The sequence below is a fragment of the Solanum lycopersicum genome, chromosome 8, assembly GCF_036512215.1.
Source record: "Solanum lycopersicum chromosome 8, SLM_r2.1".
Classification (NCBI taxonomy): Eukaryota; Viridiplantae; Streptophyta; class Magnoliopsida; order Solanales; family Solanaceae; genus Solanum; species Solanum lycopersicum.
Window position 1 is genome coordinate 40,391,872 of NC_090807.1, and position 72,089 is coordinate 40,463,960.

The 72,089-nt window shown below is 32.2% G+C and overlaps 2 protein-coding genes and 1 long non-coding RNA gene across 3 annotated transcripts; 2 read left to right on the forward strand and 1 right to left on the reverse strand.

The window, feature by feature from the left end:
* Positions 1 to 21,068: 21,068 nt before the first annotated feature.
* Positions 21,069 to 30,543, forward strand: LOC101265261 (uncharacterized). The gene is made up of 8 exons (XM_004244848.5): positions 21,069 to 21,330; positions 23,037 to 23,121; positions 23,204 to 23,272; positions 24,330 to 24,442; positions 28,853 to 28,964; positions 29,039 to 29,182; positions 29,773 to 29,947; positions 30,135 to 30,543. The coding sequence occupies exons 1-8, from the start codon at positions 21,279 to 21,281 to the stop codon at positions 30,258 to 30,260; spliced, it is 876 nt and encodes a 291-aa protein (XP_004244896.1). The 5' UTR covers positions 21,069 to 21,278; the 3' UTR covers positions 30,261 to 30,543.
* Positions 30,544 to 36,222: 5,679 nt separating this feature from the next.
* Positions 36,223 to 38,329, forward strand: LOC101265847 (uncharacterized). Its single transcript, XR_182998.5, has 3 exons — positions 36,223 to 36,452; positions 37,518 to 37,818; positions 38,091 to 38,329. It is a non-coding gene; the product is annotated as an uncharacterized lncRNA (long non-coding RNA).
* A 1,518-nt stretch (positions 38,330 to 39,847) lies between these two features.
* On the reverse strand, positions 39,848 to 42,715 carry LOC101264140 (B3 domain-containing protein Os01g0905400). Its single transcript, XM_004244844.5, has 8 exons — positions 42,448 to 42,715; positions 41,950 to 42,337; positions 41,711 to 41,848; positions 41,497 to 41,643; positions 41,152 to 41,400; positions 40,662 to 41,042; positions 40,412 to 40,548; positions 39,848 to 40,280 (listed from the first exon to the last, which is right to left on the reverse strand). Exons 1-8 carry the CDS (start codon positions 42,496 to 42,498, stop codon positions 40,017 to 40,019), a joined length of 1,755 nt encoding a protein of 584 aa, XP_004244892.1. The 5' UTR covers positions 42,499 to 42,715; the 3' UTR covers positions 39,848 to 40,016.
* Between the last annotated feature and the right edge of the window lie 29,374 nt (positions 42,716 to 72,089).

Consider the following 72,089-nt stretch of genomic DNA (forward strand, 5'->3'; position numbering starts at 1 on the left):
ACGATCGTCGTCAATAAAAATACCTATTGAAGAGTCAAGGTCGAATCTCACATGAAATGATATATCGTAGAGAATTTAGTTAAGAAGTTTGGATAGTAAAATCATCTATTCGTAATAGTAATAATAAGTGGGTGGATGATTCGACCAATTTAACAAAAGGATTTGATTATCAATGGTCACAATTAAACTAAAATTACAAAAAATCAAGAAAGAACAAGTAATATAGAAGTGGGGGGATTGGAAATCAACGTCACATAAAGGTAATTGTGTTTCTATAAAATGATGAACATTAATGAATAAACTAGGTCATCTTCAATGACGCTAATGTTCTTTCGATCTCATAGCATCCTTTCATAGAATCTCCTTTCGGTCTCATCTATATTTCAGTGTAAACATCCAAATACCTTGCTTTATTCTCTCTTTCAATGCAGAAATATGGCAGATGGATTCGACCATAACCTTTTTTTCAAGAAATTTAAAGACATCTAACCTAAATTTCTAGTATCATACTAATTACCTAGTCCAATAAACTTCTTTCAAGTGTCAGCCAAAAGATCGAAATAGGAATTAAGTTTGAATCTTAACCCATAAGTTAACTCCATGCTAATTGACCCAAATTCATGAATGAATAGCAGCAAAAAATAGCATAACACAATACCCACTATATTAAATCAACACTCAACCCCATAATTCTACCCCTATATCTTGGAGTTCTAGCCACCCACCACAAAAAGTAAAGAAATTATACCTTATATGAAAGCAGCCACGTGTAATATGAAACTAAGTAATTACAAGAAAACCCTCTTTGAATTCAACTTCAATTTGTCAATTTCAAGAGCAAAGTTGAAAACCCCCCAAAAGTAGAAAGTGTTCTTCACAAAGTGAAATGTTTCTCTATAGAATATTCACAAATTCCGTCATTGTTTTCAACTCTCAATGTAAAAATTTATTTTTTGCTTTCTTAACTCACTATTTTTCTCTCTTCTTTGGGCTATTTATAGCTTCCGAAAATGTTGCCTAAAACTCAACACACTACCCTTTTGATAATGTTAGTCGGGCTTCCTAATTATGCTTCATCTCTTCTTGTCTTGCTTTAGGCTTCAAATGTTTGACATCAATCGGCGAGCTCGTCTGAGTTTGCCTTTCAGATTCGGGGTATCACCAAGTATCACCTTAGTTTGACTTTCAAGCCCTCAATTTTTCTCCTTGCATTTCCACTTTCGGCAATGGTCAACGAGGTCGTTTATCTCATTCACCAAATTAACTTTTCTTTTAGAATTCGATGACTTGTCTCGATCAACACAAGTGTTGTTCACTACCCCTTTGGGCGAGGTCGTGCTCACTTGGAGATCCACTTGTCTTGTTTGGTGATCATTAACGTATAGTTTGCAATTTTCTTACATTTTTGTCCATTTAAACATTCATCCTTGCCTTGTGCATTAGCCTTAATTGCTGAAATTATCAAAATATAATAAGAATATGACATAATTAGGCATTGAGGACACTAATTATTGAGATAAATAGGCTTCAAATGGATGAAAATCTACCAATCACCACACAAATCCAAAGAAATGATGATAACTCAAACTAGAACTTGTAGGAATCAGAAGTGTAGTATGAGTACAAAAAATGGTACTTTGTAGGCATCGACTGACTAAGCTCAAACATAACACAAGCATAAACAACAAGTAACAATAAAAAAATTTCACAAATAACTAAATAAGGGTTGCTAAAGTAAACATACAAAATAGAATAGAGACAAGGTACAAGAGGTAAAAAACTGAGTCAAGAATGTACTTGGACTACAAGCCAAAACCCTACTCGTAAGCAACTAAGAAACAAAGTTAACTACTAAGGGCCACAACCACAATTCTAAAGTCAATCCTATCAACTAAAGAAGAAAGAAATAAAAGAGAACATAATATAGTCTAACAATAACCTAACCATAAAGCTCGGAAGGTACAAAAATAAACATAACCCAAAAAAACCCATAAGTCGATGGTACAATTAACAAATAAGCATATTAGTAATAAGAAATGCATATGAGTGTAGATAATGCAATATGAACATCAAAGAGGTACCATGAAACTCGAGCTCCCAACTAAGTAGCCTTGACCACAGTAAACTCTCACCCAACTAGCAAGAGTGACATATCATTCTGGGCTTCCCAACTATACAGTCCACTCTCAGCTCAACTAGTAAGAATGACTCATGTCGTGTCAACTCCGAAGAGGATATGAATATATCAAGGCCACCTATTTAGACAGTCCACTCCTTAAAAAATAAGCCACCGAGCTAGTAAGAATGACTTGGGGCGTTCTCAAAGTAGCTATTATCAAGCAAGAAAGTGTGTCGAAGCGCCATCTAGTCAAGTAAAAACTAAACGAATCCTAAATGCTCTAAGATCTCAAATATAAAAGGAGCACCCCAATGCCTCATAAACTTAAACACTAGTAAATAAAGTCATTCAGGTAGTACGACTCACATTAAAACTACTTTAGGATAAAAGTCGAGTAAAATAGTGTTTCATTATAAATTATAAATATTCCAATGAACTAGGGTCATACCACGGAATGTGTGAGAATGAACAAAAATTGCAATTCATGCCATCAACAATATCCAAACAAGACATTCAAATCAAATAACCATGTAACCAACCAAAACACGCTACTAAAGGAAATATTACTATATGGAGTCCAATTATTCCTTGCATATGACCTCGAGCCAAACAATATAACCAAGCTCAGGTAACAGTACCATAAGTTTTCCGCTAAACAAAAAGCGAAAGGACCATAGAAAAGGTCTCAAAAAAATAAAAAGGAGAACCAACTTTGTCATGACCCAAGGGTACCCCCTAGACGTTATAACACACACAGAACCCCGAAAGGCACCATGTAAGTCACTTAGCATACCATAAAATAAAGCATTAGAACAATAAGAGTAAAAATGCATTTAAGTCCAAAAATCTTTATAAAGGAAAGTCGAAGTCTAGACGTGTCTCAATCAGCCATCTATTAAAATTTTGGATTCAAATATTCTCACAGCCCAAGCAATATAATCCAAATCACAAGAATGAAACTAAGAAATGAAGATATCTATCATCGAACCATAAAGACTCACCAACAAGCAAGGAAAAATGATCAATTCCAAAGTCTAGCCACAATGGGGACCATCTCTAGAATCGGACACTACACTTGGGAAAATTCTAGGAAACTATGGGTTAGTACAAAAATGAACTAAGTATGATAGTCATGCAAAAAATCCTTGGAAACATGCATGCAATTTACTAAGTTAAATTATCATTTTGAAGATAGTGGGAAAACATAAGTCATAAGAACCTAATCATAACCTCCCTTAAATTCCTTATTAAATAAAAGAACCTAATCATAACCTCCCTTAAAGTTCACTTGTACAATTCATAAGTAGGTTCATAGACCTACCAACACTAAGTAATTCTTCAAGAAATGATTATTAGAGTTCACATTCTTATCTTAGTTCATTTCTTAGATTTCGGGAGACATTGACATAACCAACATAGACCATGTGAGCTATATGAAATCCGGTATTGTACCCGCACACCGAAAAAAGGGGTACTACTATCCAATGTAGCACCTACTTACATAATAACTATCTAAGTGGATCCACTAAGCTAAGACCTACGAGGGCACGTAGTTATGGAACAAAGAGGTTGCTACTAAAAACCCTAACTTGATAGACGTGGAGGTTTTCATCTCATGAGACAACATCTATGTTGGGAACCCAGACTTGCTAACGTGAGGGTTCTCTTGTGGGAAGCCAGACTTTCTAGACATGAGGCCCCCACTCGCATTTTTCATTTTCACTCGGTGCTAACCTCAAACTCAATTTTTAAACATCTTTAAGACTTTATTTAACATTATTTCATAAAATAGGCTTTAGGGACTAAATTCCCTCGTATATCATATAGCTCAAAGGTTGATAAGATGAGAATGATCTTTCATCATAGAATCTACATTATGTGAGAATGTCCTTTCACATAATCATACCATATTCATAATATTGTCTAGTTTAGAGTACAATTGAGGAAACCTTTCAAGAGACTCACATTCACTAGATTATCATAAACCTTATTCATTCATACATTCATATGTGTTTTTGTACATATGTGAGAAAGCCTTTCACATAAACACCTTTATGAAACACATGTTCATAGATTGTTAATTATATACTTTTAATGCATAAGAATATGTAAAGGTGCATATGAGAACCATCATTTCAGTTGACACCATAAGCATGATCATACTTATGGTTATGCATGGGTGTGTGAACATATTGGTCCTCATAATGACACAATAGAAACAACATTGTTTTTAAGGGAACTTCTATTAAAGTAATCTTAATACATTTACAATATCCCTAAGTCATGAAAAATTCACATATAAAGTCTTTAGGGATTCTAGACCATACACCTTCATCATATGAGACATAAAAAACATTCATCATTTCAATAGGTACTCCTAACATGTATAAGACCACATACTCATATAGGGGTCGTATTGGTAGGGGTAATTCCACAATATACTTAACATAATCAATCATGTAGACCACACCTTATCCCTAACATGATCATTCACATTCTACTCCTCATCATCGACACACTTTAAACATCATGTTAGCATTGACGATTTCATACATAACCTTCATGGAACAACTTCATAAACATATGAAACATAATGACAAATCACTTTACATATATTGACTTAAGACCATGATCACAACATGTATATATAGACAAGAAGTAAACACCGCCACCATAAGTAGACCAAACCATACAACATCAATTCTAATATTATAGACAAGAAGTTAGGTCAACTTACCAATCCTCCAAGCCATGATCAACACAAATTAATTCTCAAAAATTCATAATCAATAGCTAAAGATAAAATTGCATTCAACAATACACCTAAATATAATCTTAATTCAATTAACATCCAATCAAGATAACAAAATCCACTTTATATGCTAAATTCAAAGTTTAGGGAGATCATGGGTTCTTCAAGAAATTTCATTGAAAATCACCTTTAAAACCTTTATTAGATATTAATTCATCTTTAAAATGTCTTAATAGGACAATGAACCCATGCTTATATTGGAAATTGGGAAATTTGATCATTGAAACTCTTTGGAAACTCTTTGATAGAACCCCTTGAATGAAAGGTTATTCATGAATCAAGAGTTACCATACCTTACTGATTTAAGACCATGAAAATTGAAGAAGAAATCAGTGGAAAACCTATCTCCTAGCTTGAGCTTGAGCTTGTCCTCCAATGGAGTTCTACAGAGAATCTATTTGGGAGGGAAGGGTTTAATTTTAAAGAATAACTTCTAATTCTAGGTTTAGAAGTTTTAACCCACTTAAAATACCCCAAAATAGGTAGAATAAATTTTTATAATAAATCCCCAAAGTACCTAAAACACCCCTACACTAGTTGGATCTTCAAAATAAAATCCAACTCAACTTGCATTACGAAATCATCGTGGCAGAACCACTCCGTGACGCAGAGGCAATCCCACAAATTTCTAGAAATTAAAATTTGAGGCAGAATGTTCCTGGACCAGGTCCGCTACACGGACCAACTTTTTGGTCCTTGGTGGAGCATGTCCGCGACGCGAACTAGGTCCCTCTAGGTTCTCTCCCAAGGTTCTGGATCCTCCTTAAGGACCCTTGTGTTGGTCCTTGGGGATTCGTATCCACATGTTTTGATCTTAAAAATGATTTTTAAGACACTATGGTCACCTTCACTAATTTTAGACTCCAAACAACACATAAAAACAGGAGCAACGTACTAGAACACCCTATCACATAAAAGGTTAGTTTTCAAACATCTTGGTCGTCCCTTGATTTTTCACCTTCAAACTCTTTACAACTGACTTCAAAAGCTATTTTTTATTGTTTTATAAAGTTATTAACTCATAAAACTCATGTGAGGATCTAGTTCATCCTATTTCATTTAAAAGGTCGTAACATTAACAAACCTCTCATAGTAAGTGAACAAATCCAAAAAGCTTTTAATATTGGAAGGAGTTAGAGGTGTAGGCCAACTCTAGGCCGCATCTTTCCTCTTTGGATATACCTACTACTGTTAAATTGTTTAGCATGTACCATGAGCCTTGAGATATCCATGTCATTATGGATCATTGCAATACGACATTCTTCTTCAACCAAGTCGTACACACCTGTCAAATTTCTACCCATTTCATCCCTCAAATCCGCCAAAATAGATGGAGCATACTTGGACAGTTATGTGAAATTAAAGTCATACTCCTTAACACTCATGTTAACTTACCTAAGGTTAATGAATTTTTCTACCTTAGGTTCCCCCAACTCTCAGGGAAAGAATCTATCGAGTCAGTCGATTTAAACACTTCCCACTCTCTGGGACCTGCTCCTACTGTCTTATATCTCCTCCATCGAATATACCAAACTTGAGCCACATCTTTCATTTGCCTGGAGGCTAACTCTACCTTCTCTTGGGGAGACACTTCCATGATGTCAAGCATTATATAAACCTTATCGATAAACCTTTGTGGATTAACTTTCACTTTAGAGCCATGAAGCATACATATTCACATTATGATTGATCGGAACTACCACATCCCAATTGTCTTGAGCCTCCAAATTTTGGGCTAACATTTGAAAATCCAACCTAACCTTCTCATTTGACATAGCCGAAAGATCAATCAGAGCTTGGGAAGGAACTTATTAATTCACATTCACTTCTTCCATCCTTCTAACTTTGGCCCTTTGTGTATTCATATCCTAAAGACGCAGGAGATGGTTTAGTAGAAGATCGTTATAGATTTAAATTGTAAGGAACGACTTAGGAGTAATGAAAGAAGTGTATTTACCTAATCATCTTATAGTCTCCCATTCATAAATTTGGTGCTTTTTACATGTATGAACAAGACTCCAGTAAATGTGGCTTATGAGACATCATCCTAGAATCGTTTTAAGAATTATGCTCTGGTACATGGTTTGTCATGAGCCAAGGGTACCTCCTAGACACAACAAGATACATAAAACCCCAAAAGGCACCATGTAAGCCACTTAGCATATCATAACATAAAGTATCATAACAATAAGAGTAAAACACATTTAAGTCAAAAGATCTTTATAAAGAAAAGCGAAAGTCTAGACTTGTCTCAATTAGTCATTTATAACAATTTTGGATTCAAATAGGGTCACAACCCAAACAACATAATTTGAAAAGTCAATTACAAGAATGAAACTACTAAATGAATATATTTGTCCTCGAACCATGAAGACTCACCAACAAGCAAGGAGAAATGATCAATTCCAAACTCTAGCCACAATGAGGACCACCTTGACAACCGGACCCTTCGCTTGGGGAAACTGTAGGAAAATATGGGTTAGTACAAAAGTGCACTAAATATGATAACCATTCACAAATCCTTGAAAACATTTTAAAAGGAAAATTTTAGTTGAATCAATGCAATTCACTAAGTTAAAGCATCATTTTGAAGATAGTGGAAAAGCATAAGTCATAAGCATAGTCAACTCATAGATCATCATATCATAAAAGAACATGTCATAGATACCCTTAAGTCATACTTATGCAATGCATGTGTAAGATCCAATAATATCACCCATACTAATTAAAGCTCTTTAAGTAGCCATAGTTCATATTTCATATTTTTGATCATATTATTGTGCTAGTGAGAAATAAGACTTAACCGACATAGAACATGAGATATAAGATGGAATCCAATGTCTATCCCACATAGAAAAAGTGGTTGTTCTACTTGCCTAAGGTAAAATCATACTCTTAGCTTAAGTGGACCAGCTATCTAAAGACCTATGTGGGCACATAGTTATGGGATAAGGAGATTGCTTCTAGAAATATGGACTCAACTATGCTAGATGATTTCCATCTAACAAGATACATATGGAATCCTGACTCAACTAAGGAAGAAGGAACCCATTTGGAATGCATGACTTGACTAGTGTAAAAGTTTCTATCTCATATTCATAAACACTCGGTGCTAAGCATTAATTCCCATATATTTCATATTTAAGTCTTGACATAAGTTCATATTCATAGAGAATGTCTTGACACTCAATTCAACATAATTCATATTATAGTTCATAGATTCAATAGGTGAGAATGACATTTCAACCGTAGAATCATCATATTGTGAGAACACCTCTCACATCATACCATATTCATACATAAATGTGTTCATGAGGATAATCATCTAACAACACAACAACTATATCATAACCATATCCACTTTACTCTCAAAATGTTCTAAAAACATATACATAAATCTCATAATCATGTATAACCATCATAGTTTTCCCTTCAAGGACCATAGATCACATTCAATTAACACATCTTGAATTACTACATTAGACATGGATAATAATATGATTCAATTAACTCAACTACTATAAGTATAATCTTATAATATTTTTTGATAATGAGCAAACCCACATCACAAGATCATAATTGAGAAATATGGGGGTTTCATCGGTTCTTGGGGAATCTCAACATAAAAAAATCATAAATTATCAACTAAATCATAATATGTACTACATCAAACATTCGAATTATTTTTGAAGGGAACGCATGACTAAGAAACAAACCATGTCTTTAGGGGAAATTTCTACCTTTTGAAATTGAGTTAGAGGGACTCCGATGATAAAAACTATCCATTGATGAAGGACTACCATACCATATCTATAAATCTTCAAAGAAATTGAGTAGAAACAGTTGATCGTTTAAACCTTAACTTCAACTTTCTTCTTTCTTTAAGCTTAAGAGAAAGAAGTTTCGGAGATGAGATAAACTATTGGGAAATATTTGGATGTTGTGAGAATATGACTTATTTTAGGTAAATTTATATTACAAACGACTTACTAAGTGACCCTAAAATTACTTTAAACGACTTCACTTTCATAGGACTTAAAATGGAATTATCCAAATATCCCTCACTTAAAATGAGCTGTCACGGGTCACAAGGGGATCCACAAGCCATGGTCATGACCACGAGTTGTGGTCCCTTACATGGTCTTGAGGCAGTGTCTTGGTAACACACTCCCTTACCTCACACGCCCAAGGCATCTTCACGAGGGGCTCCACAAATTGTGGTCAAGGCCAGGAGTCGTGGTCTCTCTCGTGGACCTTGAGGTAGTTGCTAAGCAGCATTTCTTCAACTTTCTCACGCCCCTAATTCCCTTCCACGAGGTTTCCCATGAGGTATCATCTTTCATGAGCCGTGAAGTGGCTCCTGAAAAAGAGCACTCTTTGCTATCTTTAGGGAAGGCTACCGTATAGCCCTCCACGGGTGACCACCACATGTCATAAAAGATTGTGTGGAGGTGGGGCAGTGCCCTGGTAAGTCTTGGGCAGCCTTGGACCTTGCCCAATTGCCATTGGCCTTAAGTCACCTCTATGAATCTAACCCTCATATATTTAACTCTAAGTTTTAGCGTACTAATTTTTAGAGTGTTACAAACTCAAGGGACGACACCCTACCCAATTATACCGCCTCATTCCCCGATTGAGCATAGTTAGGACAAATCGACAACTACAACGAGCCACCAAGGTCACAAGCAACAACTCAAGGAGTACAACCTAGTACAAGCTTTACATGGATAAAATCCAAACTATGAAGACAGTAGAACATAGTCTAAAGCACTTAAGGTCAATCCTTGTCTAAGGCTATAAAACAATAATCTTAGAACAGTAACCAAAAAAATCTACACCATAATTATGGCTACCAACCTAAACTAACGTTCCCAACACCCACACTAAGCCTAAGGCTCTTACAGAATATAGAAAAGATATAATAACAAGAACAAGTCTAGACACCCAACAAATACCATCCAAAATTGCATGAAATCTATACTAGGTATCACCTAAGTTGCTCAATCAAGAAAGTAGATTGAAGCCTACCTCAACATCAATAAAAAGTGCTCCAAATCCACTACACATGACTTATTCGCCCGTGGGATGCCTTCAAAAACCGCTGCACTATCATGGAATTTTTTATATTAAAATCGCAACAATTGGAAACAAACTAAAATTTGCGACGAAACGGGAATGTGCGGCCCGTATTGGGACTCTTGAAACTGACTCTGTGAAAATGTCTTAGTCGACTAACCAAGCTTGTATCCCATAATAGAACCCAATTATGTGTCTGAATCAACCTAAACACAACAAATACCCCATTAAAGAGATGAGACAGTCCGCATAATCAATTTTCTTACCTCAAATTCAGAGAATTTAATAATTTCCTTTTATAGACTCATGAAGCCATGGAGATTCTGGAAGCCTAAGACTTTGAATTACCTCAAACGCAGCTCCCACACTCAAGTTATCGCAATTTGAAGATTGGTAATTGGGTTGATTCGCATCACTATTATTAATTTCAAGGGCAAATAACTTGAACATCGTGAATGCATCCAGGTGGGCCTCAAGGCTTCACGAATGAATTGACATCCTGCAAATACGCTTGACTGCCAAGGCATCAAACTGCAACTCTAAGATTATCGAATGTAGGGTTCGGGCAACAACCGTTGGTGAACGCAGCCCTAGGCGTGCAAACAGAAAAGGCCACATGGCTACACTAGCAACACCCACATCAGCTTATACGCTTAGACCCTAAATTGTCTGATAGGGTGCCCGAGATTCATTCAGAACCCCATGCATACAAATGAAATATGGTACCCTAACAAATTCGACATTCTAGACTCAACAGAACCATCTACACTTTCATATGAGGTTATCTCGGTAAAATTCGGGTCCCATCCCAAGTCCCATTTTAAGTTAGAAACCATAAGAAGGCTCAAAATAAGACTAGAAGCTACGAAACAACATGAAAGGTCGATACAAACAAAACTCGACAATCTGGATATAATTGCGGTAGAAAAATTCTCATCTAAGCATGTTTAACAAAAATATTGACCAAAGTCAAACCTTGTCTTAAGTTTCCAAGTTAAAATGTCTAACGACACAAACTTACCTAAAGTATTGTGCCTTGAACCAACCATGAGCCCTTTGAGAGTTGATAAAACCGTCAGAATTACATTCTAAATTCATCTTAAAATTTTGACTGAGGTAAACTCCTCATGTCTCAAAGGTTCCAAAACACGAAAACTTGCACAAAAACCAAATACATGACCTAACGATCAAACTTCCAATCCCAACAACTTAAGAATGACTCAGGATCGCTACAGAAAATCTTTAAACACTGAAAAAATTGGAAAACTAAGAAAATCACTAGGAGGCTCATTAAAAAAAGGATGTTAATTCTAAATCTAGAGTTGGGTCTAATAATAAGGTTGAGCAATTAGTTTTTGTTGATTTTGGAAATTCAGAAAGGATGGAGGTCATAGTAAAGAAGGTTGAAGGATCCAATGGCTTAGATGGAGCAGAAATATAGTATGTGTAATCTCTAACACCAATTCTTAGACCATCTCTTCTATCCTTGAAGTTCTTGTAACAGAATGTTGATGATGGTAAGTTTTTTAAAATTTTCAACTATGCTTAAGCAACTTTCAGTAATATTTGATTTGATGAGGCCTTAGAGCTGATTATATATTATGTAAAGTTCATGAAAGACTTGGTTACAAAAAAGAAGATAGTCGAATTTGACATAGCTTATGATCTACATCATTTTAGTGCTAAGGTCATTAGCTTAGGAGAACAAAGATTCGTTCACCTTAACTATTATTTATACTATTGGTGAATTTAATATTGCCAATGTGTTATGTGATTTTGGGCCCAACATCAACCTTATGTCACCAGTCATTTATAAATATTTAGGCTTGAAAGCCCCCAAACCAAGTACGATGCATCTTATTGATGACTAATCCCAAACCATGTACTATGCATATTGTTGATGACTAATCCCAAACCAAGTACTATGCATATTATTGAGGATTAATCTATAAGAGAAAAGTAGGTATTTTGTGTGACGTGCTGATAAGAATTGAAAGTTTCATCTTTCCAGTAAACTTTGTTAATTTAGATTGCGATGTGGACTTCAAAGTTCTCATATATTTTTTTTAAAAAAATGGACCCAAGCAAAGGGCTTGAAGATATGGAAAGTGGTGAACTCAAACTTTGACTGAACAATGAGGAGGTGAAATTCAATTTGTATCCAATATGAATCAACCATAATATTGTAGTGTTGTTTCTGTGATTGATGTAGCTAAAGTAAAAAACTGTTGAATTCAATCATAAGTCAAGATCAAACTCAAAAGAACTGTAATTTAAATACAAGTTTAGGATAAAGACCACAAGATTCGAGATCAAGCTCAAACTCTTAAATTATATATCTGAAAAGAAGAATTAGAGGTATCAAAAAAATTGTAAGACTTTATCATATATGTAATAAAATAGAGTTGATTATTAATGTTCTAACACCCCTGATTAAAAAAAGATAATAACAAACTTTGTAAAAACCTACACTTGCCACCGACGGAGGTCACCCACGGCCCGTGGGTGTGGTCCGTAGATTAGCAACCCAGGTTCCCAAATAAGACATGACCCACGATGGGACCTATAGACCATATGTGGAACCACAGTCCGTGGATCGGGACCCTTAACACCAATTCTCTTAAGCTAAACAACACCCAGCCAGGACAGACCATCAGTTAGCCCACGATTCGTCGGTCAGGGGTCGTCGATGGCTTCATCAACTTTTAAGTTAGGGTTGTTTTGATCTTTTTCTCATATGAGTTAAACACCTAAACTACGTCATTTTGGTTAGTTTTAACCAATTATTCTAGTCAGATTTCGCCCAAATTGATTCATTTACCAAAAAATCATCAATCTTAGATCAAAAAAAGAGAAAGAGTCGACAAAACCCTTCCAAGAATGCAATATGTTTTCTTCGGTTCTAGTCCCAAAATTAAAGGAATTCTCTCTAGATTTCGTCAATAGTTATGTGAGATTTTACTAGTGGGTTCCTTTCATCCACTAGGTCCCTAGAATTCAGTCCAATTCTTGATACTCTATATTTTGTTTAGACATAGGGTTTCTAAAACCTTGGATAATTATTCTGATTTAGATGTTGTAGTATTCGTAATTGAATTATCATGTTTTATTGGAAAGTTTGCCTAATCCTTGCATGAACTTAGAATCCTAGTTGTGTAGATTTTCTTAGTTCATGAATTACGCTTGCTAGGTCAGTAACATGCCAGTTTTCGAATGTTACATTATTAGTTCCTAAATGTTGCATTCTCAGATTTACATGTCAGAACATTGAGCTATCCAATATTTCAGATATGTTGTGTCATACACATTTCCAATTGGGAGTAGGCTTAGAACCAAAATGTGCAAGGGTTCAGCGTACCCTCATAGTCCCAGAACTATGTGTCTTCGTAGGTCAATAAATCCCCTTTATGGGAATAAGATTTAGTAAACACGTCAGTCATGATTTTATACCCCTAACATGGTATATTGGGTCCTTTCGATGGGATGTATACATCACGGTTATCTCACGTAGTTTTATGTTTGTTAATAATAGCTCCCATAGTCAGATCTAGGGCGTTTGACTAGGTTTTCAGTTATGCTTCAGTGTTTTATCTTAACATACTATGTTAATAATCAATAATTGGTCAATGCATTCTATTTAGTTCAGTATATTTCAGTATTATTTCGTTCATATTATGTCATTGCTCAATATATGTTTTGTTCAGCTTATATGTTTATTCAACTATTATCCACATTTTGCATGCTCATTACATTTCAAGCACTGACGCATAATCTGCTCTACATACTTTCATGATGTAGGTTCAAGAACTCAGCTTTCAGATCACACTTAGATCAACTTATCAGTTCGTATTCAACAACTTCAGTGGTGAGTCCTCATTTTCCTTGGACAACAACATTCTTCTATTTTAGTCTTTTATTTTAGTAATTCAGTTTTTGCTAGAGTTATCTAGGGCCATGTCTCAAAAACTTTAGTCAGTCAAGGCTTTTCAAGGCATAGTATTAGATTCAACTTTAACTTTGAGTGAATGTTCGGTATCTCTAAACTCTTAGTAAGGGTTAAATTCATTCAGATCGATTTTGAGTACTCCCCATGTTTAGTTATCTATTGATTTAGTTTTCATATAGTACTTGTTTTATTTAGTGATTTTTATAGTATGCTTATGACATGTCAGACACAGGGTTAACTTGGGGTCACTCATGATCCTAGGTCTCGTGTTATGTTAAGGGGGCAGCATCGGGATGTGAACATATATTTTCCCATGTTGTTTATTATTACTTCAATCTAAATTTTACTGTTAACAAATAACTAAGAGCGTATGATCATATTTCATGTAAAATTTGAAAAAAATTGTTTTTCTGTAGTGTTTGACCATTAAAATAAAAGGAGTTGTTATGACTTTCTACAAGTAGCCTAGGGGTTGTGATGTAGCTAATTAGAGTTATGAGAGTATAGTAATTAGTAGGTATTAGTAATGAGAGAATCTATATATTATTTTATGTAAATACTAATTATGGGGGGATTAATCATTCAGATATTATTTATATATGTATTAATTATTGCATCTTTTATCAGGTATAAAATGTGTACATAGATTATGTCATAACTTAAACATATACTTGTTATTTAGATATTTAAATTGCAAATCAAACAGTGTATTAATTTTATGCATGAATAATTTACCTCTTAATTAACTACCAAACATGGTAAGAGTTCTTATACAAGATTTTATATGTATATCATTCACCCTCCAAACCAGTCACCAGATCATATATATATGTGTGTGTGTGTGTGTGTGCGCGCGCGCGCGCGTGCATATATATGTGTGTGTGTGTGTGTGCGCGTGCGCGCATATATACACACACACACACACACACACACACACACATATATATATATATATAAAATAGAACCCTTGATGTGTGAAGTGAACCATGAAAAGAAACAAGAATTAATAAACTTTTGACATAGGTTCAACGATATGTCGGATGACCTATAAAGGAATATGACTTGACTGAAGCCTTTTTAAATTTCGAAGACATAGGTAATTACACAATAAATTAATTTCTCATATTCAATATGAAGTATGGACAGATTCTCAAGTTTAGTACAAGTTGTAAATACTTTCCTTGAAGTAATAGATGTGTTTCTCGACACTGCAATTAAAATAAAAGTGTAGTTTCAAATTGAAATTCATCACTATGGTATGCTGACTTTTAAAAAACACCCAAACAAATTGAATAGTTTTGTGTAATATCTTTTCTTTCAAGTATATATAATAAGTTGAATTGTTGTCTAATATGATACATTCTCCCTTTAATTTTTCATTTTAATAATTACTTGAAATACATTTGAATGGTGAACTTTAAAATGAGACATGTAAAGCAAAAGGTAGGGCTAAACTTTCTACACGTTAGAATTAGAATATTTGTTCACTTTTTTCATCCTTTTAAAATTGATTTATCCCTTCACCATCAATTATTTATTTATTAATATTTGTATCTCTTGTTGATGTTCATTCGATTTTCCTAAAAATATAAATAATAACACTTTGTAGAAGCAAAAAGTAAATTATAACACCAAATTAAAGATGATTGATTGAAGGATAAATGATAAGATGTTATAATTATCATCTTTTTTACATTATTAATGTTTGTTACTACGTAATCTTGTATGTAACATAATATAATATTTTAGTTTTAATAACGAATAATTTTAAAGTATTATTTTATAAATTTTGTGATATTAAATTTCCGTGGCACGGTTGATTTACTAGTTTTTTTTTACTAGTTAGAGATTAAAAATGTGGGCATTGAATTAAGGTGTCAAAATAAAGGGGTGGTGACATAAGTCTTAATTATTAAGTGTAGGTCACAATTATTTGATTAATAATTAAGGATTATGGAGTTATCCTCAAGTTTATAACTTGACAGTTTGGTCCATTGAATTAAATGAGGGGTAAAAAGGGTAAATGACTAATCCAAATTTAACCAATTTCGGTGGGAACCGAAACTGGGGAGAAGCCACCAGCGAGCTGTACCAAAAGGGGAAATAAAATATCCCCCCCCCCTCTGCCTCTCGTTGTATTCCTCCTCCTCTTCTTCTTCTTACTTGCTTGCTTGCCTTTCTTTCCTTTCTCTTTATCTTCTTCTTCTTTTCGTACATTGTTGGTGTTGGCTGCTAGTCCTTGAGCTTTCTTCTTATTGAATCAGATTTAACCAATTTAATCAGTAGACCATATTTTGTTTTGTATCAATTGGAATTACTTCATAAGAGATTGAGGTCACTCACCATTGTTTTTATAAGTAAAATTAATAATTATTTGAAATCATTGATCATCATTTACGTATCTGCATATTTTTCAATAATTTGCATTCGCCTTTCCAACAAATTACTATATGTTGCAACAATTGACTATTTAAAAAAATTCTAGTCATATGTAGCAACATTAAGGTTATTTCAATAACAATAGAATAGACATATGTTGCAACATATAACTTACACAATCTACAAACATATAACTTGGATATGTAGCAACATATGACTTACATGCCACAACTGACATGATAGTTATATAACACCCTTGTAAATCATTATTTCAAGTGTTATAATATATTGTTATTGCTTAATTATGATTTAATGTATTAAAATTTACTCCAATTTTACATTTTTCAATTGATAAATCGTTTAATTTATCGATTAAGTCATCCTTGAAGTGACACATGTGGCAACATATGCACATCTGTTAAAAAAATTGCACCGGACATGTCATATGTGGCCACTATGCACATTATAAAATGATCATTTGGGGTTAATTAAATTAAATTGTCACTCAATTCAACATGTAACACTACGTCATACATGTCTAAGCACAAAATTATGGTCTAATATAATAACCTTCATCAATTTTACTTAATTTTATAAAAACTATCATACCACTAGTTCCTCATACATTGACCAAGTAACTCCATATGATCGTTATATAACACCCTTGTAAATCATTGTTCCAAGTGTTATAACATATTTTTATTGCATAATTATGGTCCAAAGTACTAAAATTTTGTCCAATTTAACATTTTTCCATTCCTAAATTGCTCAATTTATCGATTAAGCCATCGGAATTGACATATATGGCAACATATGCACGTTCTGTTAGAAAAATTGCAATAGAAATGTCATATGTGACAACATATGTGTATCATAAAATGGTCTTTGGGGGCTTAAATCAATTAAATTGTCACCTAATTCAACATGTAACACTAATATAGTCCTGCAACATGTCTAAGTACAGAATTATAGTCTAATACAAAACCTTTATCAATTCTATCAATTATTTTTTACAAAGACTATCATATCACTAGTTCATCATACATTGACCAAGTAACTCCATATGATAGTTATATAACACCCTTGTAAATCATTGTTCCAAGTGTTATAACATATTTTTATTGCATAATTATGATCCTAAGTACTAAAATTTGGTCCAATTTAATATTTTTACATTCCTAAATTGCTTAATTTATCAATTAAGCCATCAGAAATGACATATGTGGCAACATATGCACATGCTCTTGGAAAAATTGCATCAGATATGTCATATTCGACAATATATGTGTATCATAAAATGGTCTTTGGGGGCTAAATCAATTAAATTGTCACCTAATTCAACATGTAACACTAATATATAGTCCCGCAACACGTCTAAGTACATAATTATAGTCTAATACAAAAACCTTCATCATTTCTATCAATTATTTTTTACAAAGACTATCATATCACTAGTTCATCATACAATGACCAAGTAACTCCATATGATAGTTATATAACACCCTTGTAAATCGTTGTTTCAAGTGTTATAACACATTTTTATTACTTAATTATGGTCCAAAGTACTAAAATTTAACATTTTTTCATTCCTAAATCGTTCAATTTATCGATTAGCTCATTTTTGAAGTGACGTATGTGGTAACATATGCACGTTCTGTTGGAAAAATTACAACAGACATGTCGTATGTGAAACATCTGTATATCATAAAATGGTGTTTTGGGGGTTAGTTAAATTAAATTGTCACCTAATTCAACATGTAACACTAATATATAGTCATACAACATGTCTAAGTATAAAAATATGGTCTAACACAACAACTTTCATAAATTTTATCAGTTAATTTTGCAAAGACTATCATACCACTAGTTCATCATACAATAACCAAGTAACTCCACATGATAGTTATATAACACCTTAGTAAGTCGTTGTTCCAAGTGTTATAAATTTTTTTTATTGTTTAATTATGGTCCAAAGTACTAAAATTTCGTCCAATTTGACATTTTTTCATTCCTAAATTGCTCAATTTATCGATTAAGCCATCATTGAAGTGACATATGTGGCAACATATGCACATTCTGTTGGAAAAATTGCAACATATATGTCATATGCGACAACATATGTATATCCTAAAATGTGTCTTTTGAGGTTAATTCAATTAAATTGTCACTTAATTCAATATGTAACACTAATATATATTGCTACAATATGTCTAAGTACAAAATTATGGTCTTAAACAACAGCCTTCATCAATTCTATCAATTATTTTTTACAAAAACTAACATACTGACCAAGTAACTCTATATGATAGTTATATAACACCCTTTTAAATTGTTGTTTCAAGTGTTATAGCATATTGCTTAATCATGGTTTAATGTATTAAAATTTAGTTCAATTTGAAATTTTTTCATTCCTAAACCGCTCAATTTATCGATTAACCCATCCTTAAAGCGTCATCTGTGGCAACATATGCACGTTCAGTTGGAAAAATTGCAACACACATGTCATATGTGGCAATATATATCTTTTCTGTTGGGGCGCATGCAGATAATTCTATCTTGGCTTTTTAGTGTAGAGGTTATATATATTGCCACAACGACCACATTTTTTTCCATCATAATTGACATTTATTCAAGCTAAATAATAATAATAATAATAATAATAATAATAATTAGTAATAATATTACTAGCAAAACTGAACAAATTGGTGACAATATAATGTTGTCACATATCTCCTTTCTGTGACATATGTTACCACATATCTTCTTTTTGCGACATATGTTGCCATATATATCATTTCTGTTGTGGCACATGCAGATGATAATGTGATATTATTTATAACAAAGGTTATATATGTTGCCTCAAATACCACATTTCTTTCCTCCCATCATAATTGAAATTTGTCCAACAAAATAAAAATAGTAATAATAATCATTAATATTAATATTATCAGCAAAAATGAACACTTCACAAATTTTTTATTGCAATTTATCAACAAAAATGTATTTCTCAATAGTATACATAACCATCAATCTAATCAATGATAGTACCACAACATTTTCATCAAACTTTACTTTTTTAGGTCTAGGTTTCTGTGAGTCTTCACTGTTACAAATATAGCCACTCTGAACCTTTAAAATCTCATAATTCCGTAGGAGTGAAACATATCTCATGTGAAGGGTTTCAGAACTAATTCCATAAGATCATACTTGTAGTCTATCACTCAAAAACTCAACGTATGCAGCAACTAAAAGTCTACAATCTCAGCATGGTATATCATCAATTACAAAATTTATTAACTTTCTTCTCTTTCTCTTTTTCTTTTGCTTTCTTTTTCACTTTCTCCTTCTCCTCCTCCTCTTTCTCCTCCTTTGCCTTCTCTTACTCCTCCTTCTCCATCTGCTTGCCTTTTGGATTTAAGTGTGATATTGAAGCAGTAGTCATTGATTTTTTCTTTCATTAATTATAGATAATGATCGGAAAATAATTTTTTTTCAACCTCCTACACTTCAATAGTTGTGAGATTTTCTTGGTTGTATGGACATCAATATTATAAGTCATTTTCTTAAAAATATTAGTGAATTTTTTAATACGACTAATAAAATAATCATGTTGCTTTTCACATTCTTCCCATAGATAAAAAGAGCATTTAATGTTAGAAGATGAAGCAACACCAGTAAAAGATTGAGTTATTGTCATGAATGAAACTTCTTGTATCATTTCATATACAAGGTAAATAAAAGAAGATTGAGAGTTTACATTCATTATAAAATAATAATAACATTATGTTTCCATGGATAGTCTATTGCCACAAATTAACATTATGTTGCCACAGATGTATCTACTGTTGAAACAAATGAATTTTATGTTGCCACATATAATACTTGTGTTACCATACATGAATCTTATGTTTCCACAATGGTAACTAGTGTTGTAACAAATGAATTTTTTGTTGCCACAAATTATCATTTTGTTGCCCTAACACATAGGTGAGATGTTCCAACGTATGACAACTCTATTGGAATATGCACTAGCATATCACTAAAATGTGACAATATACGATACATCTTTCAACAAAATGAAATATATGTTGAACAACTGAAAAAGACTATTTTTCTAAAATCATTCAACAAAATTGCTACCAAAAAAGAACAACAAAAGCTATAAAAAATGACTTTTCACTGAATGTTAACAATACATATACAATTTTCAAAATTAGGATTTTTTGGGGTTGGTTGATTTTCTTTCAAAAACATTAAATAATAGGTACGATTACACCATTATTCAATTTTTACATCTACAGAATGATTTATTTGAGAAAAAAAATTAATATTGTTGGAAAACTGTAAAATCGTTCAAAAAAAATAATAACTTACCCATTTTAAGTCGAACATAATTTCAGTTCAGAAAGAGGAGAGAGTCACGATCAAAGATGAGAAAAATAATAAAGATAGTCGGAGAGAAAGATAATGGAGATAGTCGAAAAAGAAGATAATGGAGATAATCATATTTCTAAGGAAGAAGAAGAACAAAACAGAGAACGTTAGGAGGAGAAAAAAATAATTTTTTTATTTTTTAAAATGATTTGTATTGAATTATAAAAATATCTTTTTTGTATTTTATAAAAAATTAAAATTTTTAAAAATATTAATTTAATCTCAAATTTACTTAATTACAATTTAAAGAAGATTTGACCATGTCTTGGTCTTGTGACCAAAAATCTCTAAAAAATAATAATAATAATAATAATAAAAATGAGAGCATCTTTTTATTGCTCCTATTTTTCAATTTTTTCGTGTCGTCCAAAGTTGAATCAATAATCATCGGAAACTGCAAAAAAAAAAAAACACTTTTTCCATCTCCGCTATTGTTTGTGCTTCTACAACAGCTCTGAGATTTCCCAATTATTAGGGCTTTTTTGCTTTGTTGTTTTTCATTTAGTTCAAAAATGGAGAAAATCAGGAAAGCATCTCATGCTGGTTCTTGGTACACTGATAATCGTGAGTTCCGTCAGTCGATTTCTCTTCCGAATTTCACTTTTATTTTCAGTATATAGCTGTGATATTTGATTTAACAGATAATCCTTGAGTATCTTCCTGTAAGCTGATATATAGCAAAAATTGCCACTTTTTTTTACAATAAGGTTGTTACTTTGATTATTACCGTCTTTAAGTGGCTCAAAAGTAGTGGAATTGGAGGTTTTGCTTGTTTGAATCGAGGCTGGTTTCATAGATTATGAATTTATAGTTTCTTCGGAGTTGCAAAGGTTGGATTGAGTCGAGTGAGGGTACACTAATAACAAAGTTAATTCTTCAAATTAGATTGTGCATTAGTGAAGAATCATTGATTGTCCTTGAAATTATGGTGCAGTGAAGCAAAATTTGGAGGATGAATACAATCAACAATGAGCTTTATTATGTATTGCTATTGTGGACTTGTTCTATCGAGCTTTATTATGTATATTCAGTGTTGTTATATCAATCAATCATCCGTACTGCATCCAAAATTAGTTGGATGTAGCTATATAAATCTATCCATTTTTCTATATTCACATGTTTTGTTTCCAACAAAGAGAGTGTTTAATATCGTTAGGCTATTTTCATGGTGGCAATTAACCTACCGCAACCAGCATCAGGAATTGGGATTGGCTATTGTTAATGTGGTTATGCTTGAAAAAGTTGTTGTAAGCTACATTACGGGGTTACATATTGTAGTTAGTAGCAATGTGACACATAGCAATTTACGTCCACAAAAAGACTGGCATTTCTAATTTAGTCATGCTAGGAAAAATTAGATTCTCTCTATCCAAAATTAGTTGTAATGTCTTGCTTTTCGAGTGACAATTTGACCAATCTTCGAAGCTAAATTGGATTAGACCTAATTTAAGATTTAATCAAATTTTAGATATTCAAAAACTACATGAAATGACTGTTACCTTTGTAAAAAAAATATTCTTGAAATGTGCCAACTTTTCTTATACAAAATTATCAAAATATGGTAAAAAAATACTAAGTAACCAGTTTCACAAAAATGTATGAGACGGAGGGAGTATAAGCTAAAGATAAGATTTTGGAGATTCCCAGTTAACAGAAGTGGTCCCTTAATATATTTCTCTACATCTTTTTTCCATCTAGCATAGGGTCCTTTAGCCAAAGGTCTCTTTTCTCAATATTGTTATCATGGGTTTTCTTTTTCTTTGCATTATTATTATTATTATTGAACTGGGTGGAGCATCTGGGGTTTGAAATTGTCCAAATAGTATGGTGCACAAATCATTTCTTTGTCCAGTCCTCGTCATATGTTCATTCCTATCATTACTTCAAATCAAACAATGGGTTGAAAAATACTCCCTGCGTTCAATCTTCTATGACATTTTTTAGATTTTAGGATGTTACAAGATGCTTCACCCCATTGGCTTAATGATATTATTTCATCAGTTTCAAGTATTCAGTTAACTAAATCAAATATGAAATTTACGTTGACGTTTTCCATCAGGCTAAATTTTCAATGTTTACTTCAAATTTTTTAACCACCACTACTAATTTAACACACAAGTCAAGTAAATCTCAAGCTCCATGATGAATGGTACAACATTAACTAAAATGGATATGAAGGGATTGGTATAAAAGCCAAATAGTGATGCTCTAGGAAAGCTACAAATGCCCATTCTTATAATATGTTAATGCTTAACTACTTTCCTTGCCAGCCCTAGAACTAGAAGAACAGCTTGATGGCTGGCTGAGAGCTGCTGGCTTAGTCAAGTCTTCTGATGTACGAGGTGTAATTGCACCGTAAGTTATAGCCATTTGCTGCCAGTATATTTGTTGATCGTATGCATCATGTGGTTCTAACTGGTTATGTTAAACTAAGTAGTCATGCAGGCTATTCATATTCTGGTCGTGCAGCAGCTTATGCATTTGGGAACATAGACCCGACCAATATGTGAGTTTTATTTAAAATGTGCTCTTTCAATTCTGATTTTCGAATGTGTAACCCCACAGGCAGTCTTACAAGTTACAAAGTTCTTTTTAGGAAGTGGGATAGTATTTGTCACAAGCCAAAAAGTTTTATGAAGTGAAAATTTATATTAGACAGGCATCAAGAAGCTGCAAAATTATAATAAGAGGTGTGTTAGCTCTAATACATCACAAACTAGGCTGAGATCAGGGAGCTAACTAAATCAAAAAGTTGTTCATTGCTGTTTACATGAGTCAAGTTGTTCCAACTAAACAAGTTAAATAAGCATCGAGCTTCAGAGATGGAATTGAGATTCCATCAAAGCATCTGTGGTTCTATTTTGTTCGAGAACACCAAAGATTACAAGCAGGAATCATAATGGAGAAGAATTCAAGAGAAATTTCTTAGAAGTGAAAACATACAAGTGGAAATTACTTGCTACAACTGTTCTCAATTGACCAACCAAGGTTGATTTGAGTGGAGAATAAAGAGAAGAAACTTTGAATGTGCTAGTGTTAGAATATGTGAAACATACAAGGATACATCAAGTTCAAAATATTCTAGAACAGTATTTCCCCTCTCTAAATTGACATTGGACTTTTGAGTTTTGAGTGTAAATTAAAGCTTTGAGTGACTGTCTTACAGGATTTTTGATACTTTCAAAGGAAAAGACTTTCAGCTTGTGTCTCTTCTTGAATTTTTGAAATATTATTTGCATTTGAATGTTTGATAGAGTTGTTGTTCTTTTTTCACTTCAGAAAATTGTCTTAGTAGGTTCTTTAAAAGCAGAATTTGCAACAATCGGGATTGCGGTGGGGGTATACTTGTTTGACTTTTTCATGGGAGAAAGTTTGCTACCATAAGAAAGAGCTCACTCATATTGGTGGCAAATTTACAAAAAGTAGTTGGTCGTTTTTTTTGGTGAGGATTAAACTAAGAAGTCTGTCAAAGAAAATTGGATCTAGGAAGTACTGGATAACCTCTACATGTGATATAGTATTTTGAGCTCTGTACCTTAGTAGTTTGTACTCTTGTTTTGCAGTTCTCGGATATTTCTACTCGGTCCATCTCACCACTATTATACTCCAAAATGTGCACTTTCAAGAGCCACAGTTTACAAGACTCCTATAGGAGATTTACCCATTGATGAAGAAGGTATTACGGACTTCTTCTATGCATCTTCATCGAATTTATAAAAAGTTCAGATAGCTGCTATTTGTATAATCCAGGAAAGAATTCTGCAGAAAAGATTTGAAATGGAGGAAATGGAAGTCTTAGTTTGAGTACTCTCTTTCATTATATTGCTTGACTCGACTTGCAAGGGCTTACCCCTCACATGCTAGTTGACAGATTACAATTTACCCTTTTGCTTTCTTTTTCCAACTTTATCGCATGTTTGTCAAACCAGTAGTTATTATTTGTCTTTCAATTGTTGTGTTACCAGTTTTTTTGGGAAGCGAGAAGCGGAATAAAAAATATTAAATAACTGAATAAAGGTAATATATTCTTAGATTAAAAAGTAAATGGATAGTCAATAATCTTCACAAGTCATAATATATAAAACAAAAATATAATTAAATCACAAGAGGATCAAACCCCTATTCTTCGACAAGATCCTCAAACTCTTCAAATGCCATCAACAAGGGTTCTACTTGGTCATCATCTTCTTCATCATTGGAGGGCTCATCAACAAGGTTTCTACTTGAACTTGAACCTCTAGCTCCTCTTTCCTTGCCCCTTAAAGTACTCTCCCTAAAACCATAAATATTCTCCTCAACACCACTTGCCATAGCAACATCATCATAAGTGAGGCTTTCTCCTTCGTACACTTCATCATCTTCATGATTTTGGGGTGCTCTAGTTAACCATTCATTTGCCTCGTCAACAGTGTTGTGAATGGCGAGCGCCTCATCGCCTTTGGCGAGAGGCGAGGCGAGCCGAGGCCTCCTCGCCATTCCCCACTGAGGCGAGGCGGTATGCAAAAGGCGGCCCATGGCGACCTATTGGCGCCAGAAAAGGCGGCGCCTTTTTTATTTTATTTTTTAAATATTTGACTTAAAAATATTAGTCAAAATTAGGGATTTTTTTAGTATTTTCAAAATCTGTTGCTGTGCGCTCTTCTCCCCGACTCTCTTCCCCTCGCGATCTCTTCTCCTGGTCTCCATCATCTTCGAGTTGCTGCTGCTGAAGACCTGAGGTATACCGGTTTTTTTCTGTTCTTCGTCTTCAATTTGCGTTTCAGACTTTCAGTTCTGTTTTCTTCAAGTTTTGTTCACTACTCTTTTTATCCTCTATTTTCTTCACTCTCTGTTTTGTCCCAGATTACTGTAAAATGCCTTCTGTTTTCACTGTGCTGTGAGTCTGTGACTGCTGTCCGATTATTTTTTTGAAAAAAAATTAATTCTTTCTATAGTAATTATTATAGTATATGTAATATATGTAATTGTTATTGAAATTTTGAATATTATATGTGATTAATTGGCACCTCGATTCAAAAAGGCGAGCACCTCGCTGCTCGCCTCACCGCGTGGCGAGGCAGGCCCTTGTCGCCTCTCGCCGTCCAAAACACTGCTCGTCACTACTATCCAACAAAATTGGAGCAATGGTATTACGAGCATTGTAACGACACACCCATGTTCTATTATATTTGATGAACACTAGCGCATTGAGGCATTTCAACTCAAGCCTATTTCTCTTTTTAGTATGAAGCTGCGCATAAGTCGTAGAAAGTAATTAATAGGAGGACTTAGGATGATTAAGATACCAATTAAACAGGACTGTATAGAGGAAGTAGAGGAGTTGGTTGATTTTCAAGGTACTTTATAAAGTTTAGATTTGAAACTCACTCCCCTATAACATGTTTTTGGTGGTAGCCAGCAGCCCTAATGCTGATGAATACAACAGTACCAATTCTCAAAAAAAAGGAAAAAAGATACCATTTAATTTAGTAATAATGTAATGTAGTTATCACATGTTCATACACACCCCAATTTCTCTCGCAACCGGATAAGTTAAACTTTGCACTCTAATAGCAAACTGTTGCAAGTTTGGGAGTTGGGACATTATGACTATATTGCATCCACCATTCAACTGGAGAAGAGTTATTTTAAAAGTTAATGTGTAATAACTTAAAAGTTGAAGCTTTGAACTCAAATAAAGATAAGGCTCACCAAGTAACCCAAACCATCTCCAACCCAACACCAAATTTTACACCAAATCAGGATTTGGTCTAAAATTTGGTGTTTTGAGCTCCAACCCACACCAGTTTTTACACTAAATTTGATATGTGAATAGTGTTACACCAAATTTGGTGAAACACTATTTCATCACACCAATTCACTTTTTGAATATTTTAGTATTATTTAACTATACAAATTTTAATTAAACATTATATAAATTGTATGTTTTAATTAAATTTCTGGTATATTTAATTATTTTTATGTAATATTTTTATGATATTAATTTTTGATATAACATTTAGGTTTTATATAAATTAATTTTTCTATATATGACTTTTTAAAAAAATTAAATTTATGTTAATTCTACTATATATTATAATTGGATATAACTACAATTAACCTTCACAAAAATTAATAATGCAAACATATAAATTTAAAAAAAATAATACAATACTAAAAAATAACCGAAAATAATAAACATTCAATAAAGTAGTAATTGACATTCACCATGAATTATATATGGTGAATGTTTTAGAAAGAATTTATTTTATGAAACAAGAAAATATAAATGAAATAAGAAATAATAATTTAATAATGAAGAGAGAGAAAAATATTTATTTTAGGTGTAAAATTTGGTGCGGTGGGTTGGAGTTGATTAAAAAAAAAACAGTGCTGGTGGTGTAGGATTTGGTGTTTGGGTTGGAGACGCCCTTAAGATTCTAGCTCTAATGGCTGATTCAATTCCAAGTAGCCTATCAGTTTTCATTTACCCACCAAGCTCCTCCCCTATTTTTTATTGCATACTCTTATCAGGGATCATCCTCTCAACACATTTATGATATCCTTGCCACACTTCTTCGGCTAAAGTATTCATGTCATTTTTTTTTATGATAGAGCCTTGGGTTCAAAATGTGACCCTCTGCATGCAAAGTTTGATGCAGTTGATCTGTCCACCTTGCATCAATGATTTTAAAAACACTCTCATATTCCCTTTTATCATAATTGAATGCCTTTCCAATACTTCCTTTGGCATTGTCCATGGCAGTGTTGTGAAAAGCGACAAAAAGTGTGAAGCGAGGTGAGGCACATCCACTGTGCCTTTCATCAGCAAGACTACTTATGTTAAGTTTAATTTGCTGCACTTGTGTAAGGTTACCATCCCGTTAAACCTATTGCTCAAACTTTTTTTGGTAACCTATATCAGATCCAATTTGGCGTAACTTAGTCGATTGTTCCGACTTTTAATTGGTGGCACAAAACGAAGATCGCGTTGACCTTTGATTTCATCCCAAGAGCATCGCTACAAATATTTTTCTAGTTAAAGAAACCAAAGTTGTGCACTTCCTTCCAAATGACAAGAAACAAGTCCAATTTTTTCTTCTTCTGCTGATTGTTGGTGTCAAAAAGAAATACTCGCACCGGTTCATCTACTCCGAAGGGTCCTCGTGGCTAGGGGTGGGCATGGTTACAGTATTGGATTTTGGTTCGGTATTTTGCGGTACTGTAAATCAATTGACATAGTTTGGTCATCTTCAACTTATCTCTATTCATAATCGTATAATAAAGAATTATGTCTTTGGCTTTTAAGGAAGCGTCTCAATCATAACATACTAATCCTGACACATGAAAAAATATTCAAAATAAAGTACAAACAATTCTCTTAATTATTCATTCACTCAAAAAGAACATTCAAATAAAGATAGTAGTCAAAATTTCAACATCTAAATAATTAGGTACTATTTTATATATTTGCTAGTATTATATAGCTACCTATATATATGAATTTGATATACTTCGTTACGGTATTTGGATATTTTTATAAATACCAAATACCAAACATTTTTTGAAATGCATACCATATACCATACCGAATCCATAATATCCATACTGCGGTGTTAAAATTTTTGATTTCAGTATGGTACTTGGTGTCTACCATACCATGCTCACCCCTACTTGTGGCCACAAAATCGTGGAAAATCCAACTTTGTATATTTTGGAATGATGGAATTCCAACTATTGGATATAGGTGTGGCCAATCTATTTCATATAAACACTGAGATGAAATGACATACTATTACAGAAATTAAAGTAGATCTTGATACGGCACTCTGTAAAGTAACCCCAAGGATTATTCTAAGGCCAATTTGCAAATTCTGGTCCTCGTACTTGACTTCTGGCAATTAAAACAATCAACACACTATTAGATGGCTATAAAGATAAGGCAGTTGAAACACAACCTTAGTTTGTCAAAAATGCTTCAGTTCTCTTATTTACATGTGTAGTAAAAATTAGCAAGCTTCTCCTCCTTCAGGTAAGTTTTCCATGTTTCTCCACGGTAACATTGAAATAACACTCTTATATAACACCAGTTTTGGTTTAATACCAGTAAATGACGAGCTAAAAGCTACGGGGCACTTTGAATACATGGATCTTAGAGTTGATGAAGCTGAACATAGCATGGAAATGCACCTTCCATATCTTGCTAAAGTTTTCCAAGGGTATGCTTTTCTACATTAAATTTCACTTGTATGATTGTTTTATTCAGAGATAACTGTTAAAGTTTCTAAGGCAGGTATCCAGTGAAAATTGTGCCCATTCTGGTTGGGGCTCTTAGTGCTGAAAGTGAAGCCCTTTATGGACGGTTTCTCGCAAAATATGTGGATGACTCGAAGAATTTCTTCTCAGTGTCTTCGGATTTTTGTCATTGGGGATCAAGGTGAGTTTCATTCACCAATGTTGCATGTAATCACATGTTCATCATATACAGAAAATCTGATCTGTGTAAATGATGGCATACATTCTTGATTGTGGTGAATGAATTCTATTTCCTCTCATTAAAATAAGTTGATAACTTACCCGAAGATTAAAGTTGAATGTTAGTTATTTTTGGTGCATGGGGATTTTTCAGGATTTGATTTGGTAGTCCCAGAATGACTACAGATGGGCAGAAACCAAGAAGTTCAATAATCTGAATAATATTACGCTTGTGTATATATATTGATAACCAAACAAGAAAACAAAACAATTATTTTTATAGAATATAGCTGCATTAAAAGGAATATGAATTTATTTGACATCCTGGTTGATATAAAGCTTTGTTTCATTTAAGCATTTTAATTCTTGCTTCTCAAAAAATGATGTTAAGTGCATGGTATCTGATAATTTCTTAATAATGACTTCTATATGGACTATCAAAGCATACATAATGTGTTTGCACAGTAATCTTTCTCAGTCTGCTGACTGATTCAACTTGATATACATATTCCTTGGCGTCGTTCTTTATATCAATTGTGCTTCTATTCTTAGGTTCAACTACATACATTATGACAAAAGCCATGGAGCTATTTACAAATCTATTGAAGTCTTGGATAAAATGGGTATGGATATTATAGAAACAGGAGATCCAGATGCATTCAAACTGTACCTGTCAGAGACGGACAACACCATTTGTGGACGCCATCCAATCAGTGTTTTTCTTCATGTAACTCTCCTCTTCTCTTTTTGACAAATAGTCTTTTCCTGAAAGTTGTTTCCTTTTCTCTTGTCAATGTGGTTGTGCACAAAACCTATGCCAAGTTAGGTTGGGGGTGTTGCTTTACTTTTATTACATATTCTGGTTCATCGTTTATGTTATCCTCTTATCTGAACTTCAATTTTCATTTATGTAGATGTTGAAAAACTCGTCGACTAAGATAAAGATTAGATTTCTTCGATATGAACAATCGAGCCAGTGCAAATCTATGAGGGACAGCAGCGTAAGCTATGCATCGGCAGTGGGAAAAGTTGATGGTTGAATTTTATCATACAGAAGTTGCTTCTCTGTGGAGAGGCTAATTATGTGAGTGTTAGTCAATCTAACCGTGAAATATCTGACAATCGTTGCGTTGATATTGGACCATCTTATTCTGGGTTTCGTATTAATAAAAATTCATACTAGTAATTTATTAATCCCATTAGCTAAACAATTTCCTTGATGTAATTGCTCAGTATGAGCAAGATATACTCAGGTCCCCTCCTTGTGTGCTTGTGTTTGACGTTGAAGTAAATTTTTATAATTAGTCAACGGCTTCCCTAAAAGTACATCTTTAATTATTATTATTTTTTATGGGAGAGAGAGTCAAAAATATCAATCGACTTTCGCGTAATAGTTAGATTTACTCTTGATTTAACTAACTAGTATGTGTTTTACATAGTTTTAAACTTGGCCAATATAGAAAAAGAACTCTTCGTATTTAGAATATAAGTGGAAACTGATCTAGTAATAGTATGTCACTTATTTCTCCGACTAGAACAACAACAAATATCCACTGTAGCTTAACAACCGTTCTTTGATGGTCAAAATGCCTTATTAAAATTAATGGTCTAAAACAAAATTTTAATGAGAAACCTCAAGTGTATACGTAGTTATTTATTAAACATAACTTTTTTTAAGAAAAAGAAATTGGCCAGTATTTTCACTCACAAATCATGAGTTCTTGTTAAATATCAATATATCCCCAAAAAATTATGGCAACAAACATCAATACACCCCAAAAAATTACTAATATAAAAAATTATTTTAAACAAAATACTTGTAAAACTTGTGTATATATTTCTATTTCTATTATATAGAAGAGACAAGTTGAGGACGATCAAGGTAAATTTGTCATTTCATAAATATTCGTAAATGTTTATTTTTATGTTATGACATCCAAAAAGTGGTAATTGATTTATAATGACAATACTATCAAATACCTTTTCTTAATGTCATGTGTATCCTAATGATGTGACATTTAATATGGATCCACATTTTCAATCACATTTTCTATAGATTTTATTAATGTAATTTAGAATATAACATTATGTCAATAGTTATTGTATATCAAAATAAAATGCTTTCATGATTATTTTTATTTTTGTGGAGTTAGAAATTAATATTTTAATAAAAACTTTTAATATTTATAATATAACATTATGATAATTGTAATTGTATATAGAAATAAATTTGATTTCATAATTATTTTTATTATTGTGGAAGTTAGAAATCAAGTTTCTATGTAAATAATTTTAATATTAAAACCAAAATAAATAGAAGTATTTTTAATTATTTTAGTTATTTTTAAATTTAAAATAAAAGTGAGGGTATTTTCGTCTTCATAATATACATCTTTTCTTCTACAAGCTTCTCCATCATTTTCCCCTTTCTTCCTCTCTAATTCCTCTTCTTTACGACTTATTTTTTTGCTAATTAATATGTAGGGAAAAGGGTCTGATATACCCTTCAACTTTGTTATTTAGAGTTGATATACCCCTTATTATGAAAAGTGGCTCAAATATACCCCTACTTATAAAGAAATGACTCATATATACCCTTTTCCTCTAACGTAAATGAAAAAATAATAATTTTAGTTTAACTTTTTATTATATTTTTCTAAAAAATATAATCCCATATGAGTAAATTTAATCCTCATCAAACATATTTTTTTTAACTTTTTTTTTTGTTTCAATGACTACTTTAGAATTATTATTTTGATAATCAAATTTATTTATGTTTCACTAATATTCTTGTAAAATTTATTGTAGATGACCAAAATTTTTTCTTCAAATACAAAAATCAAATTACAATATAGACAATAAAATAGTTTAAATTTTTTTCTTTAAACTAAGGAATGAAAAAATAAAAATAAGAATAAGAATAAGAAACTCAAATAATTATAATAAAAGAAGTCAAAAAATGATTTATATATGAAAAAATTAAAACATACCTTGAATTTTGATAGAAGAATCATATATATTCCTATTATTTTTTTAAAAAAAATTAAAAGTAATAAATATAAGTTTAAAACTAATTTTTTTAACTTCCGTTAAATGAAGGGTATATGTGAGTCATTTTGTAAAGGCAGGGATATATGTGAATCGTTTGTATAACGATAAGACATATACGAGTCACTTTTATAACGAGGGGTATATCAGATCTTTTTCCCTAAAATGTTCTGCATGTGCTTGCGTTCGCTGAAACATGGTAGGTTGTCAACTGTCATTAACTTCTCATAAATGTTTTTTTTTTGCTATAGATTTTCAATTATTGTAATTTAAGTTTGTTTTGAACTGGTGATATAAAGTACACCAGTAGTTATTTAGTAACCCTGATCACACAAGTTTTATGTATTTATGAGTGTATTAATTTGACAGAGGTGATTAATTTTTCCTATATATTGTATATTACAAACTGAAAATATATGTATTTATCGACGGATAATATTGCGTTACGTGTTCTTATTTAGTCTTTCGTTAGAGTGAATGACATATATGTTTTAATTTATAAATGGCACAATCGACGGATATTATTGCGTTACGTGTTCTTATTTAGTCTTTCGTTAGAGTGAATGACATATATGTTTTAATTTATGAACGACACAAATATTAATATCCCAAAAATATGAGAGAGATATATGCATATTATTTGCGATAGTTTAGAAATATATTTATTCTTTTCCCCCGAATAATGTATACTGTGTTTTTGAAATTGTGATTATTTAAAAGTGTTCATTGCTAGATCTTGAACATACTTCCCAAGTAGACTAAACAAACTTATACTAGAATTTAGATTGTTGGGTTTAGCACCGGCAATAACCATCTGGTTTTATATATAAGCTAGAAATAAAAAGAGTGACCTTTCTTTGATCTAGAATCTCATTTTTTAATTATTTGCTTTTCCTTTTTTTTTTCTTTTTTCTTTATCACTTATTGTAATTCATTTATTATAACAAAAAGTTTGAATTTTTCTTTGAGCGACATAAACGTTGTCATTCATTGCGTTTACTTATCTATTTACTTTTGAGTATTTAATTGCCTCAACTTCCCTTATAAAATTCAGAAGTCATTTTTAAAATTCTTTTAATTACGTTAAATGTGCTATCTTAAAAGTTTTTGGATAATGAAGAGTTGTTATATGCTCTCTTTATCCCTAATTAATTGTCTATTTTCAAAAATGATAGAATTTTTTGAAAAATTTTAAATTTTAAATTTATTTACTTTATAATTAATAGCAATAAAATAATAAATTTAATATATTCATAAATAACTATTTTCTTAATATGTGTGTCAATTTAAAAATAAATAAATAATTAGAAGTGTCAATTTAAAAATAAATAAATAATTAGAAACAAATAGAGGGAGGATGGATGTGAGTTGAAAGATAGGCATATTCAAAAGGATGTTGAATTAAGTTGGACACACTAAAACAAAAGTAGGATTTAGTGTCAATTATTTATTTAGAGACAATAATATAATTACCACTAAGTAGTAATTTAAAGCTACTATTAGCGGCAATCAATATATATATATAAATGAGGACCATTGAGGAGGTGATGTGACACCTCTATATGGTCTCCATTTGCATTTAGCTTTTTTCATTTTTTTGTAAAAAATAATTATTATATATCACAAAAAATTATTTAAATTTATTATAAATAAATATTTTATTAATGGTGGGTCATTTATAACAAAAACTCTTCCTAATTTTTATTTATTTATCTCATTATAATTAAAAGAGAAACATAATTTATTTATTTTTAACTTTTCTAATTTAAATTAATTATTTTATTATAAAAATATATTACTTCATTTATACAAATATACAAATAAATACTTTATTAATGTATGAACATTTATAATATAAAAAAAAACTCTTTATATTTCTTTTCTATTTGTTTATCTCACTTCTAATCATGAAATCATAATTTTTTTAATTTTTTTTTTACATTTTAAGTAGTTTTATTTTTATTTTTGAATTTATTCACTAGGAGTTACTATCCATGACTTGCCCCTCTTTAATTTTTACTTTTAATAATATTCATGACTCTCATAATTTTTATATTCATAACCTCCAATTTAAATTTATAAGTTTATATGTCTTATGGAATTCCTTTATTTTGCCTATAAATTTATATTAGTTTCATGAAGATTCACATCACAATTGTTCTTTCTTTTTTCATCATATAAGTTTGATTTGTAACAAAAAAAAGTACATAAAGGTAAGAAATACTTCATTGAAATTTTTATTTTTTATCTTCTCTATTTTTGTCTATATAAATTCGTATTTGATTTGTGAAGAAAATTAACTTGTAACAAAAAAAATAATACATGAAGTTAATAAATATATCATTCTTAAGTCCTTATTTTTTTCATTTACTTTATTTTGTCTATATAGATTCATATTTATTTTCATGAAGATTCACATACAAAGTTATAATTTCTCTTCTTCATAATACTTGTTTGTGAATTAACTAACATGTAACAAAAAAAAAAGTATATGAAGGTAAGGTATATTTCATTCTTAAGTCTTTCTTTTTATTTTTATGTACTTAGACATGCTTTCTTAATATATATTTTTTTATGTTTGTATTATAATTTATCAAATAAGTATGATTGAAAAAAATCTCTTTAATTCTTAACAATGTTTTGTCCGTATGTAATTACTATTTCTAATAGTTAGTTTTCCATATATAATATAGTTTGATTATAATATTTGTTAGATTTCAAGAAATAATTATTATTTACTATTGTTATTACTATTGAAAAGATAATATATAAATATATTAAATATGGTTTATATTTCGTTCTTTCTTTTGACATAATTATTTTTAATTCGTATATGCTTTTTTTTTATTCAGTTGGTTACATATATGAAGAGTTTGACATATGGATAAAAACATGATGACGGATCTCTTTGCAAAGGAAGATGGTACAAGGAAAAAAAATGAAGCATAATTAGAAATTATTTTTTCACTTTGAAATTTATTAGCAACTTAGTTACTTTCGCTAGAGTTTTTAAAATTTTAATTTATGTAAATAATTTAGCTAAATGTATTATATTGTCAATGCTAATCATTTGATCATTTACTATTCTATTTTCTCTTTGTTATGAAAAAAATAAATATAATTATTTAATTTTAATAACAACAAAATTTATGATGATTAGTTTCACTTTTATTATAAATTATAAAAAGTAATTGAAAAATATATTATTATTTTCATGATGTCATTTTTTGCGTATGTAATTTGTCGTCGTTCTTTTTGTTTTGAAATGCATTTATAATTTTTATGTAATCACCAATTATTATATTTTCTCTGTTCATTTTTTGTATTTCACACCTTTTTTTTATTTTTTTATTTTACAAATAAAATCAATACATAATTAGTAATACATTTAGTGGCTAATAAAATTATACATTTAAATTATTTATAACTCGTGTCTCTTCATCTTACTTGTAAAGTTTAATACTAAATATGAATCATGACTTTATATGCTTCATTTTTGGTAAATCTTATAAGTATTTTAATTAATGTTTAAAAAATTATAATAAGCAAATGTAATAATAAAATAAAAGAAAATAATATTATTTTCACAAAATCAGAGTTTGGATAGAACATCACTACTCCTAGAAAAGATAGAGAAAATTAAAATATCTAAAATATTTTCAACCTAATACAATATATTGTTATTTCAACATATTATCCCTTATTTCATTTACTTCATCACGGTGAATATTTTGTTCTAATATATACATATACAAAACAAACAAATCTATATTATATGTTTTACAAAAGTTTATGATATCACAGACGAGAAAAAATATAAATATTATCTATATATTCGATACTAACATAAATATTATATATTTCATATTATTATCTTATAAATATTTCAAATAATCGCGCGAAGCGCGAATAGTTTCACTAGTTAAAAAGTAACCCCGAATAACATTTAGTTTTAAAGGCCAATAGAAAGAAATATCCTCTTTTGCCCAAATTCTCTTAATTTTTACTCCATTCTCAAGTTTTTGGAAGTCACGATGGATTTGAGCTCTGAAGCTTCCGTTGATTTGAAGCTTCCTTCAGTGGCTACTAAGGATTTGAGCTGAAGCACGCATCAATTTTTCCAAGGATTTGAGCTGAAGCACGCATCAATTTTTCCTTCTGCTTGAACTGAAGTGCACTAAGAGGTAATATCTCTTTCTCGATCTCTCATTGTACTTGTTAATCCTCATTTTCTCTGTAATTTTGTTTTATTGAATGCTTACATGCGTATGTTTTCTTCTGATTTGGTTATAATTTTGTTTAAATTCGTTTACAAGTTAAACTTGGGTTTGATTAATTTGTGATTGATTCGAAAAGCTTCAACTGTAACTCATTTAGTAGGATTTTGATGTTAAACCTAAATTAACCCAATGAAGGTGTTACGTACAGCTAGAAATTCTGCTTCTTGTAATAAACTAAAATCATCAAATTTACTGTAACACTGGATGACGAGGAAAACTGACCATTTTTTATACCAAAAGGTATCTTGTGGGATTAGTAGAGGGTTTTCACTTTCCTCCAAGCATGGATGTACTTAAGCCTCTTATCAAGCATCAACTTTTGCTGTCTATAAACAGACTGGAATATTTGGAAAAATTCCTCTGTGAAAAGATCCCCTGCAGCTCTGAAATTCTTCAGTTCCTCATAAAGTCTTAATGTATCTATTCCATTCAATCCCACTTTTCTCTTCAAATTGTTGAAGTGCTACAATTGACAACCCCGAGCTCGTTTTAGGCCTTTCTCTAAAGCAGCAAGGAAATCCAAACTTATTTCTAAATTCTGCTGCATATACGTTTCTTATATCATTGTGGTTGGAGATTGAACACACACGCTCTCTCTCATTTGTGTTATAGGAGAACTTGGTTGTAAGAAAACAGTAGGTATGCAACGATTAGTGTCAGGACACTCTGAAACCTGCATGTTGCTTGTTCCTTAAGGTGAATCCTGTGTAACTAAGTAATACTTCTCTGAATGCACTCTTTTGTGAAAAATCTGGTAAAGTGCTACTGGTAAGTTATAATTTGTTTGTTATATAAGTTAGTTTGACGTAAGATGTAATACGTAAAGCTGTTGAATGTCTTTTGGTAAGTAGTTTCCAATGTAGTCTCTATTGGTAAGCTTAGACATGGCTAAGACGAGCTTAAACACTATATCAAGAACTACTATGTTGATTATTTGATCTTTATGCTAATTTTTTTTTGTAATTGCAGAAAAATAAGGAATATCTTGAACAATTATGGAGAATTCTAGAAATAGAAGATGGATGGATTACAGTAGAGTCAGTAAAGAGTATTTAGATGGAGTAGAAAATTTCCTAAACCATGTATTTCATGAAAACGATAATGGAGGAACAATTTCATGCCCTTGTACAAAATGTGTGCTATACTATCAAGTAAATCGGGCATCATGCTGATACTCATGCCAATATTCTGCTCATACAAAATACAAATGTTGATTTTCTGCTTATACATGGAGCATTACATGTTTGAGATACTATATTTGGACAAGATGGTAAGGCCTTCCTTGTTGTTCTTGCATAATTGATTTATTGGACATTGTTGTTCTAACAAAGTTGGACAAGTTGGCATAGACTTCCTTCATATCTGGGCGTTCATTTGGATCCTCAGTCTAGCATTTTACTGCTAAGTCTGTGATGTTATTAGCAAGCTCATCATTATCTTCTCTATTTCGTCAAATTTTAGTCACCTGGTCTTAGTGAGTAAGATATGTAATTGTCATTTCAATTTATAGTCATCTAACCATCTGTCGCTATATGTGTACAGTGTTATACTCGTTCAAATGGTGACTTGTTCAAGGAATGACAGGCTGATCCAGGGAGCTGCACATTTTGCATTAAGGAAAAAAACAGTGGCTTTATTGCTTTATTTTCTCCATTATTGAACATAATTTTTCTATTTTGATAATTCATAGTTTCTTTTACCGCTAACGAGATTAGAAAGTGAATGTGATAAAGATTGTTTGATCTTATTTTATGTGAATGACATTGTTTTGAGTTTGGTAATTCTTTTTTATTACCTTCTAACTTATTTCTCTTGTAAATTTCATTTGTGATGTTATAAAAGAGGGTTAAATATGTCAATTATAGTGAATTTATGATCAATTTTAAGGCGTAACGATAATTTAGTGACAATTATTATCTTTACCGGCAAAAGCAAAAGCCACAAATATGTTTGTTTCTAAGGTGACTTTAATGACAATAGTAAAGGCCGCTAGATAAATGTCGCCAAAAGTAATTACTTTTAGTGGCAATAATAAAAGTCTTTACCGGCACTCGACATAAATGTCATTAAAGGCTTTAGCGTCATTGGATCCAATGACATTCAATCAAATGCCGATAAATGTATTTGTCACATTAAATATTGCCGCTAAAAGAAAAATTAAATGCCACCAAGTCTTTTTTGGTGTAGTGACATTCCTTTTATTTTGATTTAGTTATCGTTTGCTTATATTTATAATTAATATGTACTAATTTCTTTTTTTCTTTCAAAATATACAAAAAATGATACTCCCGCTGTCCCATTTTATGTGATTCTTTTCGTTTTTTGAGAGTCTAATAATTTAATTTTGATCGGACATTTGCGTATAGAATCTTCAAATTTTTTGAAATGAAATGTATATATTGGTAAACTACATAAAAAGTACTCTAAGTCAGAATAATTGATGATTCAAAATGTTAAAAGGATCTATGAAAAACTTATAGTCAAAGATAGACTTATTTGAATCTCGAAATGCGGAACGTGTCACACAAAATGAGAAGAAGAGAGTATTATTTATGTTAAACTAGTTTAAGAGAAATTTGTATCACACGTTCATGATTCTTTTTAATTTAAATAGTAATGTAGTATTTTAACCGTTGCAATTAATGGTATACATTGAAGAAGAAAAAAGAAGTGAAGTTACTCTTATTATACATTACCAAAGTTATTGAACATGCATTTTATTGTTGACAAGGAAAATCTTTATTTTTTTCATACATGAAATACGGATGTTATAGTGAAACAAAATAGTTTATAAGAATTACAAAGATTACATAAAAAGTATTTTTTTAAAAGAAATTGTAAATTTGTGGAAACAAAATATTATTTTCTTAGTAAATTTGTCAAATGAGGTGAATTTTTTTTCAACGCCATTTGATTTATAATTTACATGAGATATTCTAAAACCACATGCTGAGCAGTCAAGTTCACTAGTTATTGCAAAATACTACGAATTCAATAACCAAAGAACGTTAAATGATGTTCAAACATGATTATAGGTCTGAGCAAATTAAACCTCTTAAGTGAAAAAAAAAATAAAAAAAATTCAAATTAAGTGCAAATGAGGCCTAATGGTTAAAATATTAATGAAATCTTGTATATTTTTATATGGGTTAACAAAGACATTCCAAGTCACCTTTAATATCCCTTGTTTTGAGCAAATTACATCCACACAAGTCAACAATGTAGGGATTCAATGTTTGGACAACCCTAATTTCTACTAATATTTCAACTTGCTCTCTAAATTAGTACAAAGCAGCATGAAACCAAAAAATAACAAGTAAACATATATGCTGGAGGTGAAAAGGAAAGTTTTAAACAGTTGTTAGTACAACGTTTAGGAAATAGTAGCAAATATAAGGAGAGGGCACCAAAATACACAAGATGGATAGAAAGCTTAAGTGCTTGCAAAATGGGTGACTTGACTATCTTTCAGGAAACGGGAGTTGTGGCTCGGAAAATTGTCACATCCAGTAGCATTGGCTCAATGCCGTCATTCAGCTCAAAGACACAAGTATCATGCTCTTTTAAATTGTTGTCGATCACAAAGTCCCTCCAACCTGATGATTCCATCTTTGGACAATTTGATTGAATATCAAACAACTTTGCACGCCAACTTCTCCCATTAGAAACTCGTAGATTTACAATGGTTTCCTCTTCATTCACACGTTTCTTGAAAAAGTCAGCAGGTATTTCCTGCAAATTGTTACTCTTTTATTGATTTCTATCCTTTAACAGAAAAGAAACAAAAAGAAAAGGTGCACTTGACCCCTCAGGACATCTACCAAAAGACGGTGAATGCAACATCTCTTGACTTGATAACTTACCAATTGGAAGTTTCTGGAGACATAAGCAGGCAGCATAGAAACAGTGAAGTGTGGATTGAAGTACATATCCCGATTCTGCGTCTCCGAGGGTAACATCTTTTTCTTGCCAAGTACTGTCATCTCAGAGGCTGTGGAATCTGAGAGAAACACAACAACAAACAATCTTTTATAATTCAACGACGTAAGATTCTCTTGTTACTAAACAAGTATTATCCATGAGAGATAACCGTAAAAAAATGGAATGTCATACATTTTCCTTTATAAGATGCAGCAACCAAATTCCCTTCCAAGTCTCCTGTGTCAAGCTTCACATTGTTGGTCTCCCTCCCTTTTACTTTTTCTGCTGCACAAAACAGATTATCTGGTTTTTCAAGCTTCACCCGGACTGGCTGACAACTTGGAGAGGATGCTGGAAGGCTGGGGTTTTGACTTCTACAATATGGAGAATCTGCTACCGGTGTTTTGTTATGCATGTTCCCTCCTGCTTCCCACTGTTCAAGCTTCACCTCTTTGTGTTGCTTACTTCGTAGTGGACACCTGCAATGTGATGCGTCCAAACTGGTAGTAGTTTTCTTTTCATTATGTTGATTAGTGGTAGTAGATGCTGAGGGATCCCCTACTTTGCTGCGCTCTGCCAAAAAATGACATGGGACGGGGCCGAGAAAAAGAAAGGAAAAAAACCCGTCACCCATCATAACATACTTGAACGTGATGAATCTAACAAAGAACAACTTAACTACCTTCCGCATCTCCTTTCTCAAGCTTCACATTATTAGCCTTCTTTCTTTTTGCTTTTTGTGCTACATAAAGCAAATCCTTTTCTGCGTTTGTTTTTCCAGGCTTCACCTCTTTCAGTTGCTTGTTTCGCAGTGGATACCTACAATGTGACGTATCAAAACTGGCACTAGTTTTCTTTTCATGATGTCGGACAGTGGTTGTCATCTTAGTTGCTGAGGGATCCGCCACTAAGTGTATTTTGTTACAGTGGTCTGCATAAAAGATGAAGCGGGAAACGGGAGGAAGAAGAAAAATGTCATCCATCATGACATAGTTCAACACAAAGAACAAGTCACTGAACCAAATACCTTCCACATCTCCTTTTACAACCTTCACCTCTTTCAGTTGCTTACTTCGTAGTGGATACCGACAATTTGATGCATCCAAACTGGCAGCAGTTCTCTTTTTAGAGTGCACCTTCGATGTTGAGGGATCCAGTGCTTCATTGCAATGCCCTGCCAAAAGGATGACGAATAAAAGAAGAATGGCATCCGTATGAAACTCCAAAGAGCAACCAAATACCTTCTTCCACATCTCCTTTTTCAATCTTTACATCTTTCCGTTGCTTACTTCGTAGTGGATATCGACAATCTACAGTTCTGTGCTGATTCGTGGTTGTCACCTTCGATGTTGACGGATCCACTACTTCATTGGAGTGCCCTGCCAAAAGGATGAAGCATAAAAGAAGGACATCCATCGTAACGTAATTATTCTAACAAAGGAATGTTGTTTTGGCACAAAAATTAAAACAGTAGTCATACCATTTCTTTTACTCTTTTTACGTTTTTGTGTTGCATAGGTCAAATCCTCCCCCACATCTGGTTTCTCTCTGTGCCTTTCTGCTAGACAATTAGGGCGGGATACTGGAGGTTCATGTTCATTTGGTCCAGAAAGATATTCAATCTCAGAAGCACTTAAATCAAATATGCAAACAGAGAAATGAGAGTTTCCATTATATTGAAAGAGTAAAAAGTAACCAATAGCAATGGAATAATATTCCTTAAATTGGTTCCATCCATTGTTGAGGTATTTGGTTCCATTTGAGTTTTGCAATAATTCAACTTTCCAGATGGCTCCAGTAGGGACCTCAAGGAACACAACATCACGCAGATCGGCTCCATACTTGATTACAAATTCATCGGGGATATTCTGTAGGATATGAACAAAAATAAATTGAATACAATACATAATTTGGGGGGGTTTAGAAATTAGATATTTCAAAAAAATAAGAAAAAATTGAATTGCATGGATGAACTTACTAATTTGGAGGCATGAGGAGATAAGATAATCTTGAAGAACTGAGGAGGCATTTCCGTTTTCTTCTTCTTCACTTTGTTTTTTGCTTTTACAAATGAAACTATTTCTTCTCTTCTCTCATAGAAAGAAGAGCTAATTTGGTTTTTCTTTACTACACTTACTTCCTCTTCTTCGTATCCCAAGTCCCAACTAAATCTTTTGCTTGATTCTATTTTATGCTTTCCTCTCTCCTAGCCACTTCTACACTGACATAAAAATAATTGTACTTCTAAATTTATCATTTTATCTTTTGTTTATTATAAAGTGCTAAAATTAATTTTTTTTTATTTTTTTATTTTTTTCAAAATAATTAATTGAGAATATTTGAATCAAAAAATAATAGCAACAACTAGAAAAGGAAAATAGATAAGTAATTAAGTTAAAGGGATCATATATTACTATTCTTTCTATTCATGTTTACTCTTCCTATAATTAGACAAATTCAAACTAAATCGATTAAATAAATTAATTTTATTTGAGGTGTTATTCTTCTCAGAATCACTAAAGGATCATTTGGTAGGTCATATTAGAAAAAATAGTGCATGTATTATGTATGATTTTGTGTGGTATTTTTTATGTTTTAATTTATGTAACTTACTTTCCTCTTCAGTGAGTCCCAAGAAGAATGTCATATTTCTATATTAAGTAACAATTTCACAATAAAATGTCCTTCTTACTCTTAATGAAATGATTCATAGTTACAAAAAATTTTATCATTCATTTAGGACCACAAATTTTAAAAGTTTTTCTTAAACTTTATGTCGAATGAAACTACTTCACATAAAATGGAACGGAGGGAGTACTATGTTTGATAGGAATTTGAGCCTATGTATAATTACTAATATTTGGATGAATTATACATCCGACATGGTATTATAGGATGTATTATTAATACCTTCCATTTGGAGGTATTAGTAATACATAGGATATAATACCATGAGATAAGTCTATGTAAAGAAAAAAATATCTCCCAAATCATTTTTTTTATTTTCTTAATTTTATGTTTTATATTTGTACTAGTAAATTTAAATAAATTAGCTTATAGATTATTTAGAGAGAGTTATTTGTTATTCGATAAACCCAACACAAATTTGAAATGTGGGTTATTTAACATTTACTAATTAAAGAGACAAATATATATATATATATATATATATATATTTGTGTGGTTGTCTAGTTTTTCATATTTTGAAAAATTTAAAAACTTAAATGCATATTAAAATTACAACTTACAATTTTGTGTGTAAATATAGATGGTTTATATAATTTTATCATTGTTGACCGTCATTTCAATTTTATTAGTAGATGACTTATATAATTTTATCATTGTTGACCGTCATTTCGATTTTATTAGTAGATGGTTTATCTTTTTGAATGGAAAATTGACATCTTGTAAGTTATTAAGACGAAAATTATTTATCATGAAATAATTCAAGTGAAAAATAGCAAACATGACAACAAAATTGTTCTTCTCATAGCTAGTCAAAAGACCATAAAAATAATATTGTCCAACAACCTTAACCTAATTATATAATAAAACAATGGTATAATTGGTAAGAAGATTTTTAATAGTTTTAATCCAAATACAAGATGAAGTGAGAATAATCAATCAAACACTTGATAAAAATATGCATGGCTAAAAATGGCAAAAGGAGACCTAAAACAGAGATTTCAAAAAATAGGTCGCTAAAAAGAAACATCATGAGGTCGCTATTTGCATCAATAATTTTTTTTAACAGGAGAGACCTCATGAGGTCGATTTATTAAAAACTGATATAAGTGACTTATTTTAATTTTTTTATTTTATAGTATGACTTTGTATAAAATATGCGACCTCACGAGGTCACTTTTTGTTAAACTAAAATATATTAGATTAGCTTATATACCTCGTGAGGTCTTATTTTATTAGTCAAATTTATTAAAAAATATTCCTTTTATCAGTGAAATTTGTTAAATAATATTTTATAACAGAGACCTCCTCGTAAGGTCTCTAATTTTTTATAAAATTAAAATAAGAGTTTTTTTTTTTTTTATAATTTAGCTCATCTCCTTTCCCGCTCTTCACGTAGAAGCTAAAAAGAAGCCCTTACTTGTCTCTTCCACAAAGCTTTACAGATGTGTAGATGAAGACTCCATGACACTAACTTTCCTCCTCATACGTTTTTTTTGAACCTTTGCCTGGTTGATTGAATATTGATAGTGACTTCATAGTATCACCACCATCGTCATGGTGATTGGATCTATTTTGAAAGCATGACACACTACTTTCAAAGTAATAAGAACCAAAATCAGTTATCTCCCTAGCAAGATGAAATTGAACAATTTAACCTTTAAGTCTATGTTTTTCTTCATACCCGTTTAGACTTTCCAATAGTCTGACATTATATTATATTATATAATTGATTTTAATAAAATATTGATATAAAATATTGAGAGTTAAACACTTACCTCTCAAATGGATACATCCATCTATATTGAACCGGACCTCCGTGACATGCTTTATGCACCATATGTACAGGAAGATACTCCACCACATCAAAAAATTCAGGTGGAAGAACCTTCTCCAACTTATTTGTAATTATAGGGATATTCTGATCCATCAGAACTAGGCTGTCTTCCCTTAACGTATTAGAACACAAGTCCTTGAAGAACAAACTAATTTCAGTCATAGGTTTTCAAACTCTTTCGGACAAGCCACCAAATGCAATGAGGAGTAATGTTTCCATGAAGACATGACAATCCTGATTTTTCATACAATGTAATTTTCCATGCTCCACATCGACACATTTTCCTGAATTTGAAGCAAGTCCATCATGCATCTTAAGTTGCTCAATCCATTCACATATTTTACATTTTTGATCCAATGTAAATGAATAACTAGATTAGTGATTGATAGTCTAAATAAAAAATGGGTTGACCGCCTCTACGACCTTGAAGAAATTATTGTTCTATTTCTCTTGCAACCATAACTAATTTTGCCTACAATATTTTGGTAAGTCCATTCTAGCTTTAACATCATCTTCTGTCTTGTCATTGACATCCATTACTGTGTTGAATAAATTATTAAAGTAATTTTATTTGATGTGCATGACATAAAGATTATGACGAAGAAGATTATCCTTCCAATATGATAACTCGTAGAATATTTTTTTTGACTAGTTATGTGCAACACCATATCCATCAAATTTGTAGGGTTGTTTATCTATAACCTTTGGAAAGTGTTGAACCCTCTCCCAAACTTGTTCTCCAGTCAAGATTGGAGGAGGACAACCTTGTTCAACAATATTCTTTCTGAATGCATTTTTCGTACTCCTAAATTCATGATCAATTGACAAGAACTGTTGATGACAATCAAATCAAGAATTTTTACGACTATGTTTCAAAGTGAATGATTTAGTATTTTTCATACAGTAAAAACATGCTAATTTTCCAACTGCCATCCACCCTGACGACATTTCATACGCAGAAAAATCATTAATAGTCCATATTAAGACAACCCGCACATTAATATTTTGGTTAAGAGACATATCAAATGTTTCAACCCCTTGAACCCACAATTGTTTCAAGTCAACAATCAAAGGTTGCAAGTATACATCAATTAATACTTTTGGATTCCATTGGCCAGGAATGACACAATTGAGAAATATATGTGGACTGGTCATACACGTCTCAGGTGGAAGATTATGTAGTGTTACAAATACATGCCAATAAGAATATAGTGCGGCAGAAACAGAATGTGACGTGAATCCATCTAAACATAAACCCAATCTAATGTTCTGTGGTTTGGCTACAATATTGTGGATATATTCTATGAAAATGCTTTCAGGCCTCTCCATCGAAAGAATGACACATAACACCAGGTGGTCTTCTATTTTCTGGGTACCATCTCATATGAGGAGCAGATCTATTAGATTCATACAACCTCTTTAACCTTAATATAAGAGGTAAGTACTGCATCGCCTTAATAGCAAATTGTTATTCTTACAATAACCTGTATTTATAAGGTAAATAAATAGAAACAGAAATAAGATGAAGCAGAAAAAATATAAAATACAAGAATTAATCCGAGTCCACAGAAACTACTATGTGTCCTTAAGAAATTTAATCCCCTCACTGTACCCAAGGTTATGTATTAATTTCTCTGAAGATAAAATGTATTAAAACTGTTAAAAAAATAGCGGTACCTCAAACTTCTTTAACTTCAACGAACTTAAGAACAACAACAAGTCACACAGACTCAGTCGATCGACACTTTGATTTTATTTGAGAGAAAAATAAATGTAGAGAAAGAAAAAAATTTCAGTATTTTAAAAATCGAAAATTGACATTCTCTTATAGCCATTTTCAGCAAGGAACATGTCTGTTCAGTGAAATCTGTTCAGACCCATTTTATCCAGAAAGTTGTGTCTTTCAGAAAAAAATAACAACTTTTCAGAAAATTGTGTCTGTTAGGAAAATAACGACTTTTTGGAAAGTAACAACTTTTTGGAAAGTAACGACTTTTCGAAAAGTAACGACTTTTCGGAATGTTACCGTTACCTGCAAATTTATAAGAGATAATTTTTAACAGGATTTATTTGCTTTAAAAAAATTGATTAAATAAATTTTGTCCAAATAATTTATCAATCAATCACATCATTTGCCAAATCCAAATCCAAATCCAAATCCAAAGCCGAGCCGAGCGAGCGACGACGATGACGGCGCGAGGGGGCATCTTCTTCTTAGCTCTTTAAGAAGTAATGGAAGTGTTTCCTTCTATAAGGACAACAATTTCCATTTCTTTTGCCGATATGGGAGAAATGACTTTTCATTTGCACTTTGCAAATGACTTTTCATTTTCCCTCCAAAGTAGTTCCTCACTTTTCATATTGTCTTTTCTTTTCCCATTCACACTTGCTAAAACCTAACAATCCCCACATGAATGGGGAAGGCTATTGTTAATATAATATGCATGAAAAAACTTGTGTGTCTTGTAGGTAAAAGTTAATCGCATCTGGATAAGTAGGTTTCCCTTTAAACTTTCCGTAGTGAACATATATCGGATATACTCGGTCAATCGGTAGATTTGATATCTTTGAACCGTCGAGCTTTGGTGTATACCTAGACAACATATGTCACACAATCAACCCTTGAACTGTTCTTAGTTCTCATTGTTTTGTTCGTTTCAGCCATGAACACATCTTGGATAGTAAGTGCTTAAAGAACTTGCCTTATTGGATTCTCCTTGAAGCGTCTTACACTTTACACTTACATAGGTGATTTCTAAATGTGTTATCCCATAGATACACCATTTGATATTCCCTGTATCAAACTTAGAAACAATTAAAAAGTCCTTATGTCTTTATCCTGGTTACTAAACATTGTCTCATCATGAGAATGAACCATAAAATAATAAAAATAATTTTTTTTCTCTTTCACAATGTTGAACCGTCATCAATGACTTTGTTTTATATCCTTGAACTTAGATCTTGGGATCTCCAGTCTTCTAGGTAGAGTTACTGCCACGATGACTTGTTCTCGGCCATAGTCTCATTCCCGTCGATGATTTCTCAACTCCCTCTCTATTTAGGCCTTTTGTAAGTGGATCCGACACATTATCTTTTGACTTCACATAGTCAATTGTGATAATTCCACTAGAGAGTAGTTGTCTTACAGAGTTATGTCTTCGTCTTATGTGACGAGACTTGCCGTTATACACAATGCTTCCAGCCCTTCCTATTGCAGCTTGACTATCACAATGTATGCATATAGGGGCCATTGGTTTGGGCCAAAATGGAATATCTTCTAAGAAATTCTGGAGCCATTCAACTTCTTCACCTGCCTTGTCTAAAGCAATGAATTCAGACTCCATTGTAGAGTGAGCTATACATGTTTGTTTGGATGATTTCCAAGATATTGCTCCTCCACCAATAGTAAAAACGTATCCACTTGTGGATTTTGTTTCAGTTGACCCAGTAATCCAATTTGCATCACTATATCCTTCAAGAACGGCTGGATATCTGTTGTAATGTAAGGTATAGTTTTGAGAGTCATCTAAGTATCCCAAAACTCTCTTCATTGCCAATTAATGATTATGATTAGGATTACTTGTGTATCGACTCAGTTTACTGATAACGCAAGCTATGTCTAGTCGTGTACAATTCATGACATACATTGTACATACGTTAAGTGACCCAATACGCTAACATAGTCCAATTGAGACTGACTTTCGTCTTTATTCTTTGCAAGATGAAGATTTACATCAATTGGAGTCTTTGCCCTTTTAAAATTCAAAAAATTGAATTTTTCAAGTATCTTTTGAATATAATGAGTTTGAGACAATGCTAGACCGTTAGGAGTTTTAAGAATTTTAATTCCTAATATCACATCAACAACTCCTAAATCTTTCATATCAAACTTACTAGCAAGCATACGCTTTGTAGCTTTTATATTAGCAATGTCTTTGCTTATTATAAGCATATCATCTACATATAGGCATAAAATAACTTCCTGATTTGGAGTATCTTTAATGTAAACACATTTATCACATTCATTGATCTGAAATCCATTTGACAACATGGTTTGATCAAACTTTGCATGCCATTATTTTGGTGATTGTTTTAGCCCATAAAGTGACTTAATAAGTTTGCACACTTTCTTTTCTTTACCAGGAACTACAAAACCCTCAGGTTGTTCTATGTAAATTTCTTCTTCAAGCTCTCCATTTAAAAAGACTGTTTTCACATCCATTTGATGAATTTCAAGACCGTATACTGCAGCTAGTGCAATTAACATCCGAATTGATGTAATTCTAGTCACTGGCGAGTATGTGTCAAAATAATCAAGACCTTCTTTTTGTCTAAAACCTTTGACAACAAGTCTTGCTTTATATTTGTCAATAGTTCCATCGTCTTTCATCTTCCTTTTAACGATCCATTTTGAACCCAAGGGTTTGTTACCTGGAGGAAGATCAACCAACTCCCAAGTATGATTGGTTAAGATTGATTCAATTTCACTATTAACAGCCTCCTTCCAATAGATTGAGTCGCTAGACAACATTTCTTCCTTAAATGTTTGAGGCTCACTTTCAAGAAGAAATGTTACAAAATCTGATCCAAATGAAGTAGATGTCTTTTGATGTTTACTGCGTCTTGGACTTTCTTCATTTTGTTCATTCTCTTTTGGTTCTTCTCTGGGTTGTTTAGATCCCTCACTAGATGACTCAAGTCTAGTTTTATACGGATAGATATGTTCAAAAAATTCAGCACTATCTGATTCCAATATCGTATTATCATGAATATCCGAATGTTCGGGCTTATGAACCAAAAATTGACATGCCTTACTGTTTGTGGCATATCCAATGAATACACAATCCACAGTCTTAGGTCCTATTTTTACCCTCTTAGGTATAGGAACTTGGACTTTTGCTAGACACCCCCACACTTTGAAATATTTCAAATTGGGTTTTCTACCTTTCCATTTCTCATATGGAATTACATTTGTCTTTGAGTGAGGCACTCTGTTAAGTATTTGATTTACTGTAAGGATAGCTTCCCCCCACAAGTTCTGTGGTAAACATGAACTTATAAGTAATGCATTCATCATTTCTTTTAAAGTTCGATTTTTTCTTTCTACAATTCCATTAGACTGAGGAGTGTAGGGAGCAGTAGTTTGATGGATTATTCCATTTTCTAAACATATTTCTGCAAATAGAGATTCATATTCTCCACCTCTATCACTTCTGATCATTTTGATCTTTTTATCTAACTGATTCTCAACTTCAGTTTTATATTGCCTAAATGCATCTATTGCTTCATCCTTACTATTTAGCAAATAGACAAAACAATATCTAGTGCAATCGTCAATAAAAGTTATGAAATACTTTTTCCCACCACGTGATGGTGTTGACTTCATGTCACAAATATCAGTGTGAATCAATTCTAAAGGATTTGAATTCCTTTCAACAGATTTATAAGAATGCTTAACATACTTAATTTTCAACACAACTTTGACATTTTGATTTATTGCACTCAAATTTTGGCAAAATATTTAAGTTAATCAGTTTTCGCAAGGTTTTTTTATTAACGTGTCCCAAACGTTCATGCCATAAACATTTAGACTCAAGCAAGTAAGAAGAAGCAAAATCTTTATTCATATCAACTGTAATTACTCTGAGTTTGAAAAGGCCATCATTAAGGTAGCCTTTTCCTACATACATATTATTTTTTCTTACTACTACTTTATCAGAAACAAATACACATTTAAATCCATTCTTGGTCAGAACTTGAATTGAAACTAAATTCTTTCTCAATTCTGGAACATATGAGACCCTATTCAAAGTCACCACCTTGCATGATGTCATCTTTAATAGGACTTTGCCAATTCCTTCCACCTTTGCGACATCGGAGTTTACCATAAATAATTTTTCATCTGTAAGTGCTGGAGTATATGATGAAAATAATTCTTTGTTGGCACAAACATGGCATGAGGCACCAGAATCTATCCACCATTCTCTTGGATTTCCAACCAAGTTACATTCTGAAAGCATTGCACAGAGATCGTCCATTTCTCCTTTGGATTCAGCCAAGTTTGCTTGATCCTTCTTTTTCTTGTCCTTCTTAGGACCCCGGCATTCATTAACCCTATGACCATGTTTACCACAATTAAAGCAGTTTCCATTGAATTTCTTCTTAGGAGGATTGCTTTTTGGACCAGATGCTTTCTTTATTTTCTTTAATTTTGTGGGATCTTCTTCAACAAAATTTACTCCAGATATTGCTGAATTACCATGTGACCTCTTTTCTGCAGCCTTATTATCCTCTTCGATTCTCAACCTTACTATGAGATCTTCAACAGTCATCTCCTTGCGTTTGTGTTTCAAGTAGTTTTTAAAGTCCTTCCACAATGGAGGTAACTTTTCAATAATTGCAGCCACTTGAAAAGCATCATTCACAATCAATCTTACATTACAGGTTATGTGAGTATTAAGAGAAAACTTAATATTTCTAACATAAGCATTAAATAAATTTATACCTTCAGCAAGGAGATCATGGATTATGACCTACAATTCTTGAACTTGGGTGACGACAGTCTTACTGTCTATCATCTTATAGTCCAGAAATTTTGCCACAATGAATTTCTTCATTCCGGCATCTTCTGTTTTGTACTTCTTTTCTAAAGCATCACAGAGTTCTTTTGAGGTTTTGGCATTGCTGTACACATTGTACAGATCATCTTGCAGACCACTCAAAATATAATTTTTACACAAAAATCTAAGTGTGTCCATGCTTCTTTTACTAAGAATCGTTCATCAGCCGGAGTTTCATCTGACATAACAGGAACATTCTCATTGATGAACTTCTGCAGACTCAACGTAGTGAGATAGAAGAACATCTTTTGCTGCCATCTCTTAAAGTCGACTCCAGAAAACTTTGAAGGTTTCTCAGCCGGTGCTAAGGCAGCATTTGAACGATTACGTGCAACCGTTGTTGTTGCAGCATTTACTGTTCCAGCATTTGTTTGACTTGAATTAGTCTTTTTTTTCTGTCACAAATGGCATATAAATTAAGTATTTAAAATACTAATAGTAAAGAACAAATCTTTTTGGGAAGTAACGACTTTTCAGAATGTTACCGTTACCTGCAAATTTATAAGAGATAATTTTTAGCATGATTTATTTGATTTAACAAAAACTGATTAAAAAATTTATCAATCAATCACTTGCCAAAGCCAAAGCCGAGCGAGCGACGACGACGACGGCGCGAGGGGGCATCTTCTTCTTAGCTCTTTAAGAAGTAATGGAAGTGTTTCCTTCTATAAGGACAACAATTTCCATTTCTTTTGCCGATATGGGAGAAATGACTTTTCATTTGCACTTTGCAAATGACTTTTCATTTTCCCTCCAAAGTAGTTCCCTCACTTTTCATATTCTCTCTTTTCTTTTCCCATTTACACTTGCTAAAACCCAACACAAATTTCTTACCACTAGGAGTCTGCTTATAACGAGATTTTCCATATAACATATTCGATTCTAGATCAATATCATCACTCATAGTATGTCATGCAATCATTTTCACAACAATGAATTCTTATTGATGACATTCCTAACTTTGATACCAACCTCTTTGCCTTATAGAAATTATTTGGTATCTCTAGATTGGGTCCACTAAATTATGAGTAAGGTCAATCATAAAGTCCATTTCTATTTGAGGAACATTCCAATCTAATTTGAATTTAATAATATAACCACAATAGACAACTGCGAGTGTGGACTCTCCTCATATAATGACTGACTAGCTAGCAACTTCCAATTGTTCAAAGAAAATTTTACATTCAGCAGTAGGAGCTTCTTCACCTTGATTACCAAATTCAAAATCAAAATGCACCCCAAACGCATCCTGAACCATGTCACACATTCTATGATTTTATACATTAGAATTCACTGAGCTATTACTTTTACTATGAACATAATGTTAAAATACATCAAAACTATTATTAATTTCTGCATGACTAGTCCACACTGTGTATTCATTTTAAAATCCATTTTGATATATATGAAGCTCAACAATATCTGATTTTTCATAATTCAAACATTGACATTTATTACAAGGACACTTAATTATACCACTATGTTAAAAATGTTCTACTATTTTTGCATACTCCACAAAACAAGTGAGGCCTTCTATAAATTCAGGTCTTAGCCCCATCAGATCAAAATTAGTCATATTATACATCGAGCTACGATCCGTTTATATACAAATTACAAAAATTTGAATTTTTCAAACACCAGATTATGTAATAATTTATTGAAATCAAATCGTAACAATTCTAGCAGGGATTTCTTAACGAAACTTTGTGCAAATGAATAAACGTATCTTTGGTGACTACAAAAACATAGTTCTCTCAAAGTTTGTCACAAATAATGTCCACATCCATGAATAAATCTAAATGGAAACATCATTAAAAGAATAGTAGAAAGGCGGCACAATGGTTTCTTAACTTCCCTCTACTTACTACTACACAATGATTTATTTTTATATACTATAGTTTGTATATATATATATTTTAGTCATGAGGCTACACTACTTGGAGCTACACTAGTACTATTTATAGAAACCAAATAAAAGGGGGGGGGGGACAATGGGGATTCCTATTTGATGAAACAAAAAAACTAATTCATATATGCACACCAACCTAATTAGATATGGAGTTGATAAAGAGTTCATTCATATAATTTACTCAAAATTATGCGATATTATTTTCAAGCGAGCCAGCTCTCAAATGTTATAAACTTTGCTTGGCATCTCAAGTGAAATAAATTGGAATAGATCCACAACTTTGGGTGAAGCATGCCAATAATTTATAGAGGCGTCGAACAGGTTAATTATTATATTTACACTAGCTGCACAAAGTTGAAGTCCTAACCGACCTTGTATATATGCTAATTAAGATTACACCAAATGTACTTGGTGAAAGAAAGAAAAAACAAGAATATGACCAAAGTTAAGCAAGTAATAATATGTTAAAGCCAAAGTAACAAATACATAGAACCAAAAGAAAGCATATCCGTTTTTTATAACGAATTTATAACTAACCAGAAAAGTCGACTGCAAGGCCGTTTATAAGAGCTGCCGGGATCTACAGAAAGAAACAAGGCTCTAAGGATATTCAATAGAACACCAGAAACTAAAATGACTTAGTCAACGTCATCCTTTCTGGATACAATGGTTTCTTAATTTTTCTCTCCTCGTTCATATTACACGATGATTTATATGTATAGACTATGGGGTGTGTGTGTATATATATATAACTTTCCTCTCCTTGGTTGAAAAATGTAGCACCCCAGAAATTTTTTCGAACTAAGACTCGAACCATTAATCATGGTGAGTGAGATTTAATCAAGGAATTAAATAATTACTTAAGTACTAAGGTCAGTTACTAGATTTAGCACTAAGAGTTCCAAAAAGAATTAAATTGGAAATAGCAAAATCTGAAATTTTGCAAGTTAAACTAAGTATGAGTTTGGGTCAATTTCAAATGATCATAACTCTTAGCACATGATGAGTTAGGTGTGCTACAAGATACCATTGGAAATATCTTTGGATTATCTTTTCAAATCCGCCAAGTTTGCTAAATTTTGAGTTTGGATGAGTGAGATATGACCTTTTGAAGTTAGGTTGTCCAGTTAAAGAAAGTTAGCCAAAAATATTGAGGGGTATTTTGATCCTTTCCTTACCCAATCAGATTTAACTCGTTTTTAGTCATATTTTAGGGGTCTAATCCTTTTAGGTTCAGTTTTATAATTCGAATAAACACCTAGGGTTTTAGTTGAGAGTTCAAGAAGAGGCAAGAAAAGAAAAGAGGAGAAAAGAGGCAAGGATGAAGGCGTTTGTCGATGTTCTTGAGTTTAGTTGCGGATTTTCGCCATGGGTATACCTAAGAGGTATGTAAGTTTCAATAGTGTTTATTTAGGTCACCCACACACCAATCATGTATTTTTTTCAATGAAATTTCATGCTTAAAGTTTAAAGATTAGAGTTTTTGAAAGGTGTTCTTGAAGTTCATTCTAAATCTTGTTGTGTTGGAGTTTTGATGATTTCTTGATATCAAATTGAGTAATTTTAGTGTTTTTTTACAGTATATTAGAGTTTAATTAAGTAAAGCAATCGAATCCAAGTGATTGGGGAAGAAACCATTCGAATGTAGGCGATTTAGGGTGAGAAAACGAGTAAAAGTGCTCGCCAGAATTTTCTTGGTTGGGGCTTGGCGCGGAGCGCCCCAAAACCAACTCTGTCCGCCAGGGGTTGGATCCCCGCGCCACCCATAGCCCCAAAGTTGTCTTCCCATTCCAGTTTGCCTCTGGTAGCTCTGTTTGAGCTCGTTTAAAGTGCACCTTCACTTTTTCGGTTCTAACTAATCTAAGCTACTTCTAAATGCCTACAACCAGTCCTAACATGATAATAACCTTGAATTCATAATTCATATTCAAGGTAGAGTTGAGAGTTAAGTTTTGAGAATTTTTTCAAGCGTACTAAGAATGTCCCTTTGAGTCCTTTTGAGGAGCCTTTCACAACTTCTAGTAACTTGTTACAACACTCAAGTAAGTTAGAATGAGGATGAAGAGAAGTTATTCATGAGTGTACCTTGCTATCATGAGATCCTTCACGTCATGAACCAAAACTCTTGAATTCATAATTCACATTTAAGAGAGTTAAGAGTAGAGTTCAAGAAAGTCTTTAAGTTAAATTGTGAATTCTTTGAGATCCATCGTTGATTTGAACTGAGTTTTAAGGAAGTAAACAAGAGAATGAGAAGAGTCATATAGATGAGTCCATGTAGTTATGTAGACCTTTGAGTCTAATTTTTTCATGCCCATAATTCTGCATGAACTTCGTAAGTTGAGCATCTTTCAGAGAAGTGGTATCTTCAAGTTCAAAGCCTTTAAGCGTTGAGTGCCTAGTCCAGCTTTAAGATTGATTCCTAATCATGTGATTATTACATGTTACCTTTGAAGTTCTTAAGTTGGATTGTTCATGTCCATAATTCCTCATGAATCATATAAGTCGAACAATCTTGAGTTGAGGAGTATCTTTGAGTTCTAGAGTTCAGTAGTTCATGCTCATAATTCCGCATGAATCCTCTAAGTTGAAAATCTTGAAATCATCCACATGAGATTATGAACCTTGAATCCATACTTTAATTCAAGAAAAGTTAAGAGTCAAGTATAGAAGTTAAGAAGAAAGTCAAAGTAAAGTTATAAAGCTTTCTAAAGTCTTTTACAAACGTTTTCATTTTGTTTTACAGACTTAAAGTTCAAGTTAAGAAAAAGTAAAGAGTTGAGTTAAATTCTCAAAAAGCTATAAGGAAACTAAATATTTCCTAAGAGTTAAGTTTCAAGTTAAGCAAAGAGTAAAAATTCAGTTTATTGCTCAAAAGCTATAATGGAACTAAGTATTCCCTAAATGTTTATAAATCTTTTCACATTTAAGTTATGAGGAAACTAAAAGTTCCAAAAGAGTTTTGAACAAAAAGGGAACATTGATTTCCAAAAAGAAGTTTTTTAAAGTTAAGGGTTCAGCAAATTATCTCAACCCAAAGAAAGAAAGTTTTATTAAAAGTATAAGTTAAAGTATGTTTTGGGAGTAATATTTGTTGACACACAATTTTGACCTAACATTTTAAAAAGTTCGTAACTTTTAAACTTTATTTATTTGATAGTTCAAAATATTTTTTTTATATATAATTTTAAATAAATTTATCAATAACTAACCTTATTTATCAAAATTTTGAATATTTTATTTATTAATTTTAAAATTGCATTTTTATCTATCATTAGTTACGCTCATTATATATTTTTTTAAATTCATTTTATTCGTTACATTTGTTTATATTTATTTTATATATTTTAATACAAAGTCAAAAAAATCATTTAATATGGATGATTTTTGCTTATAAAATTGACCAGTGATTTTGGGTTCAATTTCGAGCCCATAACTAGGCTTATTATCTAACAATTTTCTATTTAAGAAATAATTAGATCAAAATAGGAGGTGATAGAATAAAATTAGGATTCGGAGTTCTCATTTTTTTATTTACAAACGATTACACTATTCAATTATTTTCCGGCCACCACCCTCGCCGAAATTTTTTTTCGGCTAACCACCAAATCACCCCTATTCTTCCTCACTTAGCTCACCGGAAAACAACCTCCAAAACCCAGCTGGAACAGCCGCTCAACAAAACAACCACCGACCCCAAACTCGCCTGAAACCACCATTTCTTTTCTCCTTTCCCTCATTTCCGGTGACATTCACCAGAAACACCACCATTTCCAGCTGAAACAACCACCGTGTGCGACCCCAAACTCGCCTGAAACAACAGCCAAAAAATCCAAAACCTCCACCCTTTTTCTCTGACCAAAACCTGCCGGAAAAGAGCCAGCTTCCATCATCTCAAACCATTACCAGATCTTCTTCACTAACCCATTTTACTCTTCTACTCCGACTCAAAGAAAACGGAAATTAACCACCAGGAAATAAAGCCCCAACTTTTTTTGATTTGATTTTGCAGATGTTCCGGTCAGTGCCAAGAAAGAAAACAACCAGCAGTGACCGCCACAAAGGCAATGGTTGATGTTTTCGACAAAATCCGGCACACAACGAACACCACACTCCCAACTATAGGTGGCAGCGGAACCGGTACTTACCGGGTTCCGGTCCGATCCGTCCCGGTCCGATTCAGTATTGGTTAGTACCGGTTAGGATCGATAATTTTTGGTTCCGGAACAGGTACCGGGATGGAAATCAGTAAATATCAGAATTTACCAGTTTCGGTAATTATCGGTCCGGTCCAATTTAATTTTTTTAAAAATAGATCCGTTACTAGCTGTTGGGTAACGGCTAATGGGCCCCCCAACGGCTATTTGAGTAGAATTTCTTTTTATAGGAGCCCTACCCCACCCGTTACTTTTTTAATACCCTAAAGTTTTAAAAATTACACTTTAACTCATTTTTTTACTTATAAATACCCCTAAATTTCATTCTTTTAAATCACAAAAACATCTATTCATCTTCTACTCTCTCAACTCTCTACTCTCTAATCTCTATCTCTAATCTCTAATTCTATAATATATAATATTTTAAATTCCGGTGTTGCCTTACTTGGTCTTTGGAAATTAGATTTGGAGCTTCAAAATTCAATTTTCAACTTTCCATGTTCGGCTTTCGGCGGTCATAAACGTCTACTTTTTTAAGTAGACGTTCGGTTCATTCGTTCTAACTTTTATTTTACGTTTCATTTATATTTAAATAGTTTTTTTTATTTTGTGATTTAATATTTGCATAATTGCATAACATTTTTCGTATTATATTTAATCTCACGTTTAATTTTTTAATATGGATTTCGGCAATAATATTGTTCAAAAAGGAAAGGAGAAAAAAGTGCATTAGAGTGTGTAAGAAATATTTGTAACTTTACATTCTCCGATAATACAAAAATCGGTAGTTCTTCTAAATCAAAAACTAAAAAATCTACTATATTAAGAATAAATACGGATGATTATACACATGTTGATGATACGGTTTTTAATATTGATAGCAATTCAGGATTAGATCCTTATCATGAACATTTACAACGTCGCTTTGGTAATTTTGATGAGGATTTGCCTAGTGATAATGATAATGATAATGATATTGATAATTATACTGATACGCCTACTTTTGATGATGATGATGATGAAACTGAGCCACCTACGGCTACTAATACTCCCAGTCCTGCTCCATTTCGTTGTCCTGCCCAAGTTCCCCCAGTACATCCTAGGCCTAAGGTAGAACCTGTTAAAAAATCGGTTGTTTGTCACTTTATGACACAAAACGAAGATACAACACAAGCTATTTGTAATAAATGTAAACATATATTAAATCATAAAACTGTTGGCAAATCTGGCGGGACGGGACATTTGAGTAGTCATTTAATGTCTTGTTGTAAAAATGAATTTTTGCATCCTAAAGCGGTAGCGGAAGCTAAAAAAAAGGGTACCCCCTTCCTGAAAATGTAGGAGTAGGCGGCTCTAAAATGGTACAAACACAATTAAATCCGTCTAATGTTTCTGGCTCTAGTTTACTACCTTCATATAGTAGAGAAAAAGATCTTGATGAACTAGCTAAAATGATATGTGTTATGGGTTTGCCATTTAGTTTTGCTGAAAATCTCGGTTTTATACATTATATTCAAATTGTATATAATCCAAATTTTAAAGGTTTTGCTAGAAATACAATAAAAAAGGCTGTATTTGATTATCATGCACAACATTTTCAATATCTTCGTTGTTTATTTTATTATAATACTTGTAAAATAGCTATTACTTCTGATATGGGTCGTAGTGTAAATGGTAACGATTATTTGATTGTTACTGCACATTGGATTGATGAAAATTGGTATATGCAAAAAAGAATTTTAGGTTATAAATGTTGTCAAATGCAAAAAACTGGTAGTTATATTGCTCAAACTATTTTAGATATTTTACAAAGTTATGGAATATGTGATAAAATAAGTAGTATAATCTTAGATAATGCTTCAAGTAATAATTTTGTTGTTCAATAATTAAAAACTACACTTTGTCCTTTCTATGGTGATAATTATCATATTAGGTGTAGTGCACATATATATAATTTGATGGTTAGAGATGGTGTAAATATGTATGATAACAGATGTACGAAAGTTGAAAATGCATGTCATTTTTATATTTAAATGTCAAGTTAAGTCTCGGCATAAAGATTTTCAAAATCGCTGTTTTGAAAATAATCTTCCACCTAGAAAAATTCCAAAAACAGTGGCTACTAGATGGAATACTTTATATGAAATGTTTGTAGTCGCTTATGAATATCGAATACCCTTACAAATGGTTTGGAATGCTCATAATTCTGATATGACATATAGACTAGATGATAATGATTGGCGTGATATAAATGAACTTATAGATTTCTTAAAAGTTTTTTACTTAACTACAAAAAGAATTTCTGTACTTTATAGTCCATCAATTTGTACTGTTTTGCTTGATATTTGTATGATTTCTTCTAAATTATATAAATTTAAAAATAAACCAAGATTTCAACAAACCATTGAAAAAATGATTATAAAATTTTAAAAATATTATATTCCTATTCCTCAAATTTATTTAACTGCATGTTTGTTACACCCTAAGTATAAAGATTTTGATTCATCAAGAATGGTTGAAAATATATATTTTAACTTAGATATTAATGATGAATTAGAAGAAATTCCTAGCTGTCAACAAGTTAAAGATAGCATAAAAATTGAAGCTAGAAAATTGTATGATTTATATAATGCTAATATAAATTTATCAAGTGAAAATGAACCTGAAAGCTCTAGAGTTAGATTTGATGAAAATAATTGATAATTATTTAGAGGATTATCTTGAATTTTCTCACGATAATAGAAATGATTTTGATGCATATATTAATCAAATTACAGAACCTACTGAAGATATTCTCAAATGGTGGAGAGATCGCACCAAAGGATTTCCAAAACTAGTACCGATGGTTCGAGATATATTAGCAATGCTAGCGTCGTCGGTAGCTTCGGAAGGCGTCTTTAGTGCAGCAAGGTTTCAACTTGGAGAACATAGGCATTCACTAGCAGCCAACAGCTTGGAGATATCGGTATTATTTCGAGATTGATTATGCCGAGAGAAGAAATTTGGGTCGTGACAACGAGATTGAAGCAATGGAAGATCTTTCTATTCAACCTATTCCCGAACATGTTACTAAAGAAATGTTGAATGATTTATGAAGGGATTTATATGGTGGCACCAGCTATTAGTAAAAGTATGATAATTCTAGATTTCATTCAAACTAATATTTTTGTAAACGTAATTGTAATATCAAATATATATTAATAAAAATATAGGCTATTCGCCTTAATTTGTTTTTTAATATTGTTGTATTAAATTTAATTTTTAATATAGTCAATTTTAAATTTATAACTTTAAAGTTTAAATTCAAAAATTTCAAACTTTAAGAGTTTGAAATTTAACTTTTATAACTTTAAAATTTGAATTTAAAATTTTCAAACTTTAAAAGTTTGAATTTAAAGTTTGAAAATTTAAATTTGAAACTTTAAAATTTTGAAAATTTTAAATTAAAACTTTAAAGTTTGAAATTTAAATTTTATAACTTTAAAGTTTGAAATTTAAATATTATAACTTTAAAATTTGAATTTAAAAGTTTCAAACTTTAAAAGTTTGAATTTAAAGTTTGAAAATTTAAATCTATATTTTTAAAGTTTGAAATTTAAATTTTTAATTGCTTAATTATTATAATAAAAATTAGATTCAATTAATTTATTTTTTTTAAATACCGGTTCGTCCCGGTTACCGGTCCGGTATATTACCGATTCTCTTCCGGACCGGGACGGAACATTACTAATTTTACCGGTTTTTTGGACCGGTCCGGTACCGGTTTCGGAACGTTACTGGTCCACACAGTACCAATTCCAATAATTACTGGTCTGGTTCTTCCGGTACCGGTACCACTGCCAGCCATAGTTGTTAGTAATTTTCTTTTATTATTTTTGACTCTTGGGTATATTTTTGTTATGATTGAAAAGGTGTTCCAATTGGAATTTTTTTTATTTCTTTGTTTTAGCGATTGTTGGTAGTTTATAATATTATTTATTTTGTTAAACCATTTGGTGTTGCTCAATTGATTATTTTACTATTCTTTGTGCTTAACTAATTTAACCAAAATTTATTAATAGTTTGTTGGATATTATAGTTCTTAAATTTGGTTTATTTTGATTGTATTTGCTTAAGTGATTTACATGTATCACAAGTTATATGACCAATGAAAAAATATTTCGTCGATTTTGGAGGCCTTCCTATTTTTTAAAAGATGGAAATTAATTAATTTTATATTATTTTACTTGTTAAAATGACAAATGAAAAAAAATTCTCCGTCAGTTTTGGAGGCCTCCCATTTTTAAAATTATTTACTTGTTAAATGGCCAATGAAAAAAATTATCCGTCGATTTTGGAGGCTTCCCCATTTTTAAAAAAGACAAAAATTTAAATAAGTTTATATTATTTACTTGTTAAAATAGACGATGCAGAAATTACCGTCAATTTCTGAGGCCTTCTATGTTAATAAGATGGATTTTATTTATGTTATTTATTTCATTTATTTTTATTCATATTTATTTATAACTAACTTCTTTACTAAGTGTGTTTACAGGTACCCCAGAGTTGCTTCTCCTCGAAATTATTCCAAAGAAATTCAAATGTATTTTATATTTATTATTATTGACGTTAGAGAAACCTTAGGACGATACTTACTTTATTATTTTATGTTATTATTTGTGTATATTATATGTAATAATACTTGTATATTGCTTTTATGTCCTTCTCAATTTGAAAAAAAATGAATTCAGTTGGGACCCACATTTTTGGATTTCGAAGGATGCATAATCCCTTCCCTTTAGTCCTATTTGAACATAGTGGGGATGTAAGTAGAATGGCGACTCCTCTGAGGAGTTGGAGGTTCTAACCAATATAAATTCATTATTTTCAAATTGAGGATCATTTTGTTTTGTTGTGTTATAACTTGTATATTGTATATTTTGTCGATTATTTGTATATTATACTTGTTGTTCATTCATTATTCCCTTTATTGTATGTATACTTTTATTGCATTTAATGACATTTTCTCTTGTATGTATAGTATATTAAATGATGATTTTGCGGAACCGCAGTTGGACTTTTTACACTCAATCCTTTTGCGAATGATCGACAATTTATTGGTTCGTCATGCTTCCAATGATTGTCGTGAATTCCAGTCTAAACCAAATCTCATATTCTAGTGCATTTCGAACGAAGTCAACCCAACACACAAGGCATGATGGGCCAATTAAAGGCTCACCTTGTGTCTATTTGGCCTATTGGTCAATAAAAGACAAATTATGTGTATGTGTTTAAATTTGAAGGATGTATACGTCATTTGACAAATCATTGTCACTCGAGGTAAGAAACTTAATAGTTTATTAGAATCGAAGAAGGGTCAAGTTACCATTTTATCCACATGTGTTGCTGTTTGGAGATGACAATAAGTTAAAGAAAAAATACCTTCCATAGAGTCTTAGTTTATGATTGTTCCCCTGCGTCGGACTGATTATTTGTATCATTTTCCCCTTATTTTTTTAATTCTTTTTGAGTTATTCATAAACTTGTACTAAGTGTTTTGGTGGACAATAAAAAGTTATCAAATTACGTAATACATCCTTCAAATAGATAGGACTAGCCTTGGCATAAAAAGGTCACATATTTGTATAGGACGCGTAATAATTATTTTGATACTATGTGATATAATTAAGTTTGTCTTTCATTAAAAATAGAGCTTATGTGTTAATTAATTCTTGTTGTGATATTTGCATTGCCCATCATGAACACAAGCTAACATTTTTACCTTTTGAGTCTTTCTTCCCTTTAAGTTAGAGGTTAATTTATGCCAGAATTTGAAATTCATTGTTCATTAGAAGTCGCAACAGACAAGAGGACTCGCGATATCTCAGTCTTTGTATTTCACAAGACATCAATATCAAGTCAAAAAGACAAATCAGGGGTGTTCTTCACTATGAAGTTACATTTCTTTATTTTATTTTGTTTTTATTATTATGGCCTTGCTTTCACACATTTTTTTCCCAGGAAAACCTTTCCCGACAATAGTCGGGGATGATCATAACAATGTTTGGATCTCGTAAAAAATTGGGAGGAGACACAATTCCAAGAAAACGTCCATAAAGAGTACAACAAGTTGGTTACTGTAGAAATTTGTAGGTTACATTCAACAGACAGTATAAAGATTGACGATTAAGAGGTTGTAAAACATATTGGTACGAATAAAAAAAGGTCAAAAAATACTTCATGACTACAAATTTTAGTGGTTATGTCTTATCTGAACGAACTATGCAAACCTGATTCTCATTTTGGTGAGATACGTAGGCAGCCTTTTTTGGGTTCGATATCTATTTTCTCAAAATAAAAAAAAATATAATAACAAGATAATAATTTGTGTATATTTTCAAAACCTTAGGTGCGAACTACGCGAATCTGATTCTCATTTCGGTGAGATACATAAGTAGCGCTTCTTGGGTTCGATATTCATTTTTTCAAAAAAAATTGTGTATGTATCACAATAGTCATGTCTTCGACTTAGTTTGAACCAATACAGTTAGGATCATGTGAAATAATCTATGTGATGGAAAAGATTGAATTTGTGGTAAACCGTAGATTCTTTTGGTACCTCTCATTTATACTTTTGTGATGCTTGAAAATTCTCTTGCATGCATTCAAGATAAGAATAAAACTAATCTTATATTTCTTGTGCATTATGTGGTGAGCTTTTAGATAAAAATTCAATTATATCACACTGTTGATCTAGAACTTGACCCGAATGTCTTCGAGGTAAAATCATGAGTAATGTTTGATTTGAGAAAGGATTGTAGGCCCTTTTTTACCCGATTATGCCTTTCAAAGTCTACCAGATGACATAAGTCCCTAGTTTTCCCACTTTGAGCCTGCAATATTTCTTTAAACAACCACATTTAGCCATTACCCTTTTGAGTGCTCACATGCACTACCCCTCTCTTGGCCCAACATTCTTGAGTGCACCGAGAATGTGCAAATTATAAGAGAAGATCCATGTTTGAAACTTCCAAAAGCAAAGATATCGAGTCTCCCAAAGTAAAGGAAGCAAAAGACTCCTTTAAAAAAAAGATAAGAAGAAAGAAAAGGTGAAAGAAATAAAGAAAGACAAAAATACTCTTACAAGGTCAATGAAAGGTGGGAAGGAAATACTCAACAAAAAAAAGGAGAAAAATTTATAAGAAAGGATTGAAATAAAAGAAAAGCTCCAATAAAATAAGGACTGAAAAGAAGTCAAAACAAAGGGGGTAAAAAAGAAGAAGGGAAAAGATAAAAAAAATGAGAACTCAAAAGAAGTCGAAACAAATGGGGTGAAAAAAGAAAAAGAATCATCGAGGAAGACCTCAAAAATTCTGATAAATACTACGAGAAGCTTGATAGCAACCTCAAAAATCATTTAGCGCTTGAAGCTCAAAGTCAACTTGCAAATTTTTAGCAATGTCATGGCAAGCTAGCAAATCCTCGTACAAATCCTCAATAAAACTTGAGTCACAATAAACATAAAAGGGTTAAGAGTAAAATGTTGATTGCTCAAATGTGTTAAAGTGACCATACTTTTGTACACATTCTCTTTTTTTAAAAAAAATCTTTTCTCAAGGTTGCTTGACCAAGTCTCTAGCTAAGCGACATTGTGTCTACTAATTGTTTCTTTTCAAGTACAGGAACGACGAAAGCATTGGGGCGATGAAACTTTCAAGACAATCATCGAGCCATCCACTTCGTTATAGTTGGACAATCATCGAACCATCCATCTTGTAACAGTGGAAAATCATTGGGTCATCCATCAGTTGCATTTTCATTGCATTTTTTTATTCGCCAAGAGGGCCATTACATTTTTTTTATCGAGAAGGTCATTGCATTTTTATTTGCCAAGAGGGATATTGCATTTTTTATTTAACAAAGGTCGTGCATTTTTCATTTACCAAAAGGGTCATTGCATTTTTTATTTTCCATGAGGGCAATTGCATTATTTTATTAAACAAAAAGAACATTCATCACATAAGGACATTCAAGTAATGGTCTTGGAGAAGACCTAGGGACTCACTCACTAGCATCTTCAAAGTCTAATCGTGCAATGTCTAGATAGCATCCCATACCAGCACCTAAACTTCATAGAACTTCTCCAATACTAGTAGGTATCCCATATGATGAGAATAGGCAATAACCGACATAGACATGGTAGCTAGGCATGGAATCTGGTGTTGTGACCTACTCCGATGGAGGGTGTTCTACTTGCCAATGGTAGAACTTGGACACATCCCATGTAGACACATGGTTAAGGAATATGAAGGGTTTATTTGTACTCTAGTCTTATTCTTAACTACAACTACTTCCCAAACCATACTCAGTCGGTGCTAGCCTTTGTTCTCATAGAGTAATTCAATAAAGGATCACATGAAGAGGTTCCACATCTAGTTAATAACCCAATCACATTCACCTTACCAAAGAGGCCCCCTAGGCTTGCCTTATAATGGTCAATAGGATAGCTTAATGATTTTCCTAAGGATGATTTCATGTCGTTCCAACCAATCAATCCCTAAGTCCACCATTCACAAAAGAATGATAAAATTACAACTTTTGACTTCAAGATATTATAACCTTACAACTAGGTTGAAAGCTCCACATAAAGGACCTTCTTAGCAACATTCAAGGTCACATGTAATTCATACATACAATACTAAGAAACTCTAGCATCCTAATTCAAGAAGTCATATTCTCATTATACATTTATCAAGTAAGGGACCTAAGTCTACCAAATTAAGACACAACATATTTCACATACAACATATAGTATATCTTACAAGTAGCACATAAGAAAAACCAAACCAACTTTAGGTCAACCTATACACTACGATAGAATCATCAACATAACCATCACAAGACTCACATAGCCAATTAGGAAGAATCATGCACTCAATCTAAGACTACACACCTAAGGACATAGTGCTAGTCTAACATGATCGTCTAATACCAATAGAAGAAACATATAGTTTCACCTTAATCACATGTAGATATATATGAGCATACTTCAAATAAGTCAACTGCACAAATCATCATAATATACCAAGTAATGCCGACAAGGCCATTATCATAATAATACATAAAGTAATGCCGACAAGGCCACACAATTCACAAGTAAACACAAAGCACCACCACCATAAGTGGACCATACCAATCACAACATAATTCAAGACCTAATTTACATAATATCAAGAGATTTAGGGCAGCGTACCACCAATCCATTTTCACCACTTCAATCCATAGCTAAATCATCCAATACAATACCAAAAGGCCCTTACCCATGACCATGATCATCATTTCAATGCAAAAATCATAATACTCAATGCATCTAAGTCAATTCAACGTAGATTTATCAATCTAATACAACCTATACATCAATATAATACAATTCAAAACATTTAATGCAAGAACCCATGGATAGATTTCAATTTAGAAAACTCATCTTTTTAGAAGTATTTGAAAAACACTTTGAAGATTGGATCCTTGATGATAGAATTTTCAGGGATGAATAAACATACCTAAACTGATGTTAATCCACAAAAATTGATAGATTTTTTTGGAGAAATCAACCTTCAAACTTCAATCTCCCTTCAAGCTTCAATGGAGTTCTAGAGAGCTCTTTAGAGGTTTTGATTTTTGATTTTTGAATAATGAATTCATCTAGGAGTTTAGGACTTATAAAACATCTTAAAATACCTAAGAATATCCTAAATTCTAGGGTATATATGTGGGTCGTTACAACTTGAGTTGGATTTGAATTATGATAAAGCATTTTCCTATCTAGCTAATATTTTAGCATACATTTGCATTCACTGTAATAAGCCATATTAATATCATCTTATTCTTATGTCGTTAGTGTTTGCGTATTTCTGGTGTTTTTTTTTGGCTTCAATGGTTTTTAAATTCAGTCATGCTATAATTTCATTACTCTTAGAGACGGCCTCGGGGCATGACACTTCAAAGTTAGAGGCCAGAGATGCCTTAAGGATGGGGACACAACACCTCGAGGTCAAAGGGCGGGGATGGGGACGAGGCAATTTTGGTGCATGACTCCTCGAGTCCAATGGTGGATCCGAGGCGACCTCAGGGCACAACGCCTCGAGGCCGAGGGGTGGGGCGAGAGGGGGCTTTGAGGTACTACACCTCGAGGCCGAGGGCGGGGCGGCCTCGAGGCACTACACCTCGAGGCCGGGGGCGGGCTGTCCTCGAGGCTGGGGGTAGGGCAGAGCAGCCTCGAGATACGACGCCTCGAGGCCAAAGGTAAGGCTGAGGTGACCTCAAGGCACGACGCCTAAAGTCTAGAGGCAGGGCGGTGTTGCCTTGGGGCATAGAGACTTGAATCTTGTAGGCGGGAGGCGACATTAGGGTACGACGGAGCAAGGGAGCCCTCGAGGCATGACTCCTCGAGGCATGGGCCAGGGCTGGGGCAACCTCAGGGCAAGACGCCTTGAGTCAGGGTGCGGGGCGGGCGGCCTCAGGTCGGGGTGTGGGGCAAGCAACCCTTAGACATGGAGCCTCGAGGCTGGAGGGCAGGGTAGGAGCGTCGTCAAGACGCAGCGCCTTGAAGCTTGTGGGCCGGGTGGGGGCTTTCTCTTTTGTCTAAATTTTGGTGATCTATTTTTTTTTCTAAATAGTTTTAAGTATATTTATTGCATTTATCATTTAAATTAAGTTTTTGTTCTCGTTTTGAGTTTTTTCTTGAACTTATCCACTTTATTTCGTTACGAGTTGATCAAGTTTTTGCTCAATATCAATTGTAATGTATTTTTACTTTTTTAAGTTTGAATTGATTTTTTCGGCTGATTTTTTCTTTATTTTTTTTGGTTGATGTTCAATTTTCTCTAGATTAAGTTGATTGTTGGCAATGATTGATGAAGGAAATATATGTGAGAAGGTTGTTAAACTGGATTATGATCAACGTAGAACCAACGAGTTCAATTGAACAAGGGTAACTAGTCTAAAAGAAGGATCAAACTTGAAAGCAATGGATGAGCGTAGGCGTTATAGTGAACACCGACCCCCTGCTTATAGATACATGAGATCAATGATTTAAATTTATGAAAGATGTCGAGAGAAAGTTTTAGCCCTTAAAATGTGTTCCCAAGAGAGATCATAAACAAAGATTTTTTATGCAATATGAGCGCCGGATGGAACATACAGAATGAATACCATGATAAGCAAAAGGTATATTAATTAGTCAAATAATCAATCAAAATTGTGAGATTTGTAAAATGATTACGGTGGTTTTTTAAAGATTTGCACAAAGTTTAAGTAAAATTAAAATGATTTTGAGATCAAAGACAAGAAAATTAAATGTAATATCCATTATGCGATTTTCCAAAATTTGACTCATCGGGAGTCATGATTTGATATATTCACTTCGGCCCTAATTATTTGTCCAATTCCCTTTTTTAGTTGTCCTTTTTGACAATTCAAGAAGGTACAATTTCTTTTTACCTATTATACCCTCAATTTTTTTTTAAAAAAAGGTAGAACTTCTTGAAAATCTTAAATTTTTTATTTATCCACTTCATAATTAATATGGATAAAATGGTAAACTCATTATGTCAATCATTATTTTCTTAATAGCTACGTTGATTCAAAAGTGGACAAGTAATTAGTGAGAGAAGGAGTAACTAGTTAAAGCCTAATTGACTAACTATCACTAAATGAAATAAATTCACGGTTGAGGGTAAGCAACCTTAAAAATCAACACCATCATATATGGAATATAAGATCTTCATCAAACATTTTTTGCCGTAATGATATCAACTCTATTTTGTCTATCCCAATATCTAATATCGGAAATTATTATTAAGTTATCTGACATTATACAAATTCAGAAAAGTACGAGGTAAGATCTGGTTATCATCTAGCGAAAAGCCTAGTTAATACTACCGACCCTAGAACTGAAAGACCTCAATCCAATGGTCAGCCCTTTCCAAAATCTTTTTGGGCGTTTTAATGGTCAATTAACATAACTGAAGTCAATTAACATAACTGAAAAAACAAATACAAACAATTCCTAGGAAAATGCATTCTAAATGTCCTTTCTATTAGTGCAAATATTTCTAAGGAATGCATAAAAATTGTGATTATCGTAGGGTCTGTGGCTTGAAACTAAAATAATTGACCATACGTTTTTCAATGGCCCGCAAGCTCAACTAGTGTAGAAGTTTGCTCTCATTAATTGGCCTGATTTAGAAATGTTATGAATTTTGCAATATGATGGAATGACTTATCTTGTAATACAGGTCAATTTCCAATTTCTAGAATCCATTGAGCTACTAAGATTGAATCTCTTTTTTATGGAGAAATCTTTTTGAGCGTTTTTGTGATCACTTAAAATAAGGAAAAACAAATACAAACATTTTCTAAGAAAATGCATTCTTAGTGTCCTTCCTATTAGCGCTAATATTTCTAAGGAATTGCATCAAAATTGATGTTTGTAGGGTCTTTGGCTTAGAGATCAAGATTATATATATTGATCGAACATAAAATGTGTCAACTCACAATGTAGCTAATTTTTTTATTTTTTGTATAAATATGATTTCTTGGGATTCTGCCTTCCCAACTTGTGTTGTAGCTGGACATATGAGACATATTTTAAAGTACTGCAATAAGGTTTTTTCTTGAAAAAAAAATAAATTTAAGTTAATGATTATTGATATTTGAGGATAGTTAATTTGCATATTTATATAAGTGAAGAAAAATGAGCAATAATATTGTACAATTTGAGGCCAAGTAATGTATCCATTTAAAGTATAGAATCTTTCACAATGAAAATAGCTAATGAGCATAAAGAAGAATTGGTTGAGTCAATAGAAGAAGAAATTGAAAAGGAAAGTATTAATTTTAAATAAATTAAATTATCAGAATTAAACATAACAATATTAAGAAAAGGAACTTAATCACAGTAATTTATGAAACTACTTAAGAATATCTCTATTTATTTTAGCAAATGAAGCCCTTGTGTGATCTTGAAAGCGTTATTTTCTCATGTCACCATTGTATTTTTCATTTATTATCCATACGTTATTTGTTGTTATAAAAATACAAAGAGGAAGACGAACAAAGCATATATAATTTTGTTTCTGTTATAAAATACAGATAATAGATTGGAATGAAGATTATAGATAAGAAAGACACAAAGTACTAGTAGTAGTAACTTTCCTTTATTATTTTATGTGTTTTACTTGTTTTTACGTATTACAAGAGGGGATATAAATAGGTAATAAAACTTGGCCATAGAGTATTTTACTTGGTCACAAGGTATATTGTATGGACATCCATTTTACAACACTCCTCCTTGGATGTCCATATAAAAATAAATTTAGTGAAAGAAAACAAAGATCAATAATATGCATTGTTTGCTGCCTCATTAAAAACCTTTATCAAAAAACCCAATGGAATAAAACTTGATTAGGGAAAAAAGAGTGCATCGCGTATTTACTCCCCCAAAAGAAAACATTACCTAATATCTTGAAGATGACATATTCCAATCTTGTAATTCAGCTTCTCAAAGGTTGAAGTTGACAATGTCTTGGTGAATACGAATTTTTGAACAAATATTTCATCCTTGTATTGAAGATCATGAGTCAGAAAAAAACTTCAGTGAAATATATTTTGATTAGTCTCCATTGATGTGTCCTCTTAGTTGAGCACATGAATCATTGTGTTCATATAATGTTGTTGGAATATCTCTTTTCAAAGGAAGGCCACATATATTCTGTATATGTTTATAGATCTCATTCAAATATATTTTGACGATTACTCAATTTATGATCTTGTCAGTTTAGACAAATTGCTCATTTAAATTTTTAGTAGCAACGACCAAGCATCGAGAGATACTTTCACTTTTATAATAGGGAAAATACTCAAGTATCCCCTCAACCTATACCCGAAATCCCAGAGACACACTTATACTATACTAAGGTCGTATTACCCCCCTGAACTTATTTTATATGTATTTTTCTACCCCTTTTTAGCCTACGTGGCACTAGTTCGAAAAAAAAATCAACCATCGTTGGGCCCACAAGATAGTGCCACGTAAGCTAAAAAGGGGTAAAAAATTATTAATAAAATAAGTTCAGGGGGGTAATAGGACCTTAGTATAGTATAAGTGTGTCTCTGAGATTTCGGGCATAGGTTGAGGGGGTACTTGGGCATTATCCCTTTATAATAATCAAATTGACTGTCTTGTGGAATGATTTGATAATAATTGATATGATTGTGTCGACATGAAAAGAAATAACTTTCTTCAGGTCAAACTTTATGATCTCCTGCAATTTCACGGTCAATAAATTTTGATATAATTGATCTAATAATTTATATCGATATTTGATTTAGTCCAATACCTCCATTAATAAGAGTGATGTTATAATTTGCATG

What these genes read in the sequence shown, in the direction of transcription:
- LOC101265261 (XM_004244848.5), top strand. Translation starts at nt 21,279, where the DNA reads ATGGAGAAAATCAGGAAAGCATCTCATGCTGGTTCTTGGTACACTGAT. An exon ending in TTTACCCATTGATGAAGAAG is followed by an intron (nt 24,443 to 28,852) that starts GTATTACGGACT and finishes GTTTAATACCAG; the next exon opens with TAAATGACGAGCTAAAAGCT. An exon ending in CAATCAGTGTTTTTCTTCAT is followed by an intron (nt 29,948 to 30,134) that starts GTAACTCTCCTC and finishes TCATTTATGTAG; the next exon opens with ATGTTGAAAAACTCGTCGAC.
- LOC101264140 (XM_004244844.5), bottom strand. Translation starts at nt 42,498, where the DNA reads ATGCCTCCTCAGTTCTTCAAGATTATCTTATCTCCTCATGCCTCCAAA. An exon ending in TAAAAAGAGTAAAAGAAATG is followed by an intron (nt 41,849 to 41,949) that starts GTATGACTACTG and finishes TCCTTTTGGCAG; the next exon opens with GGCACTCCAATGAAGTAGTG. An exon ending in TGTAAAAGGAGATGTGGAAG is followed by an intron (nt 41,401 to 41,496) that starts GTATTTGGTTCA and finishes TCTTTTATGCAG; the next exon opens with ACCACTGTAACAAAATACAC.